This window comes from Trachemys scripta, chromosome 1, assembly GCF_013100865.1.
Source record: "Trachemys scripta elegans isolate TJP31775 chromosome 1, CAS_Tse_1.0, whole genome shotgun sequence".
Lineage (NCBI taxonomy): Eukaryota > Metazoa > Chordata > Testudines > Emydidae > Trachemys > Trachemys scripta.
The window spans coordinates 2,938,290-3,009,909 of NC_048298.1; positions in this window are offsets into that span (position 1 = coordinate 2,938,290).

Here is a 71,620-nt window from a genome sequence, read left to right on the forward strand (position 1 = left end):
CGCCACCCATGACTGGAACTGGGGCCATCCCCAGTGCCACCAAGGTCCAGCTGAGCAGAGATCGCAGGACTCTGCCCGTTCCGGGGCCAAGCAGAGCCGGGACTCAAGGTGTTAATCAACTTCGTGCTTTGAGGCTATTTCTGTTTGAAGAGTGTCAAAGAGCTGAGGAGATTTACGGGATGGCCTGGATCTGTCGAGGAAATAATTAATGGCCCTGCCCCCAGCCAGCCAGCCCAGAGGCCGGGGAACTGCCAGGGTTGGCATCAATGAAAGCTTGACCCCAGATTTAGCCTGGCTCTCCCAGCTGGTGCAGGGTCTGCTGGGAAAGCTGTCGCCAGGGAGAAGGGGTGGGAAGATCATTCCCTGGGAGGCAGCGTCTGAGGACACTGAAAGCCAATGTGCCCCGGTGGGTATGTGTGTCTCGGTCCCCTGTGTATGTGCCCCAGAGGCCCCAAAAGCTCAAAATCATGAGTCAAATGCCAAAGAACCATGAGATTAGGCCAGGCCTCGCGATGCTAGGAAGCAGTTCTGCAGAAAAGGAGCTAGGGGTTACAGTGGACGAGAAACAGGATATGAGTCGACAGTGTGCCCTTATTTCAGAGTAGCATATGCATCCGAAGAAGTGGGCTGTAGTCCACAAAAGCTTATGCTCTAATAAATTTGTTAGTCTCTAAGGTGCCACAAGTACTCCTGTTCTTCTTTTTGCGGATACAGACTAACATGGCTGCTACTCTGAAAAGTGTGCCCTTGTTACCAAGAAGACTAACGGCATTTTGGACTGTATAACTAGGGGCATTGCCAGCAGATCGAGGGGTGTGGATGTGACGAACTGGGACTGTCCTTAATGTGGTCTTTGAATGCTGAGTGGGGAGTGCTGGCTGGGAAGACAGGGGAGTGTGGCTAGGATAGTCTGCATGGGGGGATGGGAGACTGGCCCTGAGGGAGAATACCTGAGCATGTAACGTGAGAACCCAGGAAGGGGTTAGAGGCCAGGTGACACCTTTGCCCAGGAAACTGAACAAAGGCTGTGGGAGGGGACACTGGGGGGAGAGTTTCAGAGCTGGCTGGTGGAATGGCTGGGAGGCAGACAGGGCTCTGACCTCCCAAGGGGGGTATGGTGCCCTGAGACCCCAAGATGGACCTAACTGGGGGGGGTCCTGTTGTCTGTGCTTGCAAGACCTGTCTTGGACTGTGTTCCTGTCGTCTAAATAAACCTTCTGCTTTACTGGCTGGCTGAGAGTCATGGTGAATCGCAGGAAGCCGGGGGTGCACGGCCTTGTGCCCCCCACACTCCGTGACAGTGATCATTCCCCTCTAGTCGATATTGGTGAGGCCTCATCTGGAGGCCCCAGGGGCCCCGTGCAAAATTCCCGCCATGCAGAGCTCAGCACCTCATCTGGAGTACTGTGTCCAGTTTTGGGCCCCACACTATGTGGAAAAATTGGAAAGAGTCCAGCGGAGGGCAACAAAGATGATTAGGGGACTGGAGCACATGATTTATGAGGAGAGGCTGAGGGAACTTGGATTGTTTAGTCTGCAGAAAAGAAGAGTGAGGGGGGATTTGGTAGCAGCCTTCAACTACCTGAAGGGGGGTTCCAAAGAGGATGGAGCTCGGCTGTTCTCAGTGGTGGCAGATGACAGAACAAGGAGTAATGGTCTCAAGTTGCAGGGGAGGAGGTCTAGGTTGGATATTACGAAACACTTTTTCACTAGGAGGGTGGTGAAGCACTGGAATGGGTTCCCTAGGGAGGTGGTGGAATCTCCATCCACAGAGGTTTTTAAGGCCCAGCTTGACAAAGCCCTGGCTGGGATGATTTAGTTGGGAATTGGTCCTGCTTTGAGCAGGGGGTGGGACTAGATACCTCCTGAGGTCCCTTCCAGCCCTGATAGTCTATGATTCTATGATCGTGTGTGCTTTGGGCTGTCTGGGTCCCCCCGTCCCCCGCCATGAGTGTGGGGCAGTCACGGCTCTGCCGACCCTCCCACATGCACGACTGAGATGGCTCTGGCCCTGTGGCAGGAGCTCTCACAGCCGCTGGATTGTGCAGAGCTTCCAGCTTCTCCCGAGCCCCCAAATGCTTATTAATTCTGTGCCCCCATCCCCAGACCTGCCTCCCACCCAGCAGTTATTTCTGCCCCTAGCACCCCCCTCACTTCTGCCCCCCCCCCGCTCCAGGGGTGATTCTCTGCTCTGGGTGGGGAGCAGAGCCACCTTGAACAGCTGGCTCCTTCTGCTCCCTCCCCTGGGGGGTGGACGAGCCCTGCCGGGGTCTTGCAGCAGTTCTGATTGGCTGCTCTTCCCCAGGAGGCGGGACAAGGGCAGCCAATTAGAAGGGGCTTTCCCTGGGTCAGCTGGAAATCACTTGAGGGCTGGCACTTCTCCCAGGCTGGGTCTACCCAGGGCTCCTAGCAATTGCCCCAGCGCAGGCCCCGCCCAGGGGTGGGCCAGCATGATCAGAGGGACACAGGGGCTCCTATGGGGCGTGGCAGCTATGACAGCCTTTGACCAGCTCCAGAGCAGACAGCGCAAACCTGCCGTTGCTCAGGCGCAGGGAAAGCCCAGAACGACAGGTCAGTCTAGCACCTCCCGGCGAGTGGAGGAGCGGCTCCTGGGACCCTGGCACACCCTGCTTCTGGAAGGGGACCTAGTGAGGAAGGTGCAACTGAGAGAAGCAAAGGGGAAGCCCCAGGGGCCCCGTGCAGAATTCCCGCCACGCAGAGCTCAGCACACGGCCCAGGCACCCTGTGCAGCTCCCATGGGCTGTAGCCCTCTGCCAGCCCCTGGACAAGCAGGGCCGGCTCCAGGCACCAGCGAAGGAAGCAGGTGCTTGGGGCGGCCAATAGAAAGGGGCGGCACGTCCGTCTGTTATTGGGGCGGCACATCCAGGTCTTTGGTTGCAATTCAGTGGCGGGTCATTCACTCCCTATGTTCCTCTTCTGCGGCACTTCGGTGGCAGCTCAATCATTTTCGTTTTTTTTCTTCGCCACTTGGGGCGGCAAAAAAGCTGGAGCTGGCCCTGTGGACAAAGGCAAGGCAAGGCAACAGTTCCTGTGCGGAGGAAGAATGCAGAGAAGAAGCAGGAGTCGCCAGGTGACTCATGGGTCTGGGACGTGGAGAGACCTGTCCTGGAGGAGAAGATCTTGGGGGCTCTGGGGAAGAGGCAGAGTGAGGGGGTGGGAAAGAGGCTTGTAGGCAGAAACACCAGGGCGAAAGTAGGGCTGTCTGGTCGTGTCACGCGAGAAGGAGGATGAAATGGCCAGTGACTCACACACGGCTGAGACCCAAGCTCCTGTCTGAGGTCTCCCTGCAGTACAAAGATAACAGAAGTTTGGCCAGGGAGGGAGCGAGGAGGAGCGGACAAAGATAGCTGCAGAACAAAGGGCTGGGGAGGGAATACAGGGGAAGTAGGAGCATGAAAGGCAGCTGCTCTGCGCTAGATGCAGCAAAGATGAAACTTGTCCTGTGCAGAGGGTCAGTGGAAGGCTTTGCATCCCTGGGGCCTGAGTGGGAGCAAAGCGCTGCCTAGATTTGTGCACAGAGGAACGCTCACCCTAAGAGACAGCTAATGATCTCTGAGTGCTGCTGTCCGGAAGGCATGGCCGGTGGGAAATGGTGACAGCAGCAGAAAGGAGAGCAGCGGGTTCCTGGCATCGCCAGCAGGGCAGGTTCACGCTGGCCAGCGACACAGGCAGGCCTGCCTCTCGCACACAGCTCCACCAGAAGCAAGTGCTCAGCACCTCGGAAAACCAGGACCAAGTGTCTCCTGGGGAGCACCCGGGATGCTGAGGCACCCAAACTAAGTGGCCACTTGTGAGCCTCGGGGGCCTTTCTCCCTGGAGTCCGTGGGAGATCAGCCTGAGAAGGGCGGAGATACAGCTGCATAAGGAGCCCTCGCCTAGGGCCCTAGCGGCTACAGGATGAGCAGCATGCGGGGAGGGGCTGAGCCACATGAACAGGAGTGACTTGGCCAGAGATGGGTGGTGGACGGAAGTGGCAGCGGATGCACATGGGAAGATTCTCCTGCTCTGGGGCCAGACCCCCAGCAATGCACCCCCAGGGGATCCCAGCTCCCCCCAGCAATGCACCCCCACTGGGATCCCAGCTCCCCCCAGCAATGCACCCCCGGGGGATCCCAGCTCCCCCCAGCAATGCACCCCCACTGGGATCCCAGCTCCCCCCGGCAATACACCCCAGGGGGATCCCAGCTCCCTCAGCAATGCACCCCCGGGGGATCCCAGCTCCCCCCAGCAATGCACCCCAGGGGGATCCCAGCTCCCTCAGCAATGCACCCCCGGGGGATCCCAGCCCCCCAGCAATGCACCCCCACTGGATCCTAGCTCCCCCTGGCAATGCACCCCAGGGGGATCCCAGGTCCCCCAGCAATGCAACCCCTCTGGGATCCCAGCTCCCCTCAGCAATGCACCCCCGGGGGATCCCAGCTCCCCCAGCAATGCACCCCCACTGGGATCCCAGCTCCCTCCGGCAATGCACCCCACTGGGATCCCAGCTCCCCCCAGCAATGCACCCCCACTGGGGGATCCCAGCCCCCCAGCTATGCACCCCCAAGATAATCCCAGCTCCCCCCAGCAATGCACCCCACGAGAGGATCTCAGCTCCCCCAGGCAATGCACCCCATGAGGAGATCCCGGCCTCCCAGCTATGCACCCCCAGGGGAATTCCAGCCCCCTAGCAATGCATCTCCGGGGGGGGTCCCAGTCCCCCAGCAATGCACCCCAAGGGGGGCATGGATCCCATTTGAAAGTTCTCCCTCATGCTAGCAGTGTCACTACTCCACACACAGGCAGGCAATCTTCACCGCGCGATGACAGACGCGGTGCAGAGAGACTCTAGGGGAGCCTGCTGTTTGGAGGGATGCAGCCTCCCAGGAAACACACCATGTGGAGCTGGGAGGAGATGCCTGACAGGGGCCAGCTCTGGGCCCAGCCTGGATTTTTTATTAATGATCTGATGGAAAGAAGTAAAGAGCACAGTAATGAAATTTGCAGTTGATACTAAATTGGGAAGAGCTGTAACTAGCCAAGAGGCAGGAGAATTAATATAAAAGGCCCTAAAGAGCTTGGAAACAAGGGCGGGAAAGAACAGCACAAAATTCAGCTTGGAAAAATGCAGCTAATAGCTAAGGGGGAAAATAATCCGAAAGACAAATCACTGCTAAGGCTCGCGCTGGGCATGCTCACACCCTGTGCAGGGAAAGCCTGGAAGAGACCCAGGCATGAGAGTGGGCAACAAATTAGACCTGAAATCCACCAGGTCCTTGGGCTGATGGGTTCATGCCTTGGAGCAGGGAGGGACATCCCGTGGCATCGGGACTCCCAGGTTGCATGTGGCGCCTGTTCTGGGACGCTGCATGCTGCTCTGGGCACGGCACTACCTGGAATGGCGTTAGATATTGAGGGGAACTGAGAGACAGCGACACACCGGATCCTTGGACTGTGGAGAGATGAAGGGCCAGGCGGCACTTGGGCACCAGGTCCCTGGGCTCTGCTAGTCACTTCCAAGGGGCTGTGCAGTGGAGTCACTGCCCAGTCCATGGAGGTGGGGGCAAACCCACCATGACTTGGGGACTGCCCCAGGAGAGGGTCCCCATGGCGTTTTCTGCCCCACACCTCTAACTGCTTGGCCCCACTGATGCCCTTTTCTGTGAGCGTGAACCGGAGCACATGGCTCCCTGCTGTTTGCAGCATCCAGACATGTCACTAACTGTCTATTCACCACTTCTTCCAGACCATTAATGAGGGGGTTGGGCAAGAGTGATGGTAAAGCTGGACCCTGCATCTCCTGGCTCCCTTGCCCCCAGCCTGGCTCCCTGCTGTCCTCTGGCACTACCCAGCCATCCATCCCACAGATTCATAACCAAGTTGGCTGGAGTTAAGCTTGTGAGAAGATGTGGGAGCCTGTATCAAACGCTCTGTACTAAGGTTCAGAGACATGACACCAAGTGGACTACCCTCCCTCACTGAATCAGTCATTTTGTCTGACAAGGCAGTGACATCTGAGCAGATTAGTTCTAGCTGAGTCGGCTGCTTACTGCGCATGGCTCTGTTTGCCTCTTGTCACTTACAGATTTAATTTCTTTTCATATCTGTCGCGTTATTTCACTGGGGAGAGACATTAGATTTACCAGATGATAATTGTCAGGATCACTTTTTCTTTTACCAATCCTCTGGTACCTCATTAGTCCCCCACAACGTTTAAAATACAACTGCCAATGGCTCAGTACATGTATTTGATAACTCCCAGAAGACTCTGAATCCAGGCCTGCTGCTTTGTATATGTTCCCTTTCTCTCATTAAAATCAGCTACTGAAGTAGAGGGAAGCAAACTTAACTATCTTTAAAAAGATGGTATGGTGATCCTGGGGATTACAAACCAGTGAGCCTTACTTCAATACCAGGAGAACAGGCTGAAAAAATAGAGACTTATGAGCCATCGTAATGAACGTGATATGATTGAAATTCACCAGAATGGTTCTGCCAAGGAAACTCACACCTCACTAATCTGTTACAGTTCTTTGAGCATATCTGCAGAAGACTGACTGAGGGCTGGTCTACACTTCGCTTATGCCCAAATAAATGCGTTAGTCTTTAAGGTGCCACTGGACTCCTTGTTGTTTTTGTGGATACAGACTAACACGGCTACCCCCTGATACTTGTCCCCATGGGAGGTTATTCCAGACTTGCCCATTAAGGAATTTTTTGCTCCTTCCCCTGAAGCAGCTGGTGCTGGGCCTCGTGAGCCAGGAGATGGGCCCTGGGCTGCTCCTAGCTGGCCATCCCCAGGTATTCCCTTAGATGCCCTTCACCAACAGCCATGCTGATCAGGCTTCTTTGGTCAAACTGCTTTTCCTCTGTGCAGGCCAGTTTGCTAAAGCAGTGCAGTCCCTCGAGGATCACTGTGATTTCAGCCTGGCCGTCCTCATTCATTAACAGGCCATCCATTGGGCTACACCTCGCCTCGTCTGGCACCCAAACAGGCTCCAGCTCTGAGCCAGGCCCCTCGGCGGGGGCAATTCCCGGGGTCCCCGCACCTCGCCTCATCTGGGCACCTGAACAGGCTCCAGCAGCCAGCCCCCTCGCCAGCTGGGGTTCCTGGGCCGGGGGCTCTGCGCCGGGGCACTGTACTGACCACTGCTGTTGCAGTAACATCATGAGAGAAGCCAGGCCAAGGGCCCAGTCCGCCAAGCACGGCACAACCCCCCACCCCGCCAGGAGCTTCCCGTCTGCAAGCACTATCCGAAAGAGCCTTCCTCAAGGCTGGCCCCCCCGCCCGCCCAGATGGCCAGGGGGACAGGGAGAGACCAACAACCCCTGCCCAGCCAGCACCAGCCAGACAGCCTGCCTGAGACCCTGCAGGCACAAAGCAGAGACAGCCCCTCACCATCCCAGCTTCCTGCAGGCCCCAAGAGCCCCCCGCAGCCCCGGGTATCACTCCTTACCTTCCCCAGCCACCATTTCACTGGGAGGCAAAGGCCCCCACCCAGCCCCCAAATCCTGCCACACAGGACCAAGGCCTGAATCCACGGCACTCTGTACCTGGGCCAGGGCGGGCTGCAGCCTGGCGTCCCTGCCCGGGCGAGCACGTCACTCATTGACCGGAGGCCAAGGGGCCCAGGCTGGGTGGTGAGGTCAGTGATTTCAGACTGGGTGGAAGGCAGGCACTGGGTGGGAGTCCCGGGAGCAGTGTCTCCCCATGGGGGGAGGACTGAGGGCGTGTGGCCACGATCGCCTCTCCTCTAAGCACAGACACTGCGTGGCCGTTGGGACTCAAGGGCTTTTCCTCTGTCACTCTCCCGCTAATCCAAGGGCTCGGGGCTGGCGTATCCTGCCAGACGCCCAGTCAGCTGGTGGCCAAGGGCACCTCCACACTCAGCCAGGGCAGAGATGGAGCCCAGGCACACGGAGCAGCCGGCTCTGTGCTCTGTATCAGGACGAATACAATGCAGGAGCAGGGCTGTTTGCTGTGGCACCGGCCCAGCTCCACGTGAGCTGTGTCCCTGCCTGCCCTTGTCCTTTGCTCTCCCTCACCCAGCTCCCTGTCAGAGGGCACAACTCACCTAGGGCGAGCCGCGCATTGGCCACCCCAGCAGGGGGCGCTAGCAGTGCGGGAGGCTCCCTAGGCTGCGTGGCTGGGCGCATGCTGAGCAGGGACCCCCGGCCTCGCTGGAGCCGTGTTATTCTGCAGTGGGCAGGAGGGACATGGCCGGGGAAGCTGGTAACAGCTCTCCAGGCTCCATCTCACACAGGAAAGGAAGCGTGTTTCACGCCCCCAGAGGAGGGGCTGCCCAGCACCTTCCCCGTCTCCTGCAGGCTGGTCTGGGAGAGCAGGTCTTGCGCCCCGGGTGGAGGGCTGCTAGCCCTGGGGCCGGGATCTCCAGTGTCCAGGACATCCTGCTCTGGGCACATTCTGGTCCTTCAGTAACACCCAACCAAGTCTGAAAAGCACCAGTCCACCAGGGGCCAAGGCAGCTGGGAGCCAAGCGAGATTCGGGCCAGCACCGGGTGGCCATGATGCCTGAGGTAAACGGACCCTCTGCTGGGCAGGGAGGAGAGACCTTCGCTCGCAGAGGGGGCAGCAAACCGCACGACAGCTTCCAGGGGGCACTGTGCTTGGGGGCCTTCCATCGTGGAGCAGCAAAGGGATGGTTCCTGGCTACGCAGCTCTGGGGAGACACCCCCAGGCCCTGTGCTCAGCTCCAGGTATCTCCGTCTCAGACAGACTGACCGACCAGCTGGAGGGGGAGCCGAGAGGAGCCCTGGGAATGCTGCGGGCCGGGGGCCGAGTGAGATCCAACCCAGTCTAGCCTGGCTCCAAGACAACTGGAGGGGACCTGAGCAGACTCTGCCAGCACCAGAGGCCAGGGAGGGAGGGCACAGTCCATGTGTTATGGATTCAGACAGTCCAAGGCCAGCAGGGACCACTGTGACCATCCAGCCTGGCCTCCTGCCTCACACAGGCCACGGGGCTGCCCCCCGCTAACTCCCTTAGCACTGCCTGGGGCCGCAGGGATGAGAACGGGGGTGATTCTGTGCTAGGGGCCCGGTTCCACCATGTGTTTGTTCCCTGGCCAGCTGGGCCCGTGAGGCGACTGCCCTAGGAACACCAGCAGGGCGCGGGAAGCAGCTGCAATCTTGGCCAGACCTGGCCTGGTGGGTAAGGCCCTGATCCTGCACCCTTTCCCACTGCCAAGGGACATTGGCACCTACCTGCCCACCCCCAGCAGCCCGTCCTCTTGCCAGGCCTGCCCTTGCAAGATGCCAAGGTCGATGGTGTCCCTGCTCTGCCTTGGCATGACGGACCCTCTTGTCTCTGTGTCCCAGGGCAGCTCAGACCCCTTCTCATCACTCTCTGAAGCCGCTCTGCACCACGATTCCAGGCTCCTGGCAGAATCTACAGCCAGAGGCATGGCCGCGACCTGTCCGCCCCCTGCCATCTCTGCAGGCCCCATGGCTGAACTGCAGGAGGACGGGCTCCCCCTCCAGGCTGTGTGACTGAGGCTCTCCGAGGCGCAGGGGAGCCCCGTCAGGGGAGCTAGGGATAAAACTCAGGGCTGGAGGAGGGTGCATGCAGCATTGCCTGGGGAACCACTGGTGGGTGGGTCTGTGTGAGATGGGGAGGCCGGGGCTGCATTCCCCTGGCCCTTCTGGGGAGGGCGGCTGTCTGACATAGCTAATCGAGCTGTGGGGCTGGGCTGCCCAGTGCTCTGCGCCATCCCTCCCACACTGCCCGGCCACAGCGACATCAGCAGCATTGTAGAGAGAGGAGATGAAAGCAGATCAGCAAGAGCATTGATCAGCCTTTACTGCCAGCTACAGAACGTCCCCCAAAGCCTGATGGGTAATTCCACGGCCAATTGATTTTCCTTCTCTCTGCTTGCCAAGGTTAGGGGGTCGCCAGGGACGTGCGGCTGATTAAAGGGAAAGTCCTGTCACTTTCAGCTCAGTGGAACATATCTACTGCCCAGGCTCATTGGAGCTGAAGGCAAGGAAGCCCTGGGTGAGCCACCAGGCACTCTCTGCTGCTGGGGAGTGAAAGGAGCGAGGGAGGCCTCATCAGTTCCGCGGTGCTGCTGAGATGGTCGGGCCAGGCGAGGAGAGGCCCAGGGGAATCTCTTCTCTGCAAAGCCAGGTGCTTTCTGTGCGAGAACCTCCCAAGAGAACTCTAGGGTCCCAGCAGCACGGGCCATGGATCGGGGAGCCCAGACTCCCACCAGGACTAGCAGCTCTGGGGACAGAGACCACGTGTCGCGGGCTGGGCCAGCCACATGTAGCTCCCAAGGCCTGGAGCCAGCCTCCGCTAGTAGCACTCCAGTAGAGACGGTAGAGCCGCTGCACCGGTACCTGGGCCGTTGATCGGTATGCCCTAGGGAGCTGGAGGCTCCTCCGGCACTCCTGGGAGCAAGGAGTCCCCTAAGTGGAAAGGTCCCTACTGCAACGGCAGGATGGGACGGAGAAAGCACCGTAGTTACTGTAGCCCTGCCAGGGCTCTGGGGATGCTCAGGAGAGTTGCGTCTGCCTCCACCCTCCCAGAGCTCTCAATCACAGCACCCCTCTGGGCCCCAGGGACACTGGAAGCAGGGACAGGATTTGGGGGGTCAAACCTGGCTTTACCTCCCGGGCTGGAAAGTCTATCCCCATCCAGCACGGCCCCAGGGACAGTGACGGGGGAAGGGCTCTGCTCCAGCAGTCCCAAAACAAGGCCTTTAGCACCTCACTTTCCCTCTGCTCTCAGCAGGACGGAGGAGGCGACAGCAGCACCTGCCCAGCATCATGTGTCACAGAGTGTGGGGGAGTCAGGGCCCTGCACCCTCACTTCCTGCGATTCACCGGGACTCTCAGCCAGCCAGTAAAATGGAGAGGTTATTAGACAACAGGAACACAGTCCCAAGCAGAGCTTGTAGGTACAACCAGGACCCCTCAGTCAGGTCCCTCGGAGGGGGACAGGGAGCTTAGACCCCAGCCTTGGGGTTCCCTCCATTCCCCCAGACAGCTCCCAACTGAAACCCCCTCCAGCCGTCTCACCCAGCCTTCCCCGGCTCCTCCCCCAGCCTTTGTCCAGTCTCCCGGGCAAAGGTGTCACCTGGCCCCAATCCCCCTCCTAGCTCAGGTTACAGACTCAGGTATCATCCCTCAAGTGAAGTCACCCCTGCTCTCCCATCCCCCATACAGACAGTCCCAGTAAAACTAAACGACATTCCCAGGTCAAATCCGCCCCACATCTCTCCCCCCTTCGAGACTGAACTGAGCAGGGTCACTCTGACCTGTGACCTGGGGAAGTTCAGGGCCCCCTCTCCGGGACAACACGTCCGCTGTCAGGTTGTCACTTCCCTTCACATGGACCACGTCCATGTCATAATCCTGCAGGAGCAGGCTCCGTCTCAGGAGCTTGGCGTTGGCTCCTTTCATCTGGTGCAGCCAGGTCAGGGGAGAGTGGTCGGTGTGCACGGTGAAGTGTCGCCCAAAGAGATATGGCTGTAGTTTCTTGAGGGCCCACACCATGGCCAGGCATTCCTTCTCGATGGCCGCGTAGTTCTGCTCCCGGGGTAGCAACTTCTTGCTCAGGTACACGATCGGGTTTCTCTCCCCCTTTTCATCCTCCTGCATTAACACCGCCCCCAGTCCCGTGTCTGAGGCGTCGGTGAACACCATAAAGGGCTTGTCAAAGTCTGGGTTTGCCAGAACTGGGCCACTGACCGGAGCCTCCTTCACCGCCCGGAGAGCCTCCTGGCACTCCTCGGTCCAGACCACCTTGTCTGGCTTCCCCTTCTTGCACAGCTCAGTGATGGGGGCGGCTATGGCGCTAAAGTGGGGCACGAACCTTCGATAGTACCCCTCCATCCCAATAAAGGCTTGGACCTGCTTTTTGGTTTGAGGAGCGGGCCAGTCTCTGATCACCTCCACTTTGGCTGGTTCTGGCTTTAGGCAGCCGCTTCCCACCCGGTGGCCTAGGTAGGATACCTCAGCCATCCCCACCTTGCACTTCTCCGGTTTTACGGTCAGCCCAGCCTTCTGGAGTCGGTCCAGCACTTGTCTAACCTGGGACATGTGGTCCTCCCAGGTCTGGCTGAAGACACAGATGTCATCGATATACGCCACGGCAAAACTCTCCATCCCCCCAGTAGCTGATCCACCAGGCGCTGGAAGGTAGCCGGCGCTCCCTTGAGGCCGAAGGGCAGGGTCAGGAACTCATAGAGCCCCAGAGGGGTGATAAAGGCCGATTTCAGCCTGGCATCTGCATCCAGCGGCACTTGCCAATAGCCCTTTGTAAGATCCATGGTGGTAAGGTACCGAGTACCTCCCAGCTTGTCTAGGAGCTCGTCAGGCCTGGGCATGGGGTAGGCATCGGCTACAGTGATGGCATTGAGCTTCTGATAGTCCACACAGAACCGGATCGACCCGTCCTTTTTGGGGACCAGCACCATCGGCAAGGCCCAAGGGCTGGAAGACGGCTGGATCACCCCCAAAGCCAGCATGTCATTGACCTCTCTTTCCAGGTCCTGAGCAGTTTTCCCTGTGACTCGGAAGGGGGGGCATTTTATAGGGGGATGCGATCCTGTCTGCACCCAGTGGACAGTCAGATTAGTGCGTCCAGGCTGGTTGGAAAACAGCTGTCGGTACAGATGCAGCACCCCTCTGATCTCAGCTTGCTGGGCAGGGGTTAGTCGATCCGAGAGGGGAATTGCTTCCAGGGGGAGCCAGCTCTTGTCCCAGGGAATAGATCTACTAAAGGGTCATTTCCCTGCCCCTCCCAATGTCCACACACGGCCAACACCACATTCCCCCGTCATAATGTGGCTTCATCATATTCACATGGTACACCCGGTGGTGGTGCGCCCGGTTCGACAGCTCCACCACATAGTTTACCTCATTTAGTTGCTTGACAACCTTGAAGGGTCCTTCCCAGGCGACCTGTCGTTTGTTTTTTCTCATGGGGATGAGAACCATCACCTGATCCCTGGTGGTGTAGGAGAGGGCCCGTGCCGTGCAGTCATACCAGACCTTCTTCTTCCTCTGGGCTTGTGACGATGCGGTTCAGTTGGCGAGACCCAACTGAGAGTGCCAGTTCAGGACAAATTGCTAAAACAGGGCAGTTACAGCCCAAGGCTGGGGTTTCTCCACCTCTAAGGCAAACCAAACCAGCCAGACAAAGAGGACTTTGCTTTCACCTCACTGGCTAACCACAAGTCATACAAACAATTCCTTTAGACACTCCAGTTTCCCAGTATCACCATCAGTGCCACTCGTTATGGGGACAAATGGTTATGAAAACCAATATCCCAATATACACAGAAAAGGTTCTCCTGATCCCAAAGGACCAAGCCCCAGACCCAGGTCAATATACAACTCAGATCTTTCCCACAAATCACGCTGTTGCCAATCCTTTAGAATCTAAAATCTAAAGGTTTATTCATAAAAGGAAAAAGATAGAGATGAGAGTTAGAATTGGTTAAATGGAAACAATTACATACAGTAATGGCAAAGTTCTTGGTTCAGGCTTGCAGCAGCAATAAAATAAACTGCAGGTTCAAATCAAGTCTCTGGAATACATCCCCCGCTGGGATGGGTCCTCAGTCCTTTGTTCAGAGCTTCAGTTTGTAGCAAAGTCCCTCCAGAGGTATGAAGCAGGATTGAAGACAAGATGGAGATGAGGCATCAGCCTTATATAGTCTTTTCCAGGTGTAAGAACACCTCTTTGTCCTTACTGTGGAAAATTACAGCAAAATGGAGTCTGGAGTCACATGGGCCAGTCCCTGCATACTTTGCTGAGTCTCAAAGCATATTTGCCTTCTCTCAATGGGTCCATTGTATAGCTGATGGTCCTTAATGGGCCATCGAGCTGGCATGGCAGAGCTAACACCAGCTTGTCTGGGATGTCACCCAGCAGCATAGCATAAGTTTGAAATACAGACAGTATAGAGCCAATATTCATAACTTCAACTACAAAACTGATACACACATAGAGACAGCGTAATCATAACCAGTAAACCATAACCTTGTCTAAGACACCCCATTTGACCCCCTTTATACAAGATTTGGGTGCCACTACAGGACCTTGGTTGCAACAATGATCTATATAGCCCCAGATTATATCAATAACATCACAGGGCTCTGGCCAGATTCACCTTGGCCAAGCCCATGAGCTCAGCAAGTCTTTCTCGGAAGGTCAGGACATCTTCCACCACTGATTCTCCATCGGGAGTGCCATTCCCCTCCCATTCGTCTCTCATCAGGTCCAGGGGCCCCCTTATCATCCTGCTGTATAACAGTTTGAAAGGCGAAAACCTGGTAGATTCCTGGGGCACTTCCCTGTACGCGAACAGCAGGTGAGGTAAGTACTTGTCCCAGTCCTGCGGGTGCTGGTTCATAAAGGTTTTCAGCATCATCTTTAGTGTCCCATTGAACCTCTCCACCAGCCCATTGGATTGCAAGAAACTGGAGCCTGTCTGCACGATCAGCCCTGTGCAGCTCGCAAGCGTTCTCAAAGGCATTCAGGAAGTCATCTATGTCCTTCCCTTCCTTACGCCGGGGCAGGACGCACTTATCAAATCTCCATGCAGTCCTGGTTCCCTCATCACTCACCGCAGCCCGGGGCTCACTGCTCCTCAGCCTCGCCAACTCCAGCTCATGCTGTCTCCATCTCTCTTCATGCCGTCTCTGTTTCTCTTTCTCTGCCAGTTCCTGCTGCTTCAACTCCAGCTCTTTCAGTTTTATCTCCCTGTCTCATTCCAGCCGCCTCAGCTCAGGGATGGGGAGCTCCGCCGGGAGGATCCCCTGCTGGCTGCAGGGGTCACGGTGCCCTCGGTATTCACTGGGCTCCTCCCAGGCCTTCCCCTAGGCATAGGTAGGAGGGGTCCCAGGATGCCCTCGGCAGCCAACTGACCACTCCCAGCCGGGACAGACATCTGCCAGACTGCTTCCCTCAGAGACAGGGACCAGCTCCTCCGAGCGATCTTCCTTCTCCAGCTGGGCAATGAGCTGTTCTTTGGTGAGCCTCCCACTGCGCAGCCCCCTCTGCCTGCACAGCTCCCCCAGGTCGCTCTTAAGGCGCTTCTTATACATCTTCCCGCAGGCCACTAGCAGACCTTGGTGCTCTCGGCTCCCCACCATTTCCAGGAGGAACCCCTAGTGTGCCAGCCCCTCTCCAGGTCACTACCTCTCTCCCATGGTCAAGCCGAACACTCCTCCGCCCCTGAGCCTGTTCACCACAGTACCCGGGCGCTGTGATGTAGCAGAAAGTAGTTATCACAGTCCCTGGGTACCCCCAGCACTGAAACACGACTGCGTCCCCTCGGCTATGTCACAGCCCCCGGGTACCCCCAGCACTGAGACATGACCGCGTCCCNGGCTACGTCACAGCCCCCGGGTACCCCCAGCGCTGAGACACGACTGCTTCCCCTCGGCTACATCACAGCCCCCAGCAGGGCTCTCCCTACCCATATGCAAAGTACGCAGCTGCGTAGAAATTTGGGGCAAATTTCCTGGTGCCCTGCGCAGATGCATGCCGCTCCAGCCCCTGCTCTGCCCCAGCCCCGCCTCTTCCCACCCCTGCTCTGCCCCAAAGCCCCCGCCCCTGATCCATCCCTGCCCCGCCCCCACTCCACCCCTTCCCCAAAGCCCCCGCCCTGCTCCATCCCTGCCCTGCCCCTGTTCCACCCCAGCCCTGCTCCCACTCCCCTGAGGACTGCTGCAAGGCCGGGCTTGCACTCGCCAGCGGCGGGAAGAGCAGTGACCTGGCCCCAGCCGCACCACTGGTGAGTGCTGGGGGGCGGTTCCCTCCTGCCCCCCAAGCCAGCCCGCAGAGGCCTGAGGTGAGCCTCCTCGCCCCCCGGAGACTTGGGGCCCCACACACACGCCCCGTGGGGGGACTGCGTACAGTCCCAGAATAGCTTGGGATGGCCCTGGCCCCTGGGTACTTCCAGCAGTGAGACACGACTGCGGCCCCTCGGCTATGTCAGAGCCCCTGGGAACTCCCAGCAAGGAGACATGGTAAATCGGAAGGAAAGGGTTTAGAATTTGAAAGTGGAAGACAGCTTGTGTGAAGGCGATCATGAAATGAGAGTTCACGATTCTAAGGAATGGTAGGAGGGAAAACAGCACAATAAAGATAATGGATTTCAAGAATGCTGCCTTTAATAAACTCCAGGAGTTGGTAGGTAAGAACCCTGGAAAGCAAGTCTAAGGGTAAAATAGTTCAAAAGATTTGGCAGTTTTTCAAATAGACATTATTAAGATTACAATAGCAAATCATCCCACTGCGTAGGAAAGAGGAAGTATGGCAAGAGACCACCCTGGCTTAACCAGGAGATCTTCAATTATCTGAAACTCAAGAGTCTGAGTAAAAGTGGAAACTAGGTCAAATTACAAAAGATGAATATAAAAAACCCACAAGCATGTAAGGACAAAATTAGAACGGCCCAGGCCCCAAATGAGATTAAACTAGCTAGAGACATAAAGAGTTGTGATGGGGAGTCTGCCCCACACTGGCATGCAAGGGGTTAATAGGACCCTAGGGAGGCTGTGCAGGAAACTTCCAATGGGAGAGGGGCTGCAAGGAACAGCCAGTCAGGGCCCAGAAGGCCCACGTAAGAAGAGCCGCAGGGCAGAGCAGAGTCAGTTACTCCCTGGAGCTCACAGAGGGAGAACTGGGTGCCTGGCAGGCAGAAGGAAGCTAGCACGCTGGACAGATCAGTGCTGCTAGCAGGGACAGAGGGAGCAGGAGACAGCTCCTGGCTGGCTGCTGGGATTTGCAGGCTGAGGCCCTGAAGCAAGGGCGAAGAGGCTGCAGTCGCCACTAGGGAAGTGGCAGGACAGCTGGACCACAACAGTTGCCCCCAGAAAGGGGGAGCACAGATCATGGCACGGCCGGAGGGCTGTGTCATGAAGAGAACGCTGTGGTCCTTGGAGTGTCCTAGGTCCCAGAGCAGAAATGATGGCAGGCAAGGCACTACCAGGAGTTGGCGTACCGACCTGCAGAGCTAATCACTCAGATGACCAGCAGGAGGCACCAGCATGATGACTGGAGACCCATTACAAGGGTAACAAGAAAACATTCTACAACGACATTAGAAGCAAGAGGAAGACCTAGGACAGAGTAGGCCCATTACTCAATGAGGGGGGAAAGCAATAACCGAAAATGTGGAAATGGCAGAGGCACTAAATGCCAGTTTTGTTTCGGTTTTCACCAAAAAGGTTAGTAGCAATTGGACATCTAACTTAATGAATGCCAGTGAAAATGAGATACGATCAGACACTAAAATAGGGAAAGAACAAGCTTAAAAATTACTTAGACAAGTTAGATGTCTTCAAGTCACCAGGACCTGATGAAATACATCCTAGAACAGTGGTTCTCAACCAGGGGTACATCAACTCATCTAGATATCTGCCTAGTTTTGCAATAGGCTACATAAAAAGCACTAGCGAAGTCAGTACAAACTAAAATTTCATAGAGACAATGACTTGTTTATATTGCTCTGTATACTATACACTGACATGTAAGTACAATATTTATATTCCAAATGATTTATTTTATGATATGGTATAAAGGAGAAAGTTGGCAATTTTTCTGTAGTAGTGTGGTGTGACGTTTCTGTATTTTTATGTCTGATTTTGTAAGCAGGTAGATTCTAAGTGAGGTGGAACATGGGGTACGCAAAACAAATCAGACTCCTGAAAGGGGTACAGTTGTCTGGAAAGGTTGAGAGCTACACTCCTAGAATGCTCAAGGAGCTATCTAGGGCAATATCTGAGCCATTAGCGATCATCTTTGAAAACCCATGGAAGACTGGAGAGATTCCAGAGGAATGTAAGAGGGCAAATATAGTGCCAATTTATGAAAAGCGGAATAAGGACAACCCAGGGAATTACAGACCAGTCAGCTTAGCTTCAGCACCCCGAAAGATAGCATGGATTTGTCAAGAACAAATCATCTCAAACCAACTTGATAGCTTTCTTTGACAGGGTAACAAGCCTTGTGGAGAGGGGGGAAGCGGCAGATGTGGTATAATTTGACTTTCACAAGGCTTTTGATACTGTCTTGCATGACCGTCTCATACACAAACTAGGGAAATGCAACCTAGATGGAGCTACTATAAGGTGGGTGCAAAACTGGTTGGAAAACCGTTCCCAGAGAGTAGTTATCAGTGGTTCACAGTCATGCTGGAAGGGCATATAAAGTGGGGTCCCGCAGGGATCAGTCCTGAGTCCAGTTCTGTTCAATATCTTCATCAGTAATTTAGATAATGGCATAGAGAGTACACTGCTAAAGTTTGCAGATTATAACAAGCTAGGAGGGGTTGCAAGTACTTTGGGGGATAGGATTAAAATTCAAAATGATCTGGACAAACTGGAGAAATGGTCTGAAGTAAATAGGATGAAATTCAATAAGGACAAATGCAAAGTACTCCACTTAGCAAGGAACAATCAGTTGCACACATACAAAATGGGAAATGACTGCCTGAGAAGGAGTACTCTGGAAAGGGATCTGGGGGTCATAGTGAACCACAAGCTAAATAGGAGTCAACAGTGTAACACTGTTTTTTAAAAAAAGGGGAACACCATTGTGGGATGTATAAGCAACAGTGTTTTAAGCAAGACAGGAGAAGTAATTCTTCCGCTCTACTCCGCGCTGATTAGGCCTCAACTGGAGTATTGTGTCCAGTTCTGGATGCCAGATTTCAGGTAGGATGTGGACAAATTAGAGAGAGTCCAGAGAAGAGCAACAAAAATGATTAAAGGTCTAGAAAACCAACTATCAGGGAAATTGAAAAAATTGGGTTTGTTTAGTCTGGAGAAGAAAAGACTGGGAGGGAGTTTGGGTGCAGGAGGGGGCTCCGGGCTGGGGAAGAGTGTTGGGGTGCAGGAGGGGTATGGGGTGCTGGCTCTGGGAGGGGGTTGAGGGCTGGGGCAGCGGCTTGAGGTGCAGGAGGGGGTTCAGGTGCAGGAGGGGATATGGGGTGTTGGCTCCAGGAGGGGGCTAAGGGCTGGGGGTTGGGTTGCAGGCTCCCGCCGGGGGGCACTTACCTCCCAGTTGGCGGCGCAGCAGGGCTAAGGCAGGCTCCCTGCCTGCCCTGGCCCCACTCAGGCACATTGGCACCTCCTCCCCATCACGAGCCAGGCCATCCCCCACCCTGCCAGCCAGTAGTGCACCACATGGCCATGCTGCTCCCGGAAGGGGCCAACATGCCCCTGTGGCCTCTGGGGGGGCACGTGACTCTGCACGCTGCCACTGCCTGCAGGCATCGCCCCCGCAGCTCCCATTGGCCACAGCACCCTGTTCCGGACCAATGGGAGCTGTGGGGGCGGTGCTTGCAGGCAGAAGCAGCGCACAGAGACCCCTGTCCCCCCCGTCCGCCCCCACCGGGGCGTGCTGGCCACTTCCGGGAGCAGCATGGGGCCACGGCAGGCAGGGAGCTCCACTGCATCGCCGCAGCCGGAGATCGTGATTGACTGGGAAAGTCTCCCGGATTAACCAGTCAATTGCGATTGATGGGTTGGTGACCACTGTCCTAGATGGATACAATTACATTCAGGTGTATTAAAATGCATATTGTTTGCTTGCATTCAGTTTTCCAAGCAATCCAGATCATTTTGTATTAGTGACCTGTCCTCTTTATGATTTGCCCCAGTGTTTGTGTCATCTGTAAACGTTATCAATGATGATTTTACATTTTCTTCCAGAAAAGAGTTAAATAGCAAAAGGCCAAGAACCAATCCCTGCAGGACCCCACTAGAAATGCACCTCCTTGATGATAATTCTCTGTTTACAATGACATTTTGAGACCTATCAGTTAGTCAGTTTTTAATCCACTTAATATGTGTCATGTTAACTTTAAATCATTCCAGTTTTTTACTCAAAATATCATGCAGTACCAAATCAAATACCACAAATGTCTAAGTATATTACACAGAATTACCTTTATCTACCAAACTTTTGTAATCTCATCAAAATAAAATATCCAGTTAGTTTGACGGGATCTATTTTCCATAAATCCATGTTGACTGGAATTAATACTATGCCTCCCTTAATTCTTTATTAATCGAGTCCGGTATAAACTGATCCATTCTATTGCTGGAGATTGATGTCAGACTGACAAGCCTATAATTACCCAGGTCATCTTGTTTACCCTTTTTATATATTGACACAACATTAGCTTTCTTCCAGTTTTGCCCATTTTTTTAAGAGATTGGAAATCAAGATTAATTATCCAGTGCACTCCTCATCCAGCTCTTTTAAAACTCTTGTAAGCAAGTTACTTGGATCTGCTGATTTAAAAATGTCCATCTTTAGTTGTTTCTGTTTAACATCCTCCTGAGGTACTAGTGGAATAGAAACTGTGTTATATGATGAGGCTACAGATATAGAACAAAAATATTTATTTAACACATCTGTGTTTTCTACATTATTATTAATAATTCTACCATTTCCATCTAATAATGGACCAGTACCATTGTCAGGATTATTTTAGTTCCTAATATATTTTAAAAACTCCTTATTGTCCTTAATGCTGCTGGTCATAGATTTCGCCTTGTGTCCCTTGGCTTCCCTTATCAATTTTCTACAATTCCTAGCTTCTGATTTATATTCATTACTATCAACTTCCCATTCATTCCATTTATTTTAGACAGACCTTAACTTCCCCTCTAAACCAGGTCATTTTTTGTTACCAACATGACCTGCTTCCTCAGTTTTGGCTTTCTGGGCACCTAATAAAGTTTTCTTAAACAATTGCCAAATAATATTAACATTTTTCTGATTAAACTCTTCCTCCCAGCTGATTTGGCTCATAATCATTTTCAGCTTTGTGAAATTAGCCCTTTTAAAGCACAAAGTATATTTATTACTGGTTTGGACTTTACACATTATAAATGTGACCAAGTCATGATTACTTATACCTAAGCGACCATTCATTTTTAGTTCTGTGATCAGTTCCCCTCTATCTTTATCTGTCAACATGAGGTCTGATATAGAATCCCCCCGTGCTGGCTGCAACACTTTGTGTGTTAGGAAATTGTCATCTGTACTGTTTAGGAATCCCCAGGGTTGAGAGTACTGGCAGCATGAGGCCTCCAGCATGTGTCACTCAAACTGAAGTTCTGTTCTGCTCAACCTAGCCAGGGATTCTGGAGGTGGCTGGAGAAACCCCTCGAGGTCCTGAGGCTCTTGTCATTTAACAGTGTTCCCAGAGGGCTGAGTGTAGCGTGACCAGATCCCGCTGGCCCTGCCGGGGATCTGCTCGTACTGACATCAAATCACATCTGCCTTTGGCTGCTGAGCAGGCCAGTGTCTGAGACCTGATCCTAACACCAGCATTTCAAGAGACCTTTACATCTTCAGCACCCTCGACAGAAACGTAGGGTTAGCTCTGACCCTCCCCCCGCTCAGCCCCCCACGACTCTCACTCCCACCCATCTGGAGACCGGGAGCTTGGGTGAGAGCAAATGTCACAGCCAGGAGCAGAACCCAGGAGTGATCTTGCTCCCAGGCCAGGCTGGGATGAAGTTTTCACAAACTTGTCATTGACCGGCAGCCGGACCCAGCCTGAAGCTCCTGACCGGGGTGTCTGGCCCACAGGGCTGGGAAGAACAGGGCCAGGGCTATTGGAGAACGGGCTGGTGAGGGGACCTGCCCTAGGACCCCCACTCCAACATTTGTAGTGCCAGCTCAGGACTGGTTTGGGAGCTGCAACTGTCTGTTCCCAACAGGCTTTGTGGGTGCAGCTCTCACCTGCTCCTAGTCACGGACCCAGCTCCATCCTCTGACATCTGAGCCCCAAACTGCCGTGTGCCCTGGATCAGATCAACCGCCCCCCTCCCTCCCGACACAAATGGGAGCTGGAGTGGGCTGTATGTCTTAGCCCCTGGCACAGATGTCTGCAATGACAGCTGCACATCGATCAGCTCCTAGGGCCAGGGCGCTCCCACCTGCCCCACCACAGGCCAGCCCAGGGCACCCCCCACCTGCCCCACCACAGGCCAGCCCATGGTGCCCCTACCTGCCCAGGCAGCGCAGAGAGCAGCCGCCCTTAGCGTGCACTGCAGCTGTAGCACCCCGCCTGTGCTCTGGACTGTTTCCCTAGGGAGTCCCACAGCCTCCTGCTGCACCCAAAGCTCCGGCTCTCAGTGGCAGGGAGGGAAAGGTCAGTGCTGATGGGCCGCCTGGTGCTCTGACACCCCAGTGAGCCCCAAGGGAGAGGCCACTTGTTCTGCAGGGACGGGGGCGGAAGCCGGCTGCTCTGGGGAGGCCAGAGAGGAGGTGGTGGAGAGGAAAGCAGCAGGAGGCAGAGTGGGGACAGGGAGTCTGGGGGCGCTTGCTCTCCTGGAGGGGCCTGGCTGGGCCGTGTGAGGAGGAGACAGGCCCTTGTCCAAAGCTGCTCGGGCACACCGGTCTCTACACCACAGGGAGCAATCAGTGCATGACAGAGAATGCAGAAATCAGCCCCTGTGCCCCAGCCAGACCCTCCCAGACCCGACACACAGCTGCTGAATCTGCTCCTCCAGGCCCCTGGTTCCTCACCTGAGACAACTCATATGCGGGATCTGGGGTGGCCAATGTGTGAGGGCTGTGTGCCCACAGCTACGGTGGGGTACAAAGTACCATGGATCACAGCCTCCACTCTGGTCATTCCCAAAGGGCGTGAGCTGGTCACCCCACTTCCCGCCCAGCAGGGCCGGCTCCAGGTTTTTTGCCACGGCCGAAGCAAAGTGCAGCCCCAAAGGGCCGGAGTGCCGCCCCTTGAAAGGTGCCGCCCCAACCACATGCTTGGAACACTGGTGCCTAGCGCCGGCCCTGCCGCCCAGTCACTACAGTAACAGCCAGTGTTGGTGCGTCACTGGGAATCACCGGGCGGGGGGGTGGGGTATTCATACAGCTCAGCACTAAAGCATCACAAACACCCGTAGCCATAGGAACATCAGTTAACACAGTAACCTCGGTAACCACAGCCGCATGGTTTAACAGAGCCCCGTGTAAACCCCGGAGCCGTCACTGGGTGTCCTGGGCCCTGAACAAGCGGTGGAGCCATTCACAGTCCCTGCAGACCCTTCTCCACCGAGGCTCTCAATTGCCCCTCTCTGAGAGTGGCTGCTGGGCTTTCCCACTCCCCACAATTTCACCTGATGTTTCCCTGGCCCCCGGACCCACGTTCTGGCTCTGTTCTCACCCATCTTCCCTGTACTAATTGGGAATGGACATCTTTTGGGGTCGGCCCTGGGGTCAGGCTATTGAGATGGTTGTGACGGAGCAGGGAGCGGGGCAGATTTGACCTGGGAATGTTGCAGGGGGGTTGCAGTGGGGATGTGGGACTTCCCTTGAAGGAAGCTACCTGAGCTGTAACCTGAGCCAGGAACGGGGGTGGGGAGAATTAACACCTTCTGCCCGGGAGACTGAACAAAGGAGAGGAGGAGCTGGGGGGAGGGGGAAGAGAGGAGCTGCAGGAGGAGTTTTGGTTTGGTTTCAGTTTGGACTGGGTGGTGCAACGCAGGGAACCCCAAGCTGGGGTCTAAGCTCCCTGAACCTCCCAGAGGGACCTAATTGAGGGGGTCTGGTCGTACCTACACGCTCTGCTTGAGACTGTGTTCCTGTCCTTAAATAAACCTTCTGCCACAACTGGTGGCAGCGGCGGGATCTACTGCACCCCGTGGACGGCGCTTCCTGCAGTAAGTGACTGGGGAGCAGTAAAACGAAGGGGGATTGACGGGGACCAGGTGTGCTGAAGAGTGAGAGAGAGACGGTTATTACCCCTGGGAGTGTGTGACCAGCGAGAAGGACTTTTGCAGTAACAGGGTCCCCCGGGGGGATCGCAGCGAGTGGTCCCAGGGGCGGAGGAGTCTGCAGCTCGACCCTGGCAGAGAGGTGGTGACCTCGAGAAGGGCTGGCACACTAGGGGTCCCCCTGGGAACTGTGGGGAGCTGTGAGCACACAGGCCGGTGAGTGGCCAGCAGGAAGATGTATGCCAAGCGGCTTAAGAGCGACCTGGTGGAGCTGTGCAAGCAGAGGCGGCTGCGCATTGGGAGGCTCACCAAAGAACAGTTCATTGCCCAGCTGGAGGCGGAAGATCGCGCGAATGAACTGATCCCTGTGTCTCAGGGAAGCAGCCTGGCAAATGCAGCGCAGGGACCAGTGTCTGTCCCAGCTGGGAGTGGTCAGCCGGCTGCTGAGGGCTTCCCGAGACCCCTCCTTCCTATGCCTAGGGGAAGGGTGGGGAGGAGCCCAGCAAATACCGAGGGCGCCGTGACCCCCCCGGCCAGCAGGGGATCCCCCCGGCGAAGCCCGCCGGCCAGCAGAGGATCCTCCCGGCGATGTTCGGCATCCGTGGAGCGGAATTGGCTGGAATGGGAGAAAGAGCTAAAACTGAGAGAGCTGGAGGATCGTGAACAACAGAGACAGCATGAACGGGAGGAGAATGAAAGACAGAGACAGCATGAATTGGAACTGGCGAGACTGAAGGGCAGCGAACCCCCGGCTGCGGTGAGCGAGGGGGGACCCAGGACTGCACGGAGCTTTGATAAACCTTCTGCTTTACTGGCTGGTTGAGAGTCACAGTGAATCTCAGGAAGAGGGGTGCAGGGCCCTGACTCCCCCACACTCCGCAACAATGGTTATTTATCGTGTGTATTAAAGGAGCTTCTAGAAGTTCTGACTGAGACCAGGGCCCCGTCACGCTGGGCACTGCCCAGACACAGAGAGGGAGAGACAGGCCCTGCCCAGCTGAGACCAGGCCCCGTCACGCCGGGCACTGCACAGACACAGAGAGGGGGACAGGCCCTGCCCAGCTGAGACCAGGGCCCGTCACGCCGGGCGCTGCCCAGACACAGAGAGGGGGACAGGCCCTGCCCAGCTGAGACCAGGCCCCGTCACACCGGGCGCTGCCCAGACACAGAGAGGGAGACAGGCCCTGCCCAGCTGAGACCAGGGCCCGTCACGCCAGGCGCTGCCCAGACACAGAGAGGGGGACAGGCCCTGCCCAGCTGAGACCAGGCCCCATCACGCCGGGCGCTGCCCAGACACAGAGAGGGAGAGACAGGCCCTGCCCAGCTGAGACCAGGCCCCGTCACACCGGGAGCTGCCCAGACACAGAGAGGGGGACAGGCCCTGCCCAGCTGAGACCAGGGCCCCGTCACGCCGGGCGCTGCCCAGACACAGAGAGGGAGAGACAGGCCCTGCCCAGCTGAGACCAGGCCCCGTCACACCGGGAGCTGCCCAGACACAGAGAGGGGGACAGGCCCTGCCCAGCTGAGACCAGGGCCCCGTCACGCCGGGCGCTGCCCAGACACAGAGAGGGAGGGACAGGCCCTGCCCAGCTGAGACCAGGGCCCCGTCACGCTGGGCGCTGCCCAGACACAGAGAGGGGGACAGGCCCTGCCCAGCTGACACCAGGGCCCCGTCACACCGGGCGCTGCCCAGACACAGAGAGGGGGACAGGCCCTGCCCAGCTGAGACCAGGGCCCCGTCACGCTGGGCGCTGCCCAGACACAGAGAGGGAGAGACAGGCCCTGCCCAGCTGAGACCAGGGCCCTGTTGTACCAAGTGCTGTCCGGACACACAGTGAAAGACAGGCCCTGGCCCCAGGAACTTGTACCCTAAAAGGACAAGGCAGACAAAGAGAAGTATCACCCTGCCCATGTCACAGATGGGGAATGAGGACCCAGAGACAGCCAGATTTGTGCAGCAGAAGGGACAGTAAATAGTTTCACATCTTGGGAAAAACGCTCAGGAATCGACAATGGAGAAATCTATCAGCACCGACCCTTCCCTGCAAACGGCTTCAGGTTTGGCAGATTGGCATTTCCCACCTGGCTCTTGTGCACAGGAGTCGACGGCAGAGCCAGGACCTGAAACCAGATCCCCCGAGTCCCAGCCCAGGGCCTTGCGCACCCTCTGTCAGCCCATCTCCCTGGAGCAGGCTATGAGTCCCTCTGGGCTGGCTGGAGCAGGCCCAATGGTCACTTTCTCAAGGAGCCAAGTCAATTCACTGGGCGTTTGCAGAAGCTCTTCAGCACCCCTCCTGTCGGTGGTCAGGGTGGAGGCATATGCCCCTCTGAACAGCCCTGTCTGCACCACGTCCACGCCACAGGGCCATGCTAGAGCTGCACGGGGACGCCTGCCCCTGCAGCGAGCCTTGGGCGGCGCTTAGGGTCCCTCCTGCATTCGAGCTGTGCTGAGGGAGCCAGGGCAGCACCCCACAATCAGCTTCAGTTTCCTTTCCAGCTAAGATGCCCCGTGCAGCCCAGAGGGAACCCCTGGCCCCACCGCCAAGTCCTACCGTGCAGCCAGGATCTGAGGCCTTCACTTCAAGCCATCCACACAAGAGACTCACGCTCTGCAAGTCCTCAATCAGCCACCTACTCTCCCTGGGACACAAAGTGTCCATGTGGTGCAGGCACAGCCGGGCGGAGGTAAGGCCGAGCGGTCTGCACCAGCACAGACATGGGGCATAAGGTACATTCCCCACCCAGCCCCAGGGCACAGCTCCTACACAAACACAGCCATACGCGTGTGCGAGATGCACCCTAGGCCAGCACAGAAACGGGATGTGAGTCTTGGACCTCCAAATAGACACCAACCCCTGTGCAAACAGCCCTGTGCAGGCATAAGGCATGGCCCTCCCTTGTAAGCCAAATGCACAGAGCCTGCCCCGGCAGTCCCTGGGCAATCAACCCGATGAGACAGGGGCATGAGGCACTGGACCACCCTGGCTGACAAGCCACATGGGCACATTGCAGCATGACGCATGGCTCTTCATGCCTGCAGAGCCATGTGGGCAGGGGGCATGGCCCATGCTGCAATGTGCCCAGCCTCAGGGCTAGGAACCACTGCATGCCACAGAGAAGGGTACGAGTAACGAGGCTGGCATGCAATGGGAGCAGCAGTCACACAGATGTTTGCAGCAAACTCCCACTGCCCATAGCTGGAGCTGGCAGAGCCCCCGTGGTCCCTGGCCCATGACTCTCCACATCCTGCTGGGTCTCAGTGACTGGAGCTACCGAGTCCCAGAGCTCCTGGCTGGCCAGTCCCCAGGGCTCATGCTAGAAAATTCCTGGTGACACCAGCTGGCCAAGACCCAGGGACCAAGAGCCCTAGGCTGGAAGGCTCCTCGTGCCAACTGCTAGCTGAATGCCACTGCTGATGGCTCACAGCGGCCTTGTGACCCCAGCCAGCAATGTCCCAGAGCCAGTGGTTTGCTGCATCCCAGAGTCCCTTGGCTGGCCAAGTGCCAGAAGCTAGGGGAGCCGCAGTGTTCCCAGCTGGCAAAGTGCAGAGCCAAGGGCCCGGGTGCTGCTGGCTGGCCGGCCTGTGCAGCGTGCTAGGAAAGGAATTCTGACCTGTACTCACAGGCGAGTGTCGCTGAGATGCAGAGCTCCTGAGACTCCAGCCAGAGCAGAGACCAGGTGGCTGCGGCTCCAGGAGCCCAGAGAGCCGGCACAGCCTCAGCGCAGCTCCCTCTGCTTAGCCACCGTAATAGGATCAAGCTGCCTCCATCTGTTTGTCTGGGCCTGCCAGGCTAATCTACCTCCCTGCAGCCTGGCTGTCCCTGTCCCTGTCCCTCGCTGCACACGCCGAGGGGCGGGACCACCCCTCACATCCCTGACCTGGGCATGGCCCCCTTTAAGGGCAGCTGCTCAGCACAGCCTGCCCCAGCGCCAGGGGGACTGTTAGGAGGACTGGCACTTCTGGGGCAGGCTCTGCCCTCTGCTGCCCACGGGGCCTGTCAGGGAGCTGGGCTGACAGGGAGGGTGGCCGTGTGGTTGGGGCACTGGCCTGGTGAGCTGGGTTCAATTCCCTGCTAGGCAGCACGTGGCAAGTCCCTGTGTGTCTCTGCCCCAGTTTCCCATGGTGACATTGGGGAAAAGCTGTTCTGGCTGCAGGCCCTTTGGGGCGGGGCCTGTGTGACTCCCAGTGCCAGGGGGCTGCGACCTTCGCCGCCTGCTGCACTAAGAGGTGACCAGACAATCCACGTCAAAAGCCAGGCCAGTTTCTATGCTCAGGGCTGCACGCTAGCCAGCCAGGGACCACATTCTGGTGTGCCGTGACACGGGGGTATTTCCTGGGATGGCGGATCTCTGCCAGGAAACACTGAATAAGTGCCGTCAACCCTCAATTGGAGCAAAAGCACAGCTCAGACAGTCACCAAACCCCGTTCCTCGCCCTGAACACTCTCCCTGGGGCCGGCTGCCCCAGCAGACCCCCAGTGCCTTCGACCCATCACAGCAACACATCTGCAACAGGGGCAGACGAAGCAGTTTTATGGAATGAAGAACTAGCACAAATCAGGAGGTGGGCTAGCTCAGTGGTTTGAGCATTGCCCCCCCCCCCCACTAAACCTAGGGTTGTAAGTTCAGCCCTTGAGGGGGCCATTTAAGGTACTGTGGCAAAATCAGTACTTGGTCCTGTTAGTGAAGGCAGGGGGCTAGACTCAATGAGCTTTCAAGGTCCCTTCCAGTTCTAGGAGATAAATATATCTTCATTAATTTTAATTTTAGGGGGAGGGATCAGGGCCAGCTCTGGCTTTTTTGCCGCCCCAGGAGGGTGCTGAGCCCAGCCTCGGGCCGCTCTCCCCAACCTGCCGGAGCACCGGGGAGGAGGGCGGAGAGCCCGGACAGGGCTCCGCTCTCCCTGGCGTCCACAGCGCCGCGGGGAGGGCGGCGAGCCTACTGCGGTTCCGCTCTCCCTGGCGGTTGGAGCCGGAGCACCACGCCGCGCCGCCCCCCTCCAGGTGCCGCCCCAAGCACAAGCTTGGTGGGCTGGTCCCTGGCGGTGGCCCTGGGAGGGATAGCTCAGTGGTTTGAGCATTGGCCTGCTAAACCTAGGGTTGTGAGTTCAATCCTTGAGGGGGTCATTAAAGGAACTGCGGTAAAAATCTGTCTGGTGATTGGTCCTGCTTTGAGCAGGGGGTTGGACTAGAGGACCTCCTGAGGTCCCTTGCAGCCCTCATATTCTATTTTAGGGTCCTGCAGAGACACTGGGCAATTGTAGGAGAACCCAGGCCTGGCCTGGTAGCCCTGGGGTACAAAGTCACTTTGCTGTGACACAAATAACAAAGGACCCCCAGCCCGCAATTCCGTGCATTAGAGCCAAAGGCGTGCTCGAAGCCAGACAGAACACAATACAGCAGGGCGGATAGCCTGGGCCTGACCTCTGCCCTCACCATCCAGGGACCAGCACAACAGGGCACAGAAGGCCCATGACAGTCCGGCTCCCCCCGCCGGGACTCACAGCAAAGGCAACAGGCCAGCTGACCACCCGGGTCCCACCCAGGATAAGTTCCTGTCTCAGACACAGCACAGGGGGGATTTGCTTGGATGGTTTGACGAGAATCTGCTGATATTTGGGGAGGAGGTGACCAGCCCTCTGTGGAGAAAGAAGTGGTTCCGGACTATTTAGAAAAGCTGGACGAGCACAAGTCCATGGCCCGGATGCCGGATGCACTGCATCCAAGGATGCTAAAGGAGTTGGCGGATGTGATTGCAGAGCCATTGGCCATTATCTTTGAAAACTCATGGTGATCGGGGGAGGTCCTGGATGACTAGAAAAAGGCTAATGTAGTGCCCATCTTTGAAAAAGGGAAGGAGGAGGATCCGGGAAACTACAGGCCAGTCAACCTCACCTCAGTCCCTGGAAAAATCATGGAGCAGGTCCTCAAGGAATCAATTCTGAAGCACTTAGAGGAGAGGAAAGTGATCAGGAACAGTCAGCATGGATTCACCAAGGGCAAGTCATGCCTGACTAACCTAATTGCCTTCTATGAGGAGATAACTGACACTGTGAATGAGGGGAAAGCAGTGGATGTGTTATTCCTTGATTTTAGCAAAGCTTTTGATATGGTCTCCCAAAGTATTCTTGCTGGCAAGTTAAAGAAGTATGGGCTGGATGAATGGACTATAAGGTGAATAGAAAGCTGGCTAGATCGTCGGGCTCAACAGGTAGTGATCAATGGCTCCATATCTAGTTGGCAGCCAGTATCAAGCGGAGTGCCCCAAGGGTCGGTCCAGTTTTGTTCAATATCTTCATTAATGATCTGGAGGATGGCGTGTTATTCACCCTCAGCAAGTTTGCAGGTGATACTAAACTGGGAGGAGTGGTAGATATGCTGGAGGGTAGGGATAGGATACAAAGGGACCTAGACAAATTTGAGGATTGGGCCAAAAGAAACCTGATGAGGTTCAACAACGACAAGTGCAGAGTCCTGCACTTAGGACGGAAGAATCCTATGCAGACTAGGGACCGAATGGCTAGGAAGCAGTTCTGCAGAAAAGGACCTAGGGGTCACAGTGGACGAGAAGCTGGATATGAGTCGACAGTGTGCCCTTGTTGCCAAGAAGGCTAACGGCATTTTGGGCTGTATAAGTAGGGGTATTGCCAGCAGATCGAGGGACTACCTGAAAGGGGGTTCCAAAGAGGATGGATCTAGACTCTTCTCAGTAGTAGCAGATGACAGAACAAGGAGCAATGGTCTCATGTTGCAGTGGGGGAGGTTTAGGTTGGATATTAGGGAAAACTTTTTCACTAGGAGGGTGGTGGAATTTCCTAGGTGGGTTCCCTAGGGAGGTGGTGGAATTTCCTTCCTTAGAGGTTTTTGAGGTCAGGCTTGACAAAGCCCTGGCTGGGATGATTTAGTTGGGGTTGGTCCTGCTGGGAGCAGGGGGTTGGACTAGATACCTCCTGAGGTCCCTTCCAACCCTGAGAGTCTATGATTCTATGAAATAAATAGGTAACCCCTCTGCACTGACCCTCCCCCTCCCTCTGCTTTCTAGGAACTGGCTGCACTGACCCTCCCCCTCCCTGGGACCCGGCTGCACTTACTCTCCCCCTCCCCCAGCTCACTGGGATCCGGCTGCGCTGACACTCCCCCTCCCTCTGCTCACTAGGATCCGGCTGCCCTGACCCTCCCCCTCCCATAACCTCAGGGACAGGGGATCACAGAGGGAAGAGATGCTTCAGCCTGATTCTCAGCAGTGCACACACAGAAATGAGTGAGCAAAGGCACCTGCTGCATTTGCAATTTGAATCATTGTGCTTGCACACTTTTAAGGTACCTTTTTGCAAACTGGGCCTGGCACAGATGCACTCCAATGTGAGCGTGAGACGGTGGCTGCTCCCAGCTAAACTCGGGGTGGTTCTGGGCTGTGCATACGTGCGTGGGTAGGCAGCATGGGCTCTCCATCTGCCATGTGCTCCACGCCCGAAGCTTTAGGGTTCTCCTTCTGCTGTTTGGCGGCCAGGATCCTGCTAGCCCCATGATAGGCCCATCCAGCCTTGCAGAAACCTGCCACCTCCAGCTAGCCACTGAGAGAAGCCAAGGGGGGAACAGACCTGTTGCCCCCAGTGACCTCAGCGGGCTGGGGGTGGGGGGAGAGGGCTGGGACACCCTGCCTGGCCCATTGCAATGGCCAGTGTTATTAACCAGCCAAGAGTTCTCACTCTGCACACAGCACTGCAGAGGGGCAGTTAAACAAGTGGATACTGTCACAGAGTATTGGGGAACTCAGGGCCCTGCACCCCCGGCTTCCTGCAATTCACCATGACTCTCAGCCAGCCAGTAAAGCAGAAGGTTTATTTGGATGACAGGAATACAGTCCAAGACAGGTCTTGCAGGCACAGACAACAGGGCCCCCCTCAGTTAGGTCCAGCTTGGGGTCCCAGGGCATCCCAGCCCACCCCCCTTTGGGGGGTCAGAGCCATCTCTGCCTCCCAGCCATCTCTCCAGCCCGCTTCCCACACTCTGCCTTCAGCAACCCCTCCCACAGCCTTTGTTCAGTTTCCCGGGCCAAGGTGTCACCTGGCCTCCAACCCCTTCCTGGGTTCTCATGTTACATGCTCAGGTATGTTCCTTCGGGCAGACTCCCATCCCCCAATGCAGACTGTCCTAGCCACACTCCCCTGTCAGCATTCACACACCACAGTAAGAACAGTCCCAGTTCGTCACAGATACATGCAAATGTTAAGGTTCCTATAGAGGCATTAACTGAGCCACATTGTTCAGATGGGGCCTCAATCCCCCGCCCAGGCCCTCTGCAAAGGGGGTAGGAGAAGCTCTGGGACGGCCAAAGGCTTGTGCTCAGATACGTCGGTGGTAGGCAGCAGGAACCTGACTGAGAGGAGCTACAGCCAAACTGCCTGGTGTGGCCAAGGTGGTATCTGACCGAGCTCAGTAAGGTTTTGAAAGACAGCTATTAATCCCAGTGATGGGGTGAAGGGAAGGGGGGTCCTGTGACATTCTCCAGGGAGCTGAGCTGAGGGTGCCGGGTCCAGCGGAGCTGTGGGAAGCAGGAAGCAAAGCGGTTTTCCCCTTAACACCACTTTCCTTTTGCTTTTAAGAACCGTTGTGGTTGAAATCCCTGCCCTGTGCATGGCTGGGGAGCCCTTGCCAAGCTCGCCCAAACCTGGACCCCTTCCCTTGGCCTGGGCCTGACCTTGTTCTGCGCGAGACGGAATCGATTACCCGCTTATCATGGGAACAAGCAGGATGCTGCTGTACGGAAGAGCCAGAGGTGGGGGGCTCTGCTATGGGGAGTAGAGGCAAGGAGGGCGGGGGACCTCAGGTACAGGGGGGCTGGGAACTCTCCTATGCGGGGACAGAGGCTGGGAGTGCTACTGGTAGGGTTACCATATTTTGTGCCTCCGAAAGGAGGACACTCCACGGGGCCCCGGCCCCGCCCCCAGCCCCGCCCCCGCCCCAACTCCGCCCCTTCCCCAAAAGTCTCCGCCCCCTCCCCTGCTTCCCGCGAACATTTGATTCGCGGGAAGCCTGAAGCAGGTAAGGGGGAGTGTGGGGGGAGGAGGCGCGGCCCAGGCTGGCCCCCCCGGCGTTTCCAGCCTGGATCGGCTCGGGGCCTGGGCCCCCGGCCAACCACCCCCGGCCCGCCCAGCACTGCCGGTCCCCGGCCCGGCCCGGCCCCCGGTCCCCCGGCACCGCACCCCCTGCCCCCGGCACCGCACCGCCGGTCCCCAGACCGGCCCTCGGCACCGCACCGCTGTCCCGGCCCCCGGCCCAGCCCGGCCCGGCCCCAGAGCCCCCGGCCCGGCACCGCACCGCCGGCCCTGCCCCGGAGCCCCCGGCCCGTCCCGGCCCCGCTCCGCCGGCCCGTCCCGGCCCCCGAGCACCCGGCCCGGCCCCCGAGCACCCGCACGGCCGGCCAGGCCTGTCCCAATTTTCCCGGACATGTCCGGCTTTTTGGGCTTTCCCCCCGGACGGGGATTTGGAGCCCAAAAAGCTGGACATGTCCGGGAAAATCCGGACGTATGGTAACCCTAGCTACTGGGAGGGACAGGGAGCTGGGAAGTCTCCTATGGGAGGGAGCATGCACACAGCAGAGCCCAGGGTCTCTCACTGGGAGACGTGTCCACTGGGCCAGCTGTCTATTGAAGCCTCCCCCAAGCCCCTGTCAACCCAAGCCCTAGGGCAGCATCTCATCAGCTTCCTGGCGGCCACCCTCAGCCCGGGCCTATAGGAAACAGGCACTGTAACTGCTCAGGAAAGAGACTCTGCCGCCCTGTCCCCAGAGGCTTCTCTGCAGAGAGCTCCGTGAAAACCCTGCTCGGGGGGTGGGGGCAACAGGAGGCAGAAGGAAGGTGATGGCAAGTGGGAATCCTCTGTAATATTGTTATGACTGATGTGATGCTGGCAGAGCAGGTACCAGCTCGTGCCAAGGCTGCAGGTGTCAGTTGAGCACTGACAAATTCAGAGCTGGACACCAGCGCAGCTCTCCCGTATGTTAGTGTTGTCCAAGTTAGGGGTGAGCCTTACAAGAATGTGTTCAGCATTTAGACTCTGTGGAACGCTCGTACGCTGCTGCCTGAGTGAATCTCCGGTGATGTCTATATCCCTTGTTACAAGGTGATACAAAGCTTTGCTTTATAACTGCAGAAATGCCTGCTCTGACCCTGTGAGCCCAGGCAGGAGGAATGGTCCACCGCCCATCAGGAAGGACGATCAGAACTCAATGGGCCCTTGTACAAACTTCCCAGACAAGTTTGCATCAGCACTGCCTAGCCTGCTTGATGGCCCATTTGCTTGATGTCTACACAATTGACCCATTGAGAGAAGGCAGATACACCTTGTGTGACGAAGTGGGGGGTTTTCTTGTTTTCTGTGGAGTGTTCAATGGTTTGCACGCAGAGGAGGTGGGACTCAGTTTCCCTGGGTGTTACTGGTTTAACGAGGTGAGGGGAGAAGGAGTTTGTTTTGCAGAGGACCGAGAGAGGACTTGGGGACCCCACCGATGGCCTGGAGGATGGATACCCCAGCGACCAGTGACCTGGCGACCTGGTGACCCGGAGGCCCAGCTGAGAAGACGCAGCCAGTTCTGGCCAGTGGGCGGACAATGGGCTGCAGAGTGAGGACCCAGTGACCTAACCAGCCGGTTCCAGCCAGAGGACAGAAGCAGGAGAGGAGGCCCCGGTTTACCACCCTGTTTACCTGGAGAGAAGACAATGGACAGAGGCAGGGCCTGGGGCCGGTGATCTCAGATGCCCAGCTGGAAAGCAGGGGGGCTCGGGGCTGGAGAGGGGGAACAGGCAGAGCCCACCTGGATGCAGAGAGACTGGGGTGTGCTGGGCTGAGGGAGGCCAGGCCTGAGGCCCTGAGAGTTTCCTGTGCTGTGTTCAACTCTCAATAAATCCTCCTGTTTTATGCTGGCTGAGAGTCACTCCAGTCTAGAGAACAGGGTTGTATCAACTCCTTCGGGGGTGGAGGCCCCGGGGATCCAGAGCGAGTGGACTCCCTGAGGGGGCCCACGGCAGAGACAGACGTGCTAAGGCTCCGAGAGGTGCAGCTCCAGGAGGTGGAGGGGCCTGACCCCAGGAGAGAGTGGACCCCCGAGAAGGGCTGTCGCACTGAAAGGGGCACTCCCCACGGACCGCACGGGGCCAAGAGTGGGCACGACCTGTGAGTCCGTGACACCTTGTAACTCAGCAAAATATGCTGGGACTTGCCTATGGACAGAACTCTGAGGTTCTCCCAGGCCATGTGATGGACAGCTTGTCCTTGGGACAAAGAAAGCAGAGACCACATGGCAAGAGACTATAAAAAGCTGCTGCAGCTCCTCCAGCTTGTCTTCAATCCTGCTTCTGACCTCTGGAGGGACTGTGCTACAAACGGCAGCTCTGAACAAAGGACTGAATGACCCGTCCCAGCTGGGGATGTTCCAGAGACTTGATTTAAACCTGCAGTTTATTCCATCACTGCTACCAGTGTGAACCAAGAACTTTGCCATTACTGTATGGAATTGATTCCATTTAACCAATTCTAGCTCTCATCTCTATCTTTTTCCTTTTATGAATAAACCTTTAGATTTTAGATTCTAAAGGATTGTCAACAGCGTGATTTGTGGGTAAGATCTGATTTGTATATTGACCTGGGTCTGGGGCTCGGTCCTTTGGGATCAGGAGAACCTTTTTTCTTTTACTGGGGTATTGGTTTTCATAACCATTCATCTCCATAATGAGTGGCACTGGTGGTGATACTGGGAAACTGGAGTGTCTGAGGGAATTCTTGTGTGACTTGTGGTTAGCCAGTGGGGTGAGACCGAAGTCCTCTCTGTCTCGCTGATTTGGTGCCTGGGTATGCAAAGGAACCCCAGCCTTGGGCTGTAACTGCCCTGCTTTAAGCAATTTGTCCTGAATTGGCACTCTCTGTTGGGTCCCGCCAGAACCAGCATCGTTACACCCTCCTGCCAGCACAGCCCAGGCGGCTGCTGGCTCCCTCTGCCTCCGCCTTCCCTGCTGGTTGCCGGGTGCTGCTTGGGGTGGTGCTGGCACACACCTGCACTCTGCTCTGGGGTGGGGCATATCCAGGCACCTGTCGGATCATAGAATTGTAGGACTGGATGGGCCCTCCAGAGATCATCTAGCCCAATCCCCTGCACTGAGGCAGGACTAAGTATTATCTGGACCATCCCTGACCCGTGTTTGTCTAGCCTGCTCTTAAACATCTCCAATGAGGGAGATTCCACAACCTCCCTGGGCAATTTATCCCAGGGCTTAACCACCCTGACAGTGAGGAAGTTTTTCCTAATGTCCAACCTAAACCATCCTTGCTGCAATTTAAGCCCGTTGCTTCTTGTCCACATCTTTCCTGAAACGTGGCGCCCAGAACTGGACACAACACTCCAGTAGTTCTCAAACTTTTTTTTTTTCGCAGACCACTTGAAAATTGCTGAGGGTCTCGGCGGCCCACTTAATGATCTTTCCAAATGTTGTTTGTACCATTAGCTAACTATTGTAAAGCGCTTTGGATAAAAGTGCTATATAAAAAAATCCTTAATAATAATAAACTTTTTTTGTTCTACAACTAAAAGCCCACAACTCATATTTTAATATCAGTAGTCTTACCTTTCTAATGCGAGGGATGTGCCCTCTCTCCCCCTCCACGGCAGCCACAGAGCTGGGGCTGGGAAGGAGGGGGGGGTCTCTCCCCCACCATGGCAGGCCCCGAGCTGGGGCTGGGAAGGAGGGGGGTCTCTCCCCCACCATGGCAGGCCCCGAGCTGGGGCTGGGAAGGAGGGCTGTGTCTCCCCGGCAGCTGCAGCCCTGGAGCTGGGGAAAGTCGCCTCTTTCTCTGGCCGCCGCAGCCCTGCACATCCCAAATTTCCCCCACTCCCTCTTCTCACCCCACTGCCCCCGTCCACCTACCCTCTATTCCCCCCAAGGCCACCACCTCACCTTACATGGGCATCTTCTCCAGGGTCCAGGCACCTAATCAGTGGAGCCATGCCTGCACAGCTCCACTAATTAGGTGGGTGGCCCTTCTTTCTCTTGTGTGTGGCCGCCCAGGCACACATCTTAGGAGGGAACTATCCACAAACCACCTGAATGGAGCTCGCGGACCTCTGGTGGTCCACGTACCACAGTTTGAGAACCTCTGCATTACTCCTTTTGAGGCCTAATCAGCGTGGAGCAGAGCGGAAGAATTACTTCTCGTGTCTTGCTTACAACACTCCTGCCAATACAGCCCGGAACAGTGTTTGCTTTTTTTGGAACACTGTCACACTGTTCACTCATATTTACCTTGTGATCCCCTCTGACCCCCCGATCCCTTCCCGCAGTGCTCCTTCCTGGGCAGTCATTTCCCATTGTGTATGTGCAACATACAGAGATCCCGTCTCTGCTTCCTTTAGAACCTGCCCAAACGCTACCCTCCCTCCTGGCTGCTCAGAGCCTGGTCCAGGCCAGGCCTTTTCCCCCGCCCCAATTACTGGCCCCCTCTCAGCCTGCCCACCTCCTTCCTCTTCCTCTCCTTCCACCTTCACAGTGATGCTGCTAGGATCCCCCTCCCAGCACTGCTCCGGGCATGTCCGTCCCCACCCCCCATTCCAATCCTCATCAGCCCCCACTGCAGCAAGCTCACGTTCCCCACTCTCCCCTCTGGGCTCTGCACAGTCCCACCCACCCACATCTCCCTCTCCGGCTGCCTGCCTGAGCCCTACCATAGGCTCCCACCAGGCTGCCACTCACTCCCGCCCGGGACGTCTGTGCCATCCCGAAGGGTGCTCCCCAGAGGGTTACAGGCAGGGACCTACCTGATGAGAATGTCACAGGCTTGAGGTTCATGGAAATCCCTCTTCATCTACCTAGGGGTGAGAAGACGCAGAGAGGGCAGGAGGTCAATAGCATGTAGTGCCCCTTGCACCCATCCCAGAGCCAGAGCGCAGTGCAGACAGACAGGGACTCAGGATAAGCAGATGTTCTGTCGGGCATCCACCCGGCCAGCAGTGTGGATAGGACGAATTGGCACTCAGGAGCTGAGCGCCCAGCCCCAGCACTCCCCCTGTCTGCCCAGGGACCGCACCTGCACACTGAGCAGGGGTGGGGAGAGAGCAGAGCTGGGGTGTCCCTAGCGTGGGGAGGTGGGAGCAATCCCCCCCCCCACGCTTCCCAAGGCAACGAGCACTGCCCCATCTGGGACCTGCACCGACCCCCCCGGGAAGGGGCAGAGCCCCCAGCCCAGCCCCGTCCGGAACCTGCGCCGACCCCCCGAGGAAGCCCTGGGCTATCCACGGAGCAGGCAGGTCTCGAGGGATCAGCATGGACTGTCACTCATCCCCAGGCCCAGGTCCGCCCCAGGCAGGGCCGGGCATTCAGCCACCATGGGGGCACTTGGGGCAGGAGAAAGATGTGACGAAGGGCGTGTCTGAGACAGACAGACCGAGCACACTGAACGGGCCTGGCCTGGCATTGCACAGGGCACAGACATTGGCCGGTACCAGCAGAGGGACCTGGCTCCAGCTCACAGGTCTGGGGCTCCCCAAACACCTCCCAGGTCGGGACCAAACAGGCTGGCACTGCTGTGTGCCCAGCGAGGCAGCTAGCCCACCCGAACCGAGCGAGAACATCAGTGACACTGAGAGAAACCCCCAGCTCCCGCCTGCTGGTCGCACGCACCCTGGCAGGGCCCCGCCGGGCACAGCAGCCGCCCGCCATAGGGGACCCAGCGCCAGTACAGCCCATCCCCAAGGCATTCCCCAGCCTAAAGTGGAGATGACCACAGCCGGCCAGGAGGAGAGGGAAGTGCATCCTCTGCCCTCTCCTGCCTGGAAACCCTCCCATTGCCTCTCGCCCGGCTGCTCACGACCTGCCTGGGCGTGGGGCTGAAATGGTGGCTGTGTGGTAGAAAATTACAAATGTCTTAACGTGGGATTTTGCCAAACGTTGCCTGTGACATGCTGCCCCACTGAGATGCTCCAGAGTGCATAGCCAGGGGTCAGAGTGGGGAAGTGTGGGGGGGGTCCTGGCTACAGAGTGCACAGCCAGGGGTCAGCGTGGGGGAGTGTGTGGGGGGTCCCGGCTCCAGAGCGCACAGCCAGGGGTCAGCGTGGGGGAGTGTGTGGGGGGGTCCCGGCTCCAGAGCGCACAGCCAGGGGTCAGCGTGGGGGTGGGGGTGGAGCCCGACTCTCGGAGGCTCCGGGAGGGGCTCAGTGCGGATGCTCAAGTCTCCAGCAGGCCTTTAACAATTTATAAGTTTCACTCTAGAATCCACTGGCAGAGAAATTACAGGAACTGAGATTCCTCTGAAATATTTAGTGCCCTCTTTTTGTGTGCAGCATGACACAGGCCTGGCCCGCGTCCTGCCATGACGTGTACAGCCCAGCTGTGACCCCCCCCCCCCCCCCCTACCGTCCCGCCTGTGCCCCCCCCCCCCCCGTACGCCCCAGCTGTGCCCCCCCCTCCCGCGTACGGCCCAGCTGTGACCCCCCCCCCTTCCTACTGCTATCCCAAGGAAGAGCCCTTGGGAGTACCAGAATCTACACATGGCAATAGCTAAGGAAAACACCCACCACTATTTATGTAGGACCTAACGAAAACAATGCTTGGGCCCCAGCAGCTAGCTTGGCTGCACCAGAGAACGAGGCAGCTCTCCTGTGTCTGGGCAGTGAGGGCCTGTGGTGGCCCCATGCCAGGCAAGGCTGGGGCTATGATTTAGGGCTCTGCAACCCAACCTGAGAGGACCCAACTCCATGTGTCAGCTTCAGGTCATATCAGAAAACAACCAGACCCGCTTGGCTTGGCTTGGCTTGGGCAGTGTCTGCTCACAGCCTCCTGCCCGTGGCACGGCCCAGCCTCCCAGGCCCAGCTCCAAGGACAAGGCAGTGGTGGCGCTGACTCAGGATTGGGGGAAGGGTCAGGTCTGGTCAGGTTGGGTCCCGCTCAGGCTCAAGTCAGGTGTTTTAGCGTCTTTTCGCTTGGTAATCGTGTGGCCGAATACTGACATCCCGTCTACCTGTTGGAAAGCTGTGATGGCCACAAGGTGAACTCTAAGTAAACTCATAGTTAGCCCTGAGATCTTTAGGGATCAGTGGAAGTGATGCCCAGCTTCCAGATATTTGCTTGTTTTGGCACCACAGAAAATCTTTCCCATTTTTGGAGGTTGGTAGTACGTGTGTTGTGCTTCCTACTGTTTATTACCACTTGTCCTACCTCTTCTGAGCAGCCAGTTCGTCGGGGCAGAGCCATGAAGTAGCCATACCTTCACGTGAAGTCTCAGGTGGAGGACTTGACCATTGTCCTGAGAGAGAAAATTCCGTAGGCGAGGGTGACTGAACGGTGTGCAGATCACCATGCGTGTCGTCAGGTACGGGAACCAAGTTTGTCTGGGCCACGTTGGTACTATGAGTATTATTTTGGCTTGTCGTTTCATATTTTGTGTATCACTCTGGAGATCAGAGGTATCAGTGGGCATGCATATTGGAGAGGAGCATTCCATTTGATGAGAAAAGCATCCCCCATGGATCGTGCTCTGAGTCCTACTTGTGAGCAAAATTTGGGCATTTCTTGTTTACTGATGTCACGGCCAGGTCTATGTGTGGGAATCCCCACATGTGAAAAATATGTTGTGTTATTTCATCGTTCAGTTCTCATTTGTGCTCTTGGGAAAACTGTACTTAAAGTGTCCACCACCATGTTCTGTCAGCCCGGGAGGTATGCTGCTGTAACAGATGTTGTGTTTTATGCATCAGTTCCATAGTTTTAGGGCCTCCATGCATAAGGAGTGGGAACGTGTCCCACCCTGACGGTTTATATGGAACACACACCTGATGTTGTCCATCAGGATCCTTATAGTTTTGCCTCGTATAATAGGGAGGAAATGTCGGCACACGTTGCAGACCGTGCATAATTTGAGCAGGTTGATGTGTAAGCGTGTTTCCGTGGGGGTCCACTTGCCTTGGATTGTATGTTGATTTAGGTGAGCTCCCCATCCGATAAGTGAGGCATCTGCTGTGATTTGTATGGATGGTGGATCTTGTTGAAATGGGATGCCTGAGCATCCTTGGGTTTGTCCACCATCGTAGTCAATGTAGGACTTCTGTGGTTGGCGTGACACTTTTGTGTAGGCTGTGCTTACGTGGACTATACACCAAGTTCAGCCATCCCTGAAAGCAGCGCAAGTGTAGTCTGGCATGTTTCACAACAAAAGTGGTGGCCGCCATGTGTCCCAGGAGTTGTAGGCAGATGCGTGCAGACGCCCACGGGCTGTCTGAGATCACCAATGTGAGGGAGGTCAGCACTGTGAATCGGGGCATCGGTACCAAAGCTTTGGCATCTGCTGAGTCCAGGTGCACTCCTCTGAAGTCCAGTTGTTGTGCTGGAGTTAGGGCAGATTTCTTTTAGTTGATTGTAGCCCTAGGGAGTGAAACAGAGAGATGGTCTGTCAAGTGATGTGTAATGTTTCTGTCCTGGTAGAGCCTTTTAGCAGGCAATTGTCTAAGTATGGGAATTTCAATATTCCCTGTCTGTGCAGATGAGCAGCTACCACCACAAGGGTTTTGGTAAAGACTCGTGGAACTGTCGACAGTCAGAATGACAGTACTCTGTATTGGAAGTGATCTTGTCCCACTGTGAATTGTAGGAATCGTCTGTGAGCGGGTAATGTGGAAATACACATCTTGTAGGTCCAGGGCTGAGACCCAGTCCCCCTTTTCCATGCTGGGATGATCAAGTTCAGTGTGACCATTTTGAATCTGTGGGTGCGGACAAATGTGTTCAGTTTTCTGAGATCTAGTATGGGTCTCCAACCTCCGTTTTTCTTTTGAGTCAGGAAATAATGGGAGCAAAACTCTTTCCCTCTGTGTTGTGTTGGAACTTGTTCCATGGCCCCTGATTGTAGAGGGGGTGATCTACTTCTTTTCTCAATAGGTGCTTGTGAGAAGGGTCCCTGAAGAGGGACATGGAAGGAGTGGGTAGGTGGGATAGAGGTAAAGGGGATGATATAACCCATTTGGATGATCTCCAAAACCCAGTGGTCAGTGATGATAGTGTCCCACATATGGCAGAATGGTTTGAGTCGATGACCAAAAATGTGGGTTGCTCGTTCTAGTGGCGCTGGTGGTTGGGGGAGGTCGGTCAGATCCTTGACCAATTTTTCAAAACTGCAGTTTGTTTGGTGGCATTGGGATGTCGCAGTCTGAGATTGGTTATGGCGACATCTCTATGATCTGTTTCTTTGACTTTGTCCATCTGTTGGCGCTGCAACGTGTTGTCTCTGTTCCGATTGTATGGTTGATATCAGCATCTCCAGTTGGGGAGGGGTGTATATCCTGAGGGTTCTTAGTGTCGCTCTAGAGTCCTTCATGGAGTGGGGGGCCACATCCGTCTTAGCGGAGAAGACCTTGTCTCTGTCAAAGGGAAGGTCTTCAACCTTGTGTTGAAGTTCTCTGGGGATGCCCGATGAATAAAGCCATGATGCTCTGCGCATGACAATGGCTGTCACCGTCATGTGCGCTGCTGTGTCTGCCATGTCGAGGGATGCCTGGAGCGCTGTTCTAACAATAAGTTGTCCCTCGTTGACGATGGCCCGAAATTGTTCTCTTTTTTCCTCAGGGACATCCTGTACAAATTCTGTCAATTTGGCGTAGTTGTCATGATCGTAGTTTGAGAGTAGTGCTGTATAGTTAGCTGTGTGGAATTGTAGGGTCGCTGAAGTGTAACTTTGCACCCTATGAGGTCTAAATCTCTTCCAATCCTTGTCCAGGGGTGTGGATTTGAATTGAGATTGTTTGCCCCGTTGGTTAACTGCCTCCACTACAAATGAGTTTGGTTCTGGGTGTGAGTTCAGGAAATCCATTCCTTTATTTGGTACACAGTATTTCCTGTCCGTACATTTATTGGTTGGGGGAGGGATAGTTCAGTGGTTTGAGCATTGGCCTACTAAACCCAGGGTTGTGAGTTCAATCCTTGAGGGGCCCATTTAGGGATCTGGGGCAAAAATCTGTCTGGGGATTGGTCTTGCTTTGAGCAGGGGGTTGGACTAGATGACCTCCTGAGGTCCCTTCCAACCCTAATCTTCTATTATTCTATGATTAATGGTGGCAGGAGTTTCCCACACCATGTCTGCGCATTCCAGCAAGGCATCATTGATGGGCAATGCGATCTTTGACATAGAGGAAGTGTGTAGGATCTTAAGGAGTTGGTGTTGTGTCTCCTGTACCTCTTCAAGAGGAAAGTTCTGACTCTGAGCCACCCACTGGAATAGCTCCTGAAATTGTTTAAAGTCAGCTATAGAAGCAGGAGGTGGGGGCATAACTGCTTCATCAGGGGAAGAAGAGGAGTTGTGCTCTGGGGACGCCTCCTGTTCCGAAGTGTCATCCCTCTCTTCCTCCCCTTCCTCAGAGGGTTTGGGTACTGATGTTGGTGCAGCGCATACGGGCTTCCTGTGGGAAGAGGGAAGTCTGTGGAATTGAGACCTGTAGGCTGCCCATGGATCCCATTGTGGCCATTGGACAGGAAATGGCACTGTTAGCGAGCGATGGTTGTAGGTTCCTGGTGCTCTCTTCCCTGGGTCTATAATGAGGTTCGGTGCCTGTGCGGGAGGAGCGTCCCGAAGAGAAGACTGCCTCCTCTGCGTCATCATTCTCATCACTTGAGAAAGGTGTAGCAATGGGAGAATCAGGTTGGCCTGGTGCCATTAGTACCGGTGAGCGACCGGTGTAGAGTAGTGGAGATCCAGGTGTAGATGACGCTTGCATGTCAGATGTCTGCATTAGGGGGATCGGTGCAGACATATATGGCTCCGTATCCTTCTGTGCCGCCTCCTTGTGTGGAAGTGAGGTCGGTGCAGATCTTTGGTGCGTAGCCTTCATAGGTGCCACAGTCGTCGGTTCTGGCGGTTCCGTGGTCAGCGCCAATGAACTCGGTGCCGGGGGGGGAGCAATCGTGTGGTAGAGGTTGTGGTACCGAGCCCTTTGCAGGGGGAGTCAGTGCTGTGGAGAAGGAGGCCATTTTGTGCCTGCCACTCGACTCCTTCGTCCTGCCAGAGGTGCCCAGTGCTTGCTCTGGATGAGGTCAGCACTGCGGGCAGAGATCTCGCCACAGACTGTTTCTTTTTTAACAGTTCTCAGCTCGGTGACGATGTAGCCCTCTCCCTCGATTTTACAGAGGAGGTGACAGTCTGTCAATGGAGGCTGTGCCCAGAGAGTCCCTTGTCATGGTCTGTCCAGGGTCCAATGTAGGTGTTAGGGATTTCTCCATTAAAATGAGTTTGAGTCGAAGGTCCCTATCTCTCCTTGCCCCAGCCTTCAGATTTTTGCAGTGAGCGCACTTCTGTGGTATGTGTGACTCACCTAAGCATCGGACACAAAGGGAGTGTCCATCAGAGATTGGATTTGCATCTTTGCAAGAAGTGCACCTTTTAAAACCTGGGGAGCCAGGCATATCTAAAAACGTCCCTGTCGAAAACGGCGGGACGCAAGCGTTGTTCTTTTTTAGGGAATCTAACTGGTTAAAATGGAAACCTAGATCAACTATAAAGTAACTAACTACTGAGAGCTAAACTTAGCTAATAACTATTTCTAACTCTTTTCTAGATGATTTTGTGACACTGCCGTTGGAGTTCCGTGTGCAGACGAGGACGGTTGAAAAGGAACTGAGGGAGACGGGACAAGCAGGCACTAGTTGAATCACCAACGGCACCATGAGACGGTTACTGTGCACGAGCGTCCTGACCAGGCACTGCTACCGAAAATCTCCGATCAGCGGCGCCGGGATGCACCGACACCTGAAGTGGAGCACCCACAGGGACAGCACTCAAAGAAGAAACAAAGGATAGGAATAAACAGTCAGTTTTTACAGTAGAGAGAGGTAAATAGTGGGGTTCCCCAGAGATCTGTACTGGGACCTGTGCTGTACAACGTGTTCATAAATGAACTGGAAAAAGGGGTGAACAATGAGATGGCAAAATTTGCAGACAATACACAATTACTCAAGATAGTTAAGTTCAAAGCAGACTGTGACGCTTTACAAAGGGATCTCACAAAACTGGGTGACTGGGAAAGAAAATGGCAGATGAAATTCATTGTTGATAAATGCAAAGTAATGCACATTGGAAAACATAATCCCAACTATACATACAAAATGATGGAGTCTAAATTAGCTGTTACCACTCAAGAAAGGGATCTTGGAGTCATCGTGGATAGTTCTCTGAAAACATCCACTCAAAGTGCAGCAGCAGTGAAAAAAGCTAACAGCATGTTAGGTGAGGGATAGATAATATGACAGAAAATATAATAATGCCACTGTATAAATCCATGGTATGCCCACACCATGAATACTGTGTGCAGCTCTGCTCGCCCCATCTCAAAAAAGATATATTAGAATTGGAAAAAGTACAGAGAAGGACAAGAAAAATGATTAAGGGTATGGAACAGCTTCCATATAAGGAGAGATTACAACGGCCTGGGACTGTTAATCTAAGGGGGGGGATATGACAGAGGTCTGTAAAATCATGAATCATCATCATCCTGTTCCCATTACCCCTCGGGCGTTTAGGGCAGCGACAAAGCTCCTCCACTCCTGTCTGTTTCTGGCAAAATCATGACTGGTGTGGAGAGAGTGGTATTTACCCCTGCACCTAACACAGGAACCAGGGGTCACCCGATGAAATTAATAGGCAGCAGGTTTAAAACAAACAAAAGGAAGTATGTCTTCACACAACGCACTCAATCTGTGGAACTCGTTGCCAGGGGATGTTGTGAGGCCAAAAGTATAACAGGGTTCAAAAAAGAACCAGAGAAGTGTCTGGAGGATAGGTCCATCAGTGGCTATTGCCAGGATGGTCATTGCTGCAACCCCATGTTCTGGGTGTCCCTAAACCTCTGACTGCCAGAAGCTGGAGCCAGACAACAGGGGATGGATCACTCGATAAGTTGCCCTGTTCTGTTCATACCCTCTGAAGCACCTGGCACTGGCCACTGTCAGAAGACAGGACACTGGGCTAGATGGACCATTGGTCTGACCCAGTGTGGCCGTTCTTATGTTCTTAATTAATGATGACAAGTTTTGGAAAGGACATTGAACTTCCTGCTTCAGGGCTTCCACCAAACTCTTTTAGAGACCAAGGTGAGATCTTTGTGGGGGGCAGATTATCTCCTATCTGCTCCTGCAGGGTTCTTACACGTTCCTCTGCAGCATCTGCCCGTGGGGTCTGATCCAACGGAAGGTTCCCTACATGTGTGGGGACCAGTTTTAAATGCCCCAGTGGATGGGGATCCTCTCCAGTCTGACACATCCCACTGCTTCTGTCCCTCAGTCCCCATTTCCCAATGCCCCAGGCGCAGCACAACTAACGCCTCCTCCCCGACATTTGCCCCAGGCTCTGGACTCCTCTGACAGGTTGGGCCCAGTTAGGCACCAGGCTTTGGCTCCAAGCTACAAATGAAGACGTCTGGCCCTGCAGAACGTGGAGCTGGCTGCATATGCATTCAGTGTTGTCAAAGGCATTCATCTGCAGAGGAGGCGATTCCAGAGATAAATTCAATGCTCATAACATTAGCGTCTCCTCAGATCCATGAAATGCAGCCCTGCCAACCAGTGAAGGGGATTGATGAGTTTATTATTGGAGTTGATAGATTAAACTCTTCAGAGAAGAATAAATTATGCAGATGAGCTATGATGTATTTAGATTATAACTTATGCTTTTGTTTTCAATGTATTACATCTTTAAATCTGCTAGGACGGGCCTGTCAGCCGAGACCAGCCGCCCTGGCCCGCAGGCCAGCTCATGCTGTGCAGCAGAGAAGAACCACTTTGTTCTCGCACAGACTTTACCAGGAGTTTTTCAGAGTTCGGTGGTTCCTTTACTACGCACAAGCTGCAGCTGGCCTGAGCTGGATTGCTAGAGCCGCCAGCTGCTGCAGCACATATCCTCGCTGGTCGGCACCTGACAGGGTCAGCCATTTCAGCACCCTGATTCCTGCCTCCCTTCACACCCTTTCCCTTCTGGCACTGCAGACTCACAGCAACTGCGGCCGCTCATGCCAGTCACTGAGCCCCAGAAACCCAATCTGAGCAGTGGACAAAGAGATCGAGGACCCTGATCCAGCAGAGAGCACACACAGAGCCTGTCCCTCCCACAGAATGGGGAGCGACCTAGCACAAAAACCCCGGCAGCGAGGCTCAGAGCCCAGGACAACTGGCTTGGGCTTGTGCGGCTGGCACTAGGAGGCTACAACTAGCCGTGTGGACTTTCTCACTGGGGCTGGAGCCTGGCCTATGCCCCTCTCCCCTCCACAGGTGTCAGAGCCCGGCTCCAGCAGGAGCAGGAACACCTGCTCTGCTATTTGTAGCCCTGCCGCACAAATCAGTTGACTTGGGCTCTGAGACTCGCTGCTGCTGTGCAGACCTACCCTAGGAGACGCGCTTCAGATACCAGCGGTTCTCAAACTGTGGGTCACGACCCCATTTTAATGGGGTTGCCAGGGCCAGCATTAGACTTGCTGGGACCCATGTCTGAAGCTGAATCCTGAGCTCCACTCCCACCCAGGGCAGCGGGGCTTGGGCTCCAGCCCCCTCTTCCCCCACCCAGGGCAGAGGGGCTTGGGTTCCAGCCCCCTCTTCCCCCACCCAGGGTCATGTCATAACTTTGTTGTCTGATGGGGGTCGCGGTGCAAGGAAGTTTGAGAGCCCCTGGGACAGACACAATAATACAGGGGCTCAACATGAGACGGATCCTAGTGCAGCCACTATCAGTTGCCTTTGTTTTCCCCTCCGGCAGGTGCAGGCCCTGGGACCCGTGGCTTCATCGTGCTGGCTTAGTACTGTTGCCCCTCGGCCTGAGACGTTAGCCAAAATCCTGGGCCTTGCCGGGTTGTTTCCATTAGGAGAAGAAACTGATTATATGAGCCGGGTATTTCTTTGATGCAAGCCTGTTTATTTACAAACAGCAGGCAGGTTCACACTTTCCAAGCCTACCTCACCAGTCTGTCCTGTACCCCAAGGAACTCCGTCTCTCATCCCTTTCAGGGCCACGCTCCTGACAGCTTCTCTGGCTTCCTCCCTGACACCAGCACAGATACACACACTGCAACCAGTCAATGCCCTAGCCCCTGCGTTCAGGATCAGTCCCCAGGGAAACCCCTCTTGCTCAGGACTAACCCTGTGGCCAGTGCTTTGGGTGATGGCTTCTATTGTTTCTGCTCTTTTACTCCATAAAGGAGCTAATTGCTTCTTCCATTTAACCTGAATGAAAGGTGGCAAGCACGCCCATCAGCTTCTGCGACTGCCCATATATCACAGACAGGCTGCTGACAGCCACCAACACCTCATCAGAACAGCATCATGAGAAGAGGGAGAATGCAAGGCAAACAGGCTTGTCCCCCATCCTGAACACAGATCCCAGTGCTTAGCAACCTCCAACACTGCCGAAAAGGGGCCATGCTGACCAGACCACCGACACCTCCAGGAGCAAGGGAGCCGGAGAGAGCAGTGCACAGGGGATGAGTCGTGCACTGGGTCCCACTCTCCTTAGGATCTGGTCAGACCCCTGCATCCTCCCACAGACCAGACTGTCCCTCCCACCCAGTGCTGCCCACCCTGAGCCTGCAGCTCCTGGCCGAGTGAGAGCGGCTCTTCGGATACTCCCAGGTGTGATTCAAAGATTCCAAGTGACGGGGACTCCAGCACGTCCTCGTGGAAGCTAGTCCAGCCACTCCTCACCCGCCTTGTGGAAAGCCGAGTCTATCCCCAGTGTGAGCTCTGATTCAGTAACCCACGGCATCCCTGCAAGGTCACCACCTCTGTGAGGGGAGCGCAGACCCCTCTTCTCTGCCAACGCAGCCAATGAACCCTGGCAGTGGCACTATCCCAGGGCTTGGACCCTGGACTGCCTGGGCCAACTGCGGCCCACATGCCTCCCCTGGGGAGAGCTCTCACCCGAGCAGACTTGGGCCAGAACAGAAGCTGATCAGACCCACAGGGAGATGTACACTTGGGCCACCTGTGGCTGGTGCAGCCAGTGGGGAACAGCTGGGCCGCCTGTGGCTGCTGATTGCGGAGCCATTGGCCATCATCTTTGAAAACTCATGGCGATCGGGGGAGGTCCCAGATGACTGGAAAAAGGCTAATGTAGTGCCCATCTTTAAAAAAGGGAAGAAGGAGGATCCAGGGAACTACAGGCCAGTCAGCCTCACCTCAGTCCCTGGAAAAATCATGCAGCAGGTCCTCAAGGAATCAATTCTGGAACACTTAGAGGAGAGGAAAGTGATCAGGAACAGTCAGCATGGATTCACCAAGGACAAGTCGTGCCTGATTAACCTAATTGCCTTCTATGATGAGATAACTGGCTCTGTGGATGAGGGGAAAGCAGTGGATGTGTTATTCCTTGACTTTAGCAAAGCTTTTGATATGGTCTCCCACAGTATTCTTGCCGCCAAGTTAAAGAAGTATGGGCTGGATGAATGGACTGTAAGGTGGATAGAAAGCTGGCTAGATCGTCGGGCTCAACGGGTAGTGATCAATGGCTCCATGTCTAGTTGGCAGCCGGTTTCAAGCGGAGTGCCCCAAGGGTCGGTCCTGGGGCCGGTTTTGTTTAATAACTTTATTAATGATCTGGAGGATGGTGTGGACTGCACTCTCAGCAAGTTTGCAGATGACACTAAACTAGGAGGCGTGGTAGATACACTAAAGGGTAGGGATAGGATACAGAGGGACCTAGACAAATTGGAGGATTGGGCCAAAAAAAACCTGATGAGGTTCAACAAGGACAAGTGCAGAGTCCTGCACTTAGGATGGAAGAATCCCATGCACTGCTACAGACTAGGGACCGAATGGCTAGGCAGCAGTTCTGCAGAAAAGCACCTAGGGGTCACAGTGGACGAGAAGCTGGATATGAGTCAACAGTGTGCTCTTGTTGCCAAGAAACTATAAACTGTTCAGGAAGGACAGGCAGGGCAGAAAAGGTGGGGGAGTTGCGTTGTATGTAAGAGAGGAGTATGACTGCTCAGAGCTCCGGTATGATACTGCAGAAAAACCTGAGAGTCTCTGGATAAAGTTGAGAAGTGGGAGCAACAAGGGTGATGTCGTGGTTGGAGTCTGCTATAGACCACCAGACCAGGGGGATGAGGTGGACGAGGCTTTCTTCTGGCAACTAGCAGAAGTTGCTAGATCACAGGCCCTGGTTCTCATGGGAGACTTTAATCACCCTGATATCTGCTGGGAGAGCAATACAGCGGTGCACAGGCAATCCAGGAAATTTTTGGAAAGTGTAGGGGACAATTTCCTGGTGCAAGTGCTGGAGGAACCAACTAGGGGCAAAGCTTTTCTTGACCTGCTGCTCACAAACAGGGAAGAACTAGTAGGGGAAGCAAAAGTGGATGGGAACCTGGGAGGCAGTGACCATGAGATGGTCGAGTTCAGGATCCTGACACAAGGAAGAAAGGAGAGCAGCAGAATACGGACCCTGGACTTCAGAAAAGCAGACTTTGACTCCCTCAGGGAACAGATGGGCAGGATCCCCTGGGAGAATAACATGCAGGGCAAAGGGGTCCAGGAGAGCTGGCTGTATTTTAAAGAATCCTTATTGAGGTTGCAGGAACAAACCATCCCGATGTGTAGAAAGAATAGTAAATATGGCAGGCGACCAGTTTGGCTAAACAGTGAAATCCTTGCTGATCTTAAACGCAAAAAAGAGGCTTATAAGAAGTGGAAGATTGGACAAATGACCAGGGAGGAGTATAAAAATATTGCTCAGGCGTGCAGGAGTGAAATCAGGAAGGCCAAATCACACTTGGAGTTGCAGTTAGAAAGAGATGTTAAGAGTAACAAGAAGGGTTTCTTCAGGTATGTTAGCAACAAGAAGAAAATCAAGGAAAGTGTGGGCCCCTTACTGAATGAGGGAGGCAACCTAGTGACCGAGGATGTGGAAAAAGCTAATGTACTCAATGATTTTTTTGCCCCTGTCTTCACGCACAAGGTCAGCTCCCAGATTGCCGCACTGGGCAGTACAGCATGGGGAGAAGGTGACCAACCCTCTGTGGAGAAAGAAGTGGTTCGGGACTATTTAGAAAAACTGGACGTGCACAAGTCCATGGGGCCGAATGCGCTGCATCCGAGGGTGCTAAAGGAGTTGGCGGGTGAGATTGCAGAGCCATTAGCCATTATTTTTGAAAACTCATGGTGATCGGGGGAGGTCCCAGATGACTGGAAAAAGGCTAATGTAGTGCCCATCTTTAAAAAAGGGAAGAAGGAGGATCCGGGGAACTACAGGCCAGTCAGCCTCACCTCAGTCCCTGAAAAAATCATGGAGCAGGTCCTCAAGGAATCAATTATGAAACATTTAGAGGAGAGGAAAGTGATCAGGAACAGTCAGCATGGATTCACGAAGGGGAAGTCGTGCCTGACTAACCTAATTGCCTTCTATGATGAGATAACTGGCTCTGTGGATGAGGGGAAAGCAGTGGATGTGTTATTTCTTGACTTTAGCAAAGCTTTTGATACTGTCTCCCACAGTATTCTTGCCACCAAGTTAAAGAAGTATGGGCTGGATGAATGGACTGTAAGGTGGATAGAAAGCTGGCTAGATCGTCGGGCTCAACGGGTAGTGATCAATGGCTCCATGTCTAGTTGGCAGCCGGTTTCAAGCGGAGTGCCCCAAGGGTCGGTCCTGGGACCGGTTTTGTTTAATATCTTTATTAATGATCTGGAGAATGGTGTGGACTGCACTCTCAGCAAGTTTGCAGATGACACTAAACTAGGAGGCGTGGTAGATACACTAGAGGGTAGGGATCGGATACAGAGGGACCTAGACAAATTAGAGGATTGGGCAGAAAAAAACCTGATGAGGTTCAACAAGGACAAGTGCAGAGTCCTGCACTTAGGACGGAAGAATCCCATGCACTGCTACAGACTAGGGACCGAATGGCTAGGTAGCAGTTCTGCTGAAAAGGACCTAGGGGTCACAGTGGACGAGAAGCTGGATATGAGTCAACAGTGTGCTCTTGTTGCCAAGAAGGCTAACGGCATTTTGGGCTGTATAAGTAGGGGCATTGCCAGCAGATCGAGGGACGTGATCGTTCCCCTTTATGCGACATTGGTGAGGCCTCATCTGGAGTACTGTGTCCAGTTTTGGGCCCCACACTACAAGAAGGATGTGGAAATATTGGAAAGAGTCCAGCGGAGGGCAACAAAAATGATTAGGGGGCTGGAGCACATCACTTATGAGAAGAGGCTGAGGGAAGTGGGATTCTTTAGTCTCCAGAAGAGAAGAATGAGGGGGGATTTGATAGCTGCTTTCAACTACCTGAAGGGGGGTTCCAAAGAGGATGGAGCTCGGCTGTTCTCAGTGGTGGCAGATGACAGAACAAGGAGCAATGGTCTCAAGTTGCAGTGGGGGAGGTCCAGGTTGGATATTAGGAAACACTATTTCACTAGGAGGGTGGTCGAACACTGGAATGGGTTACCTAGGGAGGTGGTGGAATCTCCTTCCTTGGAGGTTTTTAAGGCCCGGCTTGACAAAGCCCTGGCTGGGATGATTTAGTTGGGGATTGGTCCTGCTTTGAGCAGGGGGTTAGACTAGATACCTCCTGAGGTCCCTTCCAACCCTGATATTCTATGATTCTATGGTGAGGCCAGTGGGGGACAGCCGGGCCGCCTGTGGCTGGCGAGGCCAGTGGGGGACAGCCGGGCCGCCTGTGGCTGGCGAGGCCGGTGGGGGACAGCCGGGCCGCCTGTGGCTGGCGAGGCCGGTGGGGGACAGCCGGGCCGCCTGTGGCCCCATGAGACCCAGGAACCTGTCCGCACTCCCTGAGACATGCAGCAGCCTTCCCAGCACTCAGAACATCAGAGGCCACATCCTGGCCAGCTACTAGCCTGTCCCTCAGTCCCTTCTCCAGCTACCCCCTAGAGCCAGGCAGGCCAGTGAAGACTGGGCCGCCATGCCACCCCCCTGTCCACTTGTCCCAACACTAGAAACAGGGAGAAAGTGGACACTTTCGGTGACACTGCAGGAATAAACTAAAAGCTGATACCCTAAGCCAAGCCCCAGGAGTAGGCACCACTCCCCACGTCCAGGCAGGGCCAGACTCCCCCGGCTCGGGGCCTGGCCTTATGAGCACACACCTTACCACCACCATAGAGCGTCCAGCTCAGACCTTCTCCTCAGGCTTGGCTGCTCCCAGAGCTCCTCCTCCCAGACTGCTCAGCCCACACCCTTGAGCCTCTCTGCCTCAGTTCCCAGATTTGCTGCCCCCCAGAAACGGGCGAGGAGCAAATGACTGACCTGCACCAGCAAGTCCCAAGACATCTCCTAGGAGGGTCAATATATGCCATCAGACAGTGACTGCCACAGCCCCCGGGGCCGCATTGGCAACCTGTGGGCAGCCCCTGAACCGCACCCAGCACGTGTCAAACCAAGAGCACTCCAGCTGCCCTCATGTTCCAGAGGTTGGGCACACAGTCCCAGCATGCAGTGCACCACCTTGCCCTGCCTTTGCATTGCAGGCTGGGAACTGTAGTCTTGGTAGACCGCACCTCTGTACCCAAGGCAAGGGATGCTGTGGGCTGCAGAACTCTGAGCTATAAGCACCGGGCACTAGCCTCCCCCAAACAAGAAGAGTTGCCCCAGCCCTGTCTGGCTGGAGCTGGCTTCCGTCACACCCTGAACAATAGCTTTCTGGGCGAAGCGCTTACAGATCTGCAGCTTTTCCTGCCATTCTTTGCTCTCCCCGAGGGGGTCTATACAAAGCAGATGGATCCAGTAGGAAATTCAAACCACTCCTTAAACGAGCTAAGAATATCACCTCTTCCTGAGCGAGAGACCTGCAGGCTCCAGGGCTGGGAGTGAGCTTTGGGAAGGTGCAGCCAGCCCAGAGCCCCAGGGGCCAGGCCAGTCCACTGGGGAAACACCCCTTGCTCCTCACAGCCATTTGCCACTGCCCTGCCCTGGACTGGGAACAAGTGGAGAAAGAGCAGCCCAAGAACCAGCTCTTCTTGAAAACGGGGGGCTGAAAGAGGAACGCGCCCCCCCCCTGGGGAAAGCTGTGGTGGCCAGTCACTGCTGGGGGGAACCATCCAGCCCCTTGGACAGGAAGACGCCGCATGGCCTGGGGAGAGCACTCACTGCAACAGGACGCGCCTTACCATACAGTCACAGGCTCCGCACGATCCCCATTCCCAGCCAGCAGCCCCGGCGGTATGTCACACTCCCCAGAGTCATGAACACAGAGTGACACCGTTGCTGAGAGGAGAGTTCGCTGAAGCCGGGAAGGCTATTTCAATATTTCATGATACAACAGAGTCTCCTGATTAACCTGCTTCTCGCATTACGCGGGGCCCGTCCCCCCAGCCGCCTGTGACAGGGAGCTGGGGCAGGCTATTTGTAAGGCTTTGCACAAACATTTGACTCTCAGGAGGGGTTTAAATCAGCCCCGTGGAGCTTCCCCTGTGGCCGCGCTGGATCTCTGGTGCCACACTGCTGACGGGAGCCAAGCCGCCATTGAACCAGAGTGTTTGCCTGTTGCCAGAGTTACACAAACTCAGCTGCATCTCCGGCCAGGACAGCAACTTCTTTCCAGGCTCTTTCATAGATTATTCATGCATTCCCAGGCCCAAAGAAACCACTGTGATCATCCACTCTGCCCTCCCCTGTGACACAAGCCAGCCACTGCTCCAAATAATTCCTGTTGGAACCAGATCTCTACAAAAACCCAGTCTTGATCTACACATTGGCTGTGCTGGAGACCTGCCTCACCTCCCTCTTGTGCTGGCCGCACCACTACGGCCCAGTGTCCCGGGGACACGGCAGCAGGAGCTCAGACAAGCTTACTGGCCCGTGGTGAGCACCCCCCAGCCCAGAACGCACTGCGGCAGCCTCAGCCCCATAGCACCCCCCCAGCCCAGAATGCACTGCAGCAGCCTCAGCCCCATAGCACCCCCCAGCCCAGAACGCACTGCGGCAGCCTCAGTCCCATAGCACCCCCCAGCCCAGAACGCACTGCGGCAGCCTCAGCCCCATAGCACCCCCCAGCCCAGAACGCACTGCGGCAGCCTCAGCCCCATAGCACCTGTGACAAACTGGGACTGTTCTTACTGTGGTCTGTGAATGCTGACAGGGGAGTGTGACTAGGATAGTCTGCATTGGGGGATGGGAGACTGACCAATGGAAAATACCTGAGCATGTAACATGAGAACCCAGGAAGGGGTTAGAGGCCAGGTGACACCTTTGCCCAGGAAACTGAACAAAGGCTGTGGGAGGGGTTGCTGAAGGGAGAGTTTCAGGAGCTGGCTGGTGGAATGGCTGGGAGGCAGACGGGGCTCTGACCTCCCAAGGGGGCTGGGGTGCCCTGGGACCCCAAGATGGACCTAACTGAGGGGGATCCTGTTGTCTGTGCCTACAAGACCTGTCTTGGACTGTGTTCCTGTCGTCTAAATAAACCTTCTGCTTTACTGGCTGGCTGAGAGTCATGGGGAATCGCAGGAAGCCAGGGGTGCAGGGCCTTGTGTCCCCGCACACTCCATGACACACACCCCCAGAATGCACTGCAGCAGCCTCAGCCCCATAGCACCCCCCAGCCCAGAATGCACTGCGGCAGCCTCAGCCCCATAGCACCCCCCAGCCCAGAACGCACTGCGGCAGCCCCCACGACATGGCAGCCCTGTCCCAGGCCCAGAATGCACTGCAGATAGCGTGGCCAGGTGCCTGGTCTTCACCCGGAAAGTCTGGTCAAAAAAGGGACCTACCAGTGTCCGGTCAGGTCTACTGACAGGACATCCAAAGTCCGGTTACTGCGGGTGGGGGGGCGTTAAGTCATCACCTGCTCCAGCCTCTACCTCAGCCAGGGCCGCCTCCTACCTGGGTTGGGCGGCTGCAGCTCCCAGCTACAGTTCCACAGGAAAGTCCCTCCTGACCCGGGCACGGGGAGCGCGAGGGGAAAAGCAGCAAGCACCAGGCGGGCGGGGAAAGAGGAGTGGATGGGGTGGGGCCTCAGGGGAAGAGATGGGATGGGGCGAGGCTTTGGGGGGAAGAGGTGGGGCAGGGGTGGGGCTTTAGGGGAAGTGTTTGGTTTTTAAATAGTACCAAGTTGGCAACCCTAACTGCAGCCGCCTCTGTCCCATAGCAGCACCCCCCATCTAGAATGCAGGGCGGCAGCCCCCACCCCATGGCAGCCCCCCTGCCCAGAATGCACTGCGGCAGCCCCCCTGCCCAGAATGCACTGCGGCAGCCCCCACCCCNGCCCAGAATGCACTGCGGCAGCCCCCCTGCCCAGAATGCACTGCGGCAGCCCCCACCCCACGGCAGCCCTGTTCCAGGCCCAGAATGCACTGCGGCAGCCCCCACCCTATGGCAGCCCCCCTGCCCAGAATGCACTGTGGCAGCCCTCGCCCCATGGCAGCCCCACATGCCCAGAATGCATTGCAGCAGCCCTAGGGTTGCCAACTTTCTATTTTCAGAAAAACTAACACCCTTGCCCCACCCCCTTCTCTGAGGCCCCGCCCCACCCCTTCTCAGAGAGGACGCATGTGCTGGTGGCAGCTCCAATCCCATGCCTCAGCAGAGTGGGGCCCTGAGGTCTCCGGAGGCACACTACCATAATGCCCAGAGAAGCCAGTCACACCCGCACCTTCCCCTCCACACACACCAGGGCAGGGACTGGAGGGCCAGACCTAGGTAGGCGTCACAGTGACAAGGTTGGCTCCCCATCCCAGAGATCAGAGGGGCTCCCACGCCCTGGTACTGCACAGACGTGCTGAGCTCAGCGAGAGGGGCCACCTCCTTTGCCAACGCCCCTTCTCCCATAACGCCACCCCAAGGAGAGCAGGACCCAGGCAGCCCCGCGTGGCTACAGACCCAGGCAGCCCCGCGTGGCCTCTCTCCTCCATGGCTCCCTCCCTGGTCTCTGTCAGAGCCCTGCAAGGCCCTGCTGCCAGTCAGGGTGGCAGGCCCAGTGCAGCTGCACAGCTAACAGCCCTGGGTCCCTTCGAATCCACAGCAGCTCAGAAGAGATTCACTGACGGCAAGACTAGGAAGGTCCAGTCTGCAATGCACAACCCAGAGAGCCTGCCCAGTGACTCCTGCTCCAGCCCACACCTCCTGCTGGGACTGACAGCTCGGCATGCACCTGACACCGCTGTCATAAGAACCCTTCACTCAGCTCAGCTAACAAAGCCCTGCCTGTCACCCGCACACACCCGCAGCACACGCACAACCCAGCACGCAGGCACACCCACACACATGCACACACACACACAACCAGCACACAGGCACACCTGCACACACACGTACAACCCAACACGCAGGCACACACATGTACAATCCAACACGCAGGCACACCTGCACACACACGTACAACCCAACACGCAGGCACACACATGTACAATCCAACACGCAGGCACACATGCACATGCACAACCCAGCACGCAGGCACACACACATACAACCCAACACGCAGGCACACACGCACACGCACAACCCAGCATGCAGGCACACACATGTACAACCCAACACGCAAGCTCACACACGTACAATCCAACACGCAGGCACAGACACACACACACACAGCACAAGCACAAGCACAACCTAGCACACAGGCACTCATGCACACACCCCTCAGCACATGCACATATGGGCACGCGGGCACACGGGTGCACACATGGGCAGGCAGGCACACACACCCCTCACTAGCTCACACCCACCAGCACACACACCTTACCAGCTCACACCCAACAGCACACACACACACACACCCCTCACCAGCTCACACCCAATAGCACACACACAAACACACACACCTCCCCAGCTCACACCCAACAGCACACACACACACCTCACCAGCTCACACCCAACAGCACACACACACACATTCACTGCCCATATTCACACCCAACCTGTCCGCTCCCTGACAGTCACATACTGCTGCACACCAGGGCATAACTAGCCATGTGAAATGTGCACACAAGTGCACTCCATCACCCTGGCCACAGGCTCCACAAGGCCTGCCATTACCCAGTCTCACAGCAGAAGGACAGGCAGAGCCCGAGGAAAAGTGGTTACTTCCCTGCCCTGTAACTGTTGTTCTTCGAGATGGGTTGCACGTGTCCATTCCACTTCAGACTACTAGTAAGTGTGCGTGCCCCATGCACCACAGCTGGAGGTTTCTCCCATGGTGGTACCAACGGGGGCAGTGCGTGCACCCTTCGCACACGCATGCTCCCAGCAGCTGGTATAAAGGGCAGATCCACCCCAGCCCTCCCTCAGCTCCTTCACACTGGAATCCAGGACACATGTGCCAAAGTCGAGGGGAAGGAGGGTGGGTCGTGGGATGGACGTGTGCAACGCGCTTCAAAGAACAACAGTTACAGAACAGGTAAGTAACCATTTTAATTCTTCGAGGGGCTGCACTCGTCCCTTCCACATTAGATGACTCACAACCAGTTCAGGATGGAGGAGGGTTTCAGAGCCATGATTGCAGCACAACGCTCCCCCAACTGTAGCCTCAGCTCTCCAGGCTTCAGAGTAGCAGCCGTGTCAGTCTGTATCCGCAAAAAGAACAGGAGTACTTGTGGCACCTTAGAGACTAACACATTTATTAGAGCATAAGCTTTCGTGGATCCGAAGAAGTGGGCTGTAGTCCACGAAAGCTTATGCTCTAATAAATTTGTTAGTCTCTAAGGTGCCACAAGTACTCCTGTTCTCTCCAGGCTTGGGAGAGAGCACAGTGGCTAGTGAACCAGTGCCCAAGTTGCAGCTCTGCAAATGCTACTGATGGGCACCTGTCCAGCACTGCTGGCACTGCTGAGCCCTTGTAGAGCACGCTGACGCCCTCCCAGTGGAGGCCCGTTAGCAGCACCACAGCACAACCGAAGCCAGGATGCAATCCAGGAAGGTCTTCTCTGCGACAGGACAGGCGCCACCTTCATTCGATCAGCGAAGGAAACAAACAGCTGAGGGGTCCCTGTAAACTCTTAGTCCTGTCCAGGTACAAGGCGAAAGCCCTGTGGACATCCAGACTGTGGAGCTTCACGTTATCCTTCTATGAAGGAGGTTTGGGAAAGGTTGGTAAATAGACAGGCTGATGAAGGTGGAAATCCTAGCCCACTGTAGTCAGAAATGTAGGCTGTGGACAGAAATATCACTTGTCGTTATAACAAATTGTGTATGGCGGTCTGCTGCTAATGCCCACAGCCCAGCGGTGATGAAGTGGGGGATTGTCTTGTTTTTCCCTTGTTTTTCCAATGGTTTGCATGCCGAGGGGGTGGGACTCAGTTTCCCTGGGCGTTACTGGTTTAACAAGGTGAGGGAAGCGGGAGTTTGTTGGTACACAGGACCGGAAAGGGAACTTGGGACCCCAGCCAATGGCCTGGAGGATGGAGACCCCAGCAACTGGTGACCTGGTGACCCGGGGGCCCAGTTCAGGAGTCACAGCCGGTTCTGGCCAGTGGGAGGACAATGGGCAGTGGGGAGAGGACCCCGGTGACCTGACCAGGCGGTTCCAGCCAGAGGGGACCAGAAGACAGAAGCAAGGAGAGGAGGCCCAGGCGACACAGTTTATGACCCTGTTTACCTGGACAGAAGACAAAGGACAGAGGCGGGGCCTGGGGCTGGTGATCTCAGATGCCCAGCTGGGAAGCAGGGAGGCTTTGGACTGGAGAGAGAGAGCAGGCAGAGCCCACCTGGATGCAGGGGAGACTGGGATGTGCTGTGCTGAGGGGTGCTAGGCCTGAGGGCCCGGAGAGTTTCCAGTGCTGGATTCAGATTTTCAATAAACCCTCCTGTTTTACTCTGGCTGAGAGTCACTCCGGTCTAGAGAACAGGGAGCATTATTCCCTCAAGGACAGGGAGCCCCAGGGGTCCAGAGCGAGTGGATTCCCTGAGGTGGCCCATGGCAGAGACAGACATGCTAAGGCTCAGAGAGGTGCGGTTTCAGGAGGTGGAGGGGCTTAACCCCCGGGAGAGAGTGGACCCCTGAGAAGGGCTGTCTCACTGAAGGGGGTTCCCCCCAGGGACCACTCGGGGCCAAGAGTCGGCACGGTCTGTGAGTCCGTGACACCAGCTACTCCTCCTGGTGGGAGCTGGACATATTAATGCCAACAAAAGCAAATGCAGGCCCCATGGAGGTGTGGGGTCTCTACCAGTGGAAAGTGCCTGTCCAATCCTTTTGAGAATCATACAGTGATAGGGTTGCAAAATACAGACCTACCCTCTGTAGTGGATGGAATGCAGCAGTTGCCACCAGCTGAACCCTCAGAGAACCCCTTCACTTTAACGTAGTGTAAACGTTCCAATAAGCAAGGAGAACAGTGCACAGGAGGTGGACCCTGCTGCTGGGCCACACCAAGAAAGGTAGTGAGACCTGGGGGTGGCTTTCGGTGGGTTAGGAGAATGTTCTGAACCTCTCGGGAACACTGTCTCTGAACTGGTAACCACTGAGCATCCCAGGCTGGAAGGGTTGGGCTGCAGCAGCTGGCTGTGGTTCTGTGAAATGACGTCTGTGACTGAGGAAGATCATGGGCTCCTGGATGGAAAGGTTCAAGAGGTCTGAGAACCAATGCTGTCCAGGAAGAAGGACAGAGCTCTGCTTCTCTTGGTTGGAGAGAAGCCTGTTTGCACAGGAAGCAGTACTGACTTGTCCTTGGTGATCGACAGGCCCAAGGAACGAAAGAGGGACTGGATCTGCTCAATACTGATCTCCACCTGATACCTGGATCGTCCTCATACCAACCAGTCACCCAGGACAGGAACACCTGCCTGCCTGCTCTCCTGAAAGGTAGCACCACCACTGCCATGCACTTTGTGAGGGCTCGAGGGGCTGAGGGCAGACTAAACAGGGGGGCTGTGAATTGATAATAGACCTTTGCCACAAAGAACCTTTGCCTCAATGATCCCGTGGCTCTGGAAGGTGGCCAGCTGTACGTAAGCATCCTTTAAGTTGAGGGCAGCATACCAATCGTCAGGATCTAGGGACAGGATAACAGAAACCAGGTAATCATGCACAACTTTCTCTTTGTTCTGTATTTGTTCAGGTTTCACAGATCGAGTATAGGTCTGAGGCCTCCCTTGGACTTTGGAACGGGAAAATCCCAGGAATAAAATCCCTTCCCCCAGTGCTGATTGCAAAGAGACTGCACTTCTGGAATGAGAGCAGGCCTGTGAGATCAGTCCCTGAAAAAGGACAGGGAAGTGGGAGGCGTGGGGGAACAGTGACAAGCTGCAGGACAGAACCCAAACCCAATAATCGGTTGTAATATGGCTCCGAGCACCTAGCAAGCGGGACAACCTGCTGCCAGAGGGAGGGAGAGAGATCCGATCTCAACAAGGTGGTACGCTGGCCTTGACTAAGGAGTCAGACAGACTGCGTAGCTGTCGTGGGTTATCTCCATGGAGCGATTGCAGGAGGAGTTGGCAAGGTCTCGCTCTTTGGGATTTATGGCACCTCTTCATGTGCTCAGGCTGCCCTGGCAGATACAAGGGGTACCTCTACTGAGTCTGAGGATGAAACTGCTTCCTCTTAGGACCCAGGTGTAAACACCCAGAGCCTTACGAGCTGCCCTAGAGCCTTCTAGGGAATGCAGCACTTTGTCCATTTCCCCCAAAACAAACGAGCACCTCTACTGGGAAATCCTCACTCATCTGCTGGTCCTTAGCTGGGGTTCCAGGCTGCAGCCCAGAGGAGTGTTGCATTGTGACCACAGATGCTGTCACTTCTGGCACAGAGTCTGCACCATCCACAGCCAACTCAGACAAGGCTCTGGCTACCAGACAACCTTCCTTCAGCATGGCCTGATATTCTTGCTTAGCCTTGTCTAGCAGTTGTCGATGAATTTAACCATATTGTCCCACATGGAGAAATCATATCTGGTCAAGACAGACGGGTAGTTTGCAATTCTAAATTGTAACCCTGAGCATGAATACATTTTTCTACCAAAAAAATCAAGCTTTTTTGATTCTTTATCCTTGGGAGTAGATTTGGAACATCCGTGATGTGATTTCTCGCTGAGTGCAGTCGCCACCAAAGAACAAGGGTGGGCTGCATGTAGAAGTACTTGGACCTTGGGATGGTACTTGGTATCTCCCCTCTGTTCTCTCAGCAGTGGGTGGAAGAGATGCCAGGGTTCGTCACATTTTTTTGTGGGCTCCAAGATGGCTTCACTAATTGGTAGAGTTACTCTACCAGGCCCTGAAGCGTGCAAGATATCCAGCAATTTACACTGATTCCCCTGCACCATTTCTACATGCACACCCACGGAGCTGCCCTCTCTTTTTCATAACCCTTGATAGGTCTTAGTTCTGCAGAAAAGGACCTAGGGGTTACAGTGGATGAGAAGCTGGATATGAGTCAACAGTGTGCCCTTGTTGCCAAGAAGGCTAATGGCATTCTGGGCTCTATAAGTAGGGGCATTGCCAGCAGATCGAGGGACGTGATCATTCCCCTCTATTCGACATTGGTAAGGCCTCATCTGGAGTACTGTGTCCAGTTTTGGGCCCCACACTACAAGAAGGATGTGGAAAAATTGGAAAGAGTCCAGCGGAGGGCAACAAAAATGATTAGGGGGCTGGAACACATGACTTCTGAGGAGAGGCTGAGGGAACTGGGATTGTTTAGTCTGCAGAAGAGAAGAATGAGGGGGGATTTGATAGCTGCTTTCAACTACCTGAAAGGGGGGTTCCAAAGAGGATGGATCTAGACTGTTCTCAGTGGTACCTGATGACAGAACAAGGAGTAATGGTCTCAAGTTGCAGTTGGGGAGGTTTAGGTTGGATATTAGGAAAAACTTTTTCACTAGGAGGGTGGTGAAGCACTGGAATGGGTTACCTAGGGAGGTGGTGGAATCTCCTTCCTTAGAGGTTTTTAAGGTCAGGCTTGACAAAGCCCTGGCTGGGATGATTTAGTTGGGAATTGGTCCTGCTTTGAGCAGGGGGTTGGACTAGATGACCTCCTGAGTTCCCTTCCAACCCTGATATTTTATGATTCTATGATTCTATAATCGTCCTGAATCTGGGATGATGACTCCAACACTATCGCTTTGTCAAGAGAGAACATAAGAACATAAGAAAGGCCGTACCGGGTCAGACCAAAGGTCCATCTAGCCCAATATCCTGTCTACCGACAGTGGCCAATGCCAGGTGCCCCAAAGGGAGTGAACCTAACAGACAATGATCAAGTGATCTCTCTCCTGCCATCCATGTCCACCCTCTGACAGACAGAGGCTAGGGACACCATTCCTTACCCATCCTGGCTAATAGCCATTAATGGACTTAACCACCATGAATTTACCCAGTTCTCTTTTAAATGCTGTTATAGTCCTAGCCTTCACAACCTCCTCAGGTAAGGAGTTCCACAAGTTGACTGTGCGCTGCGTGAAGAAGAACTTCCTTTTATTTGTTTTAAACCTGCTGCCTATTAATTTCATTTGATGACCCCTAGTTCTTGTATTATGGGAATAAGTAAATAACTTTTCCTTATCCACTTTCTCCACATCAATCATGATTTTATAGACCTGTATCATATCCCCTCTTAGTCTCCTCTTTTCCAAGCTGAAGAGTCCTAGCCTCTTTAATCTCTCCTCATATGGGACCCGTTCCAAACCCTTAATCATTTTAGTTGCCCTTTTCTGAACCTTTTCTAGTGCCAGTATATCTTTTTTGAGATGAGGAGACCACATCTGTATGCAGTATTCGAGATGAGGGTGTACCATTGATTTATATAAGGGCAATAATATATTCTCAGTCTTATTCTCTATCCCCTTTTTAATTATTCCTAACATCCTGTTTGCTTTTTTGACTGCCTCTGCACACTGTGTGGACATTTTCAGAGAACTATCCACGATGACTCCAAGATCTTTTTCCTGACTTGTTGTAGCTAAATTAGCCCCCATCATATTGTATGTATAGCTGGGGTTATTTTTTCCAATGTGCATTACTTTAGATTTATCCACATTAAATTTCATTTGCCATTTTGTTGCCCAATCACTTAGTTTTGTGAGATCTTTTTGAAGTTCTTCACAGTCTGCTTTGGTCTTAACTATCTTTAGCAGTTTAGTATCATCTGCAAACTTTGCCACCTCACTGTTTACTCCTTTCTCCAGATCATTTATGAATAAGTTGAATAGGATCGGTCCGAGGACTGACCCTTGGGGAAACACCACTAGTAACCCCTCTCCATTCTGAGAATTTACCATTAATTCCTACCCTTTGTTCCCTGTCTTTTAACCAGTTCTCAATCCATGAAAGGACCTTCCCTTTTATCCCATGGCAGCTTAATTTACATAAGAGCCTTTGGTGAGGGACCTTGTCAAAGGCTTTCTGGAAATCTAAGTACACTATGTCCACTGGATCCCCCTTGTCCACATGTTTGTTGACCCCTTCAAAGAATTCTAATAGATTAGTAAGACACGATTTCCCTTTACAGAAACCATGTTGACTATTGCTCAACAGTTCATGTTTTTCTATGTGTCGGACAATTTTATTCTTAACTATTGTTTCGACTAATTTGCCCGGTACAGACGTTAGACTTACCGGTCTGTAATTGCTGGGATCACCTCTAGAGCCCTTTTTAAATATTGGCTTTACATTAGCTAACTTCCAGTCATTGGGTGCAGAAGCCGATTTGAAGGACAGGTTACAAACCTTAGTTAACAGTTCCGCAACTTCACATTTGAGTTCTTTCAGACCTCTTGGGTGAATGCCATCTGGTCCCGGTGACTTGTTAATGTTAAGTTTATCAATTAATTCCAAAACCTCCTCTCGTGACACTTCAATCCATGACAATTCCTCCGATTTGTCACCTGCAAAAGCCAACTCAGGTTTGGGAATATCCCTAACATCCTCAGCTGTGAAGACTGAAGCAAAGAATCCATTTAGTTTCTCCGCAATGACTTTATCGTCTTTAAGCGCTCCTTTTGTATCTCGATCATCAAGGGGCCCCACTGGTTGTTTAGCAGGCTTCCTGCTTCTGATGTACTTAAAAAACATTTTATTACCTTTGGAGTTTTTGGCTAGCCATTCTTCAAACTCCTATTTGGCTTTTCTTATTACATTCTTGCACTTAATTTGGCAGTGTTTATGCCCCTTTCTATTTGCCTCACTAGGATTTGACTTCCACTTTTTAAAGTATTGAGAAATTTTATCTCTGCATTTTGTCCTGAAGTGAAATGTTCCCAGTCAATATGGGGATAATTGAAATCCCCCACTATTATTGAGTTCTTAATTTTGATAGCCTCTCTAATTTCCTTTAGCATTTCATCATTACTATCACCGTCCTGGTCAGGTGGTAGATAATAGATCCTTAATGTTATATTCTTATTAGAGCATGAAATTTCTGTCTATAGAGATTCTATGGAACATGCAAATTTGCTTAAGATTTTTACTTCATTTGATTCTACATTTTCTTTCACATATAGTGCCACTCCTCCCCCCACTCCCTCCCCGGCACGACCTGTTCTGTCCTTCCGATATATTTTGTACCCCAGGATGATTGTGTCCCATTGATTGCTCTCAGTCCACCAGGTTTCTGTGATGCCTATTATATCAATATCCTCCTTTATCACAAGGCACTCTAGTTCACCCATCTTATTATTTAGACTTCTAGCATTTGTGTACAAGCACTTTAAAAACTTGTCACTGTTTATTTGTCTGCCCTTTTCTGGTGTGTTAGATTCTTTTTTATGTGAATGTTTCTCATCTGATCTGGCCCTTACATTATCCTCTTCCATCCTCTGCTCCTGACTATAACCTGGAGATTCTCTATCATTAGACTCTCCCCTAAGAGAAGTCTCTGTCCGAGCCACATGCTCCTCTGCAGCAGTCGGCTTTCCCCCATCTCCTAGTTTAAAAACTGCTCTACAACCTTTTTAATGTTAAGTGCCAGCAATCTGGTTCCACTTTGGTTTAGGTGGAGCTCATCCTTCCTGTATAGGCTCCCCCCATTCCAGAAGTTTCCCCAGTTCCTAATGAATGTAAACCCCTCCTCTCTACACCATCATCTCATCCACCCATTGAGACTCTGAAGCTCTGCCTGCCTACCTGGCCCTGCGCGTGGAACTGGGAGCATTTCTGAGAATGCCACTATAGAGGTCCTGGATTTCAATCTCTTCCCTAGCAGCCTAAATTTGGCCTCCAGGACATCTCTCCTACTCTTCCCTATGTCATTGGTACCTACATGTACCACGACCACCGGCTCCTCCCCAGCACTACACATAAGTCTGTCTAGATGCCTCGAGAGATCCGCAACCTTCGCACCAGGCAGGCGAGTCACCATACGGTTCTCCCGGTCATCACAAACCCAGCTATCTACGTTTCTAATGATCGAATCTCCCAATACTAATACCTGCCTTTTCCTAGCAACTGGAGTTCCCTCCCCCGGAGAGGTAACCTCAGTGCGAGAGGCAACCCCAGCACCGTCTGGAAGGAGGGTCCCAACTATGGGAAGGTTTCCCTCTGCTCCCGTTGACTGCTCTGCTGCCCTGGGCCTTTCATCCTCCTCAACGGCGCAGGGGCTGTCTGACCGGAGGTGGGACAATTCTACAGTGTCCCGGAAAGCCTCATCAACATACCTCTCTGCCTCCCTTAGCTCCTCCAGTTCCGCCACCCTGGCCTCCAAAGCCCATACGCGGTCTCTGAGGGCCAGGAGCTCCTTGCACCGAATGCACACATACGCCACCCGCCCACAGGGCAGGTAATCATACATGCTACACTCAGTGCAATAAACTGGATAGCCCCCACTCTGCAGCTGGGCTTCTGCCTGCATTGTCTCCTAGTTAATGAAGGGGTTGTTTAAAGCAAGAAGTTTTGAATGTAGTTTGGTTTATAGGTTTTAAGGGGAATAAAGGGTATAAGATAGAACCGGCAAGGGACCCGCGCTCCCTTCCTGCTCCCCTTCCAAACTCCCTTGCGAAACTCCCTGTTAGTAGCCCCTGTTCGCAAAAGCTGGACAAAGATGTACTCAGGGGCGGCTGTACAGGATGGTGCACTGGTGTTTGTAATGAGGTTATATCAGCTGGGTCCAGTTATGACTGTAAAACCTCTGATTCTTGATGGATACCAAGGTCGGAACTTGGACTGGCCCAGGGCATAACTCTTTGCCTTGGAGGAGATTTGAATATTCAAGGCACTGGAGAAGCTCAGGAAGTTGGGGGCATGCCCCACAGATTCCAGAATGGCCCCTGGTAAGGCATTGGGTCCCAATTATAAGTGTCCCATGGCCATATCCCTGGATCTACTCCTGTGGGAGCATCAGTGCTGAGACCTTGATCTTCATGAGGAGGAAGGCAAATTGAGACCTCCTGTAGTACGACTGGGATGTGTAAGATCCGACCTCTGACTCCAAAGAGAAATAGGAGTAATCGGAGGGCCATGGAGGCAGGGTACTGGGTGGAGGAGAAAGGACTGTCAGTCAAGATCTATGGTTGGACGTGAGGGCTTACCCACTGACGGAACCAAGTGTTTGTTTGGAAGATGTGCTGAAGCCTTGGCAGTCGTCAGTACCAAGAGCTGCTATGTCAAAGCCGGCATCGAATGATAGGGTGACAATGCTGTAGACAGCATTGGCACTTGTGACGAGGTAGGCGGTACCAATAACCCTACTGCCTGTGTAATCAGGGAGCCCAGTACCGAAAGGCAAAGAAGATCTTTAGCCGCTGCCTACTCATCACATGTTGTCAGCACTGAGAGCACTGTATGAAGCTGAAATCACACAAGGTCCCGGCAATGGAATCAGTCTTAATGGTGCCAATGTCGGTGCTGAATCAATGACTCTACACGAGTGGCCAAGGAAGTATGTGGTAGTAGGAAGTGTCTCGCCAAAGTTGGGGCTCTAACCTTGGTACCCAACTTGCTCCTGAAAGGTCACAGAATCATAGAAATTTGGCCAGAAGGTATCTCGCTAGGTCATCTAGTCCAGTGCCCTGCACTGAGGCAGGACTAAGTATTATCTAGACCAATGGTTCTCAAACTTTTGTATTGGTGACCCCTTTCACACAGCAAACCTATGAGTGCAACCCCCCTTATAAATTAAAAACCCTTTTTTTATATTTAACACTCTTATAAATGCTGGAGGCAAAGCGGGGTTTGGGGTGGAGGCTGACAGCTCCCGATCCCCCCAAGTAATAACCTTGCGACCCCCTCAGGAGTCATGACCCCCAGTTTGAGAACCCCTGATCTAGACCATCCCTGGCAGGTGTTTGTCTAACCTGCTCTTAAAAATCTCCAGTGACAGAGATTCCACAACCTCCCTAGGTCAGTGGTTTTCAACCTGTGGTCTGCAGACCACTAGGGCTCCAGAGATTATGCCTAAGGGGTCTGTGAAAGTTTGTCATTTCCTTAGAACAGTGGGGTCCACACCTCCATTCGAAAAATTTTAAGGGTCCAAAAATGAAAAAAAGTTGAAAGCCACTGCTCTAGGTAATTTGTTCCAGTGCTTAACTACCCTGATAGGAAGTTTTTCCTGTTGTCTAACCTAAATCTCCCTTGCTGCAATTTAAGCCCATTACTTCTTGTGCTTCCTTCAGTGGCTAAGGAGAACAATTTATCACCGTCTTTATAACAAGCTTTTACGTACTTGAAGACTGTTATCATGTCCCCCCTCAATCTTCTCTTCTACAGACTAAACAAACCCAATTTTTTCACTCTGTCCTTGTAGGTCATGTTTTCTAGACCTTTAATCATTTTTCTTGCTCTCCTCTGGACTTCCTCCAATTTGGCCACATCTTTCCTGAAATGTGGCGCCCAGAACTGGACACGATACTCCAGTTGGGCCTAATCAGCACGGAGTACAGCAGAAGAATTATTTCTCGTGTTTTGCTCACAACACTCCTGCTAATGCATCCCAGAATGATGTTTGCTCTTTTTGCAACAGTGTTACACTGTTGACTAAGATTTAGTTTGTGATCTGCTATAACAGCCAGATCCTTTTCTGCAGAACTCCTTTCTAGGCAGTCATTTGCCATTTTGTATTTGTGCAATTAATTATTCCTTCCTGAATGGAGTACTTTGCATTTGTCCTTATTGAATTTCATCCTATTTATTTCAGACCATTTCTCCAGTTTGTCAGGACCATTTTGAATTCTAATCCTGTCCCACAACGTGCTTGTGACCCCTCCAAGCCTGGTATCATCTGCAAATGTTATAAGTGTACTCTCTATGCCATTATCCACGTCATTTATGAAGATACTGGGTCAGAACCAGACCCAAGACAGATCCCTCTGAGCATGGTTTTCAACCAGTTATGCACCCACCTTATAGCAGGTTTATCTAAGCTATATTTCCCTAGTTTGCCAAGCACTGGGGTCTCCTTGATGAGGACGGTCTCTTAGGCTTTGAAGAATGCGGATTGTCTGACTTCTGTCTCTTGCGCAGCACCAAAGATGGAGAATGATGCTTCCTTCTCAAGTCCCCGGAAGCGCATTGTCCAGAGGGGCACTCCGAGGCACAGCGGAGTTGGTGGCTCTGCGTACTGAGTAGCTGAGTTCTGAGAGAGGATGTAGTGCCACTTCTGTTCCCGGGTGTCAAACCATCACATCTCTGGATTTCCTGGCCCTGGTCTTGAACCTCGTGCAGATCAGGCGCTTACCCCAAACATGTCCCTCTCCCAAACACTTTAGGCTGTGGAGGTGGGGATCACCGACTAGCAGAGATTTATTACAGCCAGGGCAGCATTTAAATTCCAGGGACGTAGGCATTTCCTGGTCCCAAGTGTCAATGACATGAAGTAAGAGCTGAAATATCAAAACGATAAAACAAAAAGCCAAGCGAGCACCACTACCTAAAACGAACGCTAAAACGACTATTCTCACTATTGACAGCAGTGTAAAGAAGTTTTCTCTGAGACAAACGGGAACTTGTGTGGCAAGACACACATGCTTCAACTACCGATCACGGCTAGTGAGAAGGAACTGAGGGAGGTCAGGGCAGCTCCTCTCTTCCTATAATCGGCTAGTGGCACGAGTGTGCAGAGGATGCATGTGCTGCCCTGATGGGTACCTGACTTTGGCGTGCTGGGCACACACACCCCGAAGAGGAATGGACATGTGCGATCACTTGAAGAGGAAAAAGAAATGTACAAAGGAAGAACAAACCCAGAGAAAAGTGGATGCCTGCAGGAGGGTCGGTCCTAGAGCTCCCATCACATCTTGAACCCTTCACTGCACCAAGGAATTCTGCCCACAAACCCTTCCCTTCAGTCTCCCCCTAGGACAGCCAAGGGAACTGGTTATATACTAGTCACCCCCCCTTTTCCCACCAGGCCTAGCCACAGGCAGGACCACAAAAATGACCTCCATGTTCAACTACATTTCCCATGATGCCTTGCCACAGACTGACATAATCTGTACATCACTGAGGGCTTTGAGCAGCTCCTGCCTTGGTTTAAAAGCCAGGGACAGGAGGCCGGGCTGCTGTTTTAGCCCAGTCTGCTTCCTCAAGGCTGTTCTCCCTACATGCTAGTGCCCTGAAATCAGAGGTGCCACCAGAACTCTCGTCGGGAGAGGGCCCGCGGGGGGGCCCAGTTCCCAAATTACCTGTCCAGTAGCAGAGGTGACAGCAGGTGTTACGTCCCAACTTCCTCATCAGCGGAATCCTGCTGTGTGCATGCAATGCATTCTGGGAGGCGCACGCATGCACACGGGGTTCCCCTTTCCCCCCTTTGCGTTGCCATGCAAGTCCTCGCCCAGCCACCATCTCTCCTTCTGGAGCAGGCCCAGAAGTGCAAGAGGTGGAGGAAGCAGTGTGAGGAGATGGCAGCCCAGGGTTCTGGGAAGCAGGGAGCCTGGTTGGAGACCTCTCCCACCTCCCCTCCCACCAGAGAGACCGGGACCGGCTGGGACCTCTCCCGCCTCCCCTCCCACCAGAGAAACCGGGACCGGCTGGGATCTCTCCCCCCTCCCCTCCCACCGGAGAGACCGAGACCAGCTGGGACCTCTCCCCCCTTCCCTCCCCTCCCACCAGAGAGACCGGGACCAGCTGAGACCTCTCCTGCCTCCCTTTCCCTCCCACCAGAGAGACCGGGACCAGCTGGGACCTCTCCCCTCCCCTCCCACCAGAGAGACCGGGACCAGCTGAGACCTCTCTCACCTCCCCTCCCCTCCCACCAGAGAGACCAGTACCTGCTGGGACCTCTCCCCTCCCCTCCCACCAGAGAGACTGGGATCAGCTGGGACCTCTCCTGCCTTCCCTCCCACCAGAGAGACCGGGACCAGCTGGGACCTCTCCCCTGTCTCCTCCCACCAGAGAGACCGGGATCAGCTGGGACCTCTCCTGCCTTCCCTCCCACCAGAGAGCCCGGGACCGGCTGGGACCTCTCTCCCCTCCCTTTCCCCGGAGAGACTGGGATAGTGAATTTGCAGTAGTGTTGGTCCATGGCCAAGGGAAGGCCTGGGACCCCCCGATGCTGCACTCCTGTCTAATTACAGATATACTCACACGTGCACACAACAGCACGTATGCATGCTCAGACAAACACACGCCCACACACAACTCCACTGATTTAGCCAAGCGTTGTGTTGCACCTGGCCCAGCTCCACAAGGAGGCAATTACAGGAGAATCTCGACTTTAGCATGGCCCGTGCGCTTGCAGAGAAAAGCCCAAAGCGAGACCTGAATGCAGTCGGAAGGGTCAGAATCAGACAGGCAAATAGGAGGGTCCCAACACTTCCACTGGAACAACCTCCCACGTTTGTGGACCTGCCCGTGATTTTGGAACACTTGGGGCAGGCGATGGTGTGACGCAGGGAGTCTGTGAACGTTACACTCACAGGAAAAATGACAGCCTGGGCACCTACCCACAGACACATGTGCCAGCAGTGAGCATGGGCAGTCATGTGTGCACCACAACCCACTAGGGCAAACACTCAATAACACAGAGCCACCAAAGGACACCCTGCACCTGAGAAAAGGCTCTGCTGCTTCTCCTGTGCACA